Source organism: Oncorhynchus nerka, linkage group LG7 (genome assembly GCF_034236695.1).
Source record: "Oncorhynchus nerka isolate Pitt River linkage group LG7, Oner_Uvic_2.0, whole genome shotgun sequence".
Lineage (NCBI taxonomy): Eukaryota > Metazoa > Chordata > Actinopteri > Salmoniformes > Salmonidae > Oncorhynchus > Oncorhynchus nerka.
Window position 1 is genome coordinate 51,442,920 of NC_088402.1, and position 72,089 is coordinate 51,515,008.

The 72,089-nt window shown below is 44.6% G+C and overlaps 2 protein-coding genes and 1 pseudogene across 3 annotated transcripts; 2 read left to right on the top strand and 1 right to left on the bottom strand.

Annotated features, from left to right (window-relative positions):
- The first annotated feature begins 3,272 nt into the window (after nucleotides 1–3,272).
- LOC115131890 (bone morphogenetic protein 7-like) lies at nucleotides 3,273–50,930 on the top strand. The gene is made up of 7 exons (XM_029663960.2): nucleotides 3,273–3,991; nucleotides 39,485–39,677; nucleotides 45,629–45,777; nucleotides 47,408–47,614; nucleotides 48,582–48,658; nucleotides 49,295–49,405; nucleotides 49,608–50,930. The coding sequence occupies exons 1-7, from the start codon at nucleotides 3,592–3,594 to the stop codon at nucleotides 49,755–49,757; spliced, it is 1,287 nt and encodes a 428-aa protein (XP_029519820.1). The 5' UTR covers nucleotides 3,273–3,591; the 3' UTR covers nucleotides 49,758–50,930.
- A 4,007-nt stretch (nucleotides 50,931–54,937) lies between these two features.
- On the top strand, nucleotides 54,938–64,218 carry LOC115131900 (interferon regulatory factor 4-like). Of its 2 annotated transcripts, XM_065020591.1 has the most exons (9): nucleotides 54,938–55,104; nucleotides 55,193–55,366; nucleotides 59,027–59,222; nucleotides 59,388–59,473; nucleotides 59,644–59,695; nucleotides 59,791–59,889; nucleotides 62,420–62,806; nucleotides 62,972–63,090; nucleotides 63,404–64,218. In XM_065020591.1, the coding sequence occupies exons 2-9, from the start codon at nucleotides 55,193–55,195 to the stop codon at nucleotides 63,458–63,460; spliced, it is 1,170 nt and encodes a 389-aa protein (XP_064876663.1). In that variant the 5' UTR covers nucleotides 54,938–55,104; the 3' UTR covers nucleotides 63,461–64,218. The 2 variants fall into 2 exon arrangements, with proteins under 2 accessions (XP_064876663.1, XP_064876664.1); XM_065020592.1 differs by having other exon boundaries at nucleotides 54,938–55,366; nucleotides 59,827–59,889.
- Nucleotides 63,710–71,505, bottom strand: LOC115131898 (ataxin-1-like; annotated as a pseudogene).
- Nucleotides 71,506–72,089: the final 584 nt, after the last annotated feature.

The following is a 72,089-nucleotide window of genomic DNA, read 5'->3' on the forward strand; positions in this document are numbered from 1 at the left end:
TTGAGAACGACAGGGTGTTGTCCAGGATCACGCCAAGGTTCTTAGTGCTCTGGGAGGAGGACACAATGGAGTTGTCAACCGTGATGGCGAGATCATGGAACGGGCAGTCCTTCCCCGGGAGGAAGAGCAGCTCCGTCTTGCCGAGGTTCAGCTTGAGGTGGTGATCCGTCATCCACACTGATATGTCTGCCAGACATGCAGAGATGCAATTCGCCACCTGGTCATCAGAAGGGGGAAAGGAGAAGATTAATTGTGTGTCGTCTGCATAGCAATGATAGGAGAGACCATGTGAGGTTATGACAGAGCCAAGTGACTTGGTGTATAGCGAGAATAGGAGAGGGCCATATATATATATATATATATGTATATAGACAGGTGTGTCCCTGAATTTACCACAAGTGGACTCCAATCAAGTTGTAGGAACATCTCAAGGATGATCAATTGAAATAGGATGCACCTGAGATCAATTTTGTGTCTCATAGCGAAGGGTCTGAATACTTATGCAGGTATTTCTGTTTAAAAAAAAAAAAATCTATCGTTATCTTTGTCATTATGGGGTGTTGTGTGTTGATTGATGAGGAAAAACATACATTGAATCAATTTTAGTACAAGGCTGTAACATAACAAAATGTGGAAAAAGTCAAGGGGTCTGAAGACTTTCACAATGCACCGTAAAGGGCTTGCAGGTACAGCACATTATAAATATACATGTTTAATGTATTAATGTACAGCTCAGTTGTTCAGAATGCTAATGATACTAGGCCGGCACGTCACTCTCAATTTACGCCACTGATTGGTCTACTCGACCAGGGCCCCCTGTGTGTGTGTCTTCTCCCAATAATGGCCTCCACACAGCTGCACTGACTGACTGCATGGTAGGATAGCGGAAGGAGGATGACTTTGAGGCCCTGAAGGATAGGAGTAGTTGTCTATGTTTATGTGTGGGTGTGTGGCGTGTGCGTGTGTTGTGTGTTGGTGTGTGTCTGTGTACACATGGTGTGTGTACATGTGTGTGACAATGTGTGGTTTTGTGTGTGTATTACGTATACATAATGCGTGTGTATGTGACAGTGAAAGGGCGGAGAGCTCAAACCCTTTTTGTTCTGCTTTAGTTCCCCTGGTCAAAGGCCCCTCAGTGCAGCTCACCCAGCCTGGCCTCAGTCTGTGCCCCCTGTTTACTGTGACTGTCACCAGAGCTATGGAGGCCCAAACAAAGGGGGGTCTGTTCCTATTATCCTGCCCCAGAGTGGCAGCCCCTCTCTGGGTACTGACTGAGGCCAGGGCTCAGGGGCTGGAGGGCTGAGGGGCTACGGACCGAGGGGGCCCCAGCTTTCAGTATAAAGTGAGAGATTATGGTTCTAACTGAAAACAAGTCCCTTTCATGTTCTCTGTCGGAAACCGCCGTAATGTAAACACCTGCGGCCATTAGCTGATTCTATCTGAGGGACCGGATAGCAGTGTTTATACGTTACAGGCTACCGCTGAAAGGCCATTCAATAGCACTAGAGTGACTTGCGGATACACACAAGGAATGAGTGCTGTCAGGCATGGAGCGAGTGCAGGGCAGGTTCTCAGACAAACCACGTTGCATTGTCATTGGAAAAAGGGGAGTGGGGCTGTTATGAAATGGAGAACAAGCACATTTTAATGGGCAGGGAGGTGGGCTCGGCCTATAACTACCTCTAGCCATGCTCTCTCCCTTTTCTCCCTCTCTTTCCTACCGGCAATTACAGCGTTGACCGGGGGACTGTCGGCCCCGTTCTACCTCGCTGTGCCATTGAAGTCTAATTTGACTCTAATAAAATTACCTGGCAAGCTGTGGCCCTAAAACATCTCAACCTTACAGAGCCATTAAAATGAGTCTCTCTGTGAAGCTAAAAGTTTACCGTTCCACTGTGAGGAGGAGCCCTTTCAACATGAAGTGGTCATTAATGGTGGAAGGGCCATCTGAAAGCCCCTCTCCCAGTCAAGGCATGAGTGGAGTGCACGAGAGGGTCAGGAACGTTCCATTAAAGTGTGGTGTTTAAGAGGTGCTGTGGCCAGGGGGGCACATGGAAGGGGTGAAACAGCTGCCAAACATCTGCACCCCGTCCCCTTCAACCCTGTGTCTGAGCACCGCACAGCGCTGTCTGTCGTTACCTACTTCCTGCCTGCCTCTACACTGGCTAGGGCAACAGGGAGCAGGGGGCACTCATAGCTAAACACTCAGAAGGCATGGGCATGTGTGTGACTGGGCAGGCAGACTGTAGGATATACATGTATTTCCCCTGCACCACTTGTCTCATCCTACCTCACAGAGGTTGTCTGACTGAATGTTTTGATAGTGAAGCTGTAATGTAATGTTCTGGTCCTGGTAGAGTGCACCTACAATATGAGCACGTTGTATGGCAGAATCAGGCAACACAGAACACCTTTGCCAACATCGCCCACACAGTTTCTCTAGGAGCAAATAATTACCCCTCCATAAAACAGAGACAATAGTATCAGGTGCTTGTCATAGATAATTGGTGGTATTAACGGGATACCTCAGGATTTTGGCAATGAAACCATTCATCTATTTCCCCAGAGTCAGATGAACTTGTGGATAACACTTACATGTCGCTGCATCCAGTATGAAGGAAGATAGAGGTAGTTTCGCGAGCCAATGCTAACTAGTTACCATCCTAACATGCTAGCAGTTACCAAAGACTTCCAGTGATTGCGCTAACACTAGTTAGCAAATGCGCTAACGCTAGTCAACTGCCTTCAAACTGCACGCAGAAACATAACAATGGTATCGACTAGTACTAGTTCATCTGACTCTGGGGAAGTAGAATAAGGGCTTCATTGTCAAAATCCTGAAATATCCTTTAAACCTTTCCCAGGGAACAAAAGAAAGAGAGCATGACACTGATGGAGGGTCTTTTTCAAAGCCATCAAGGTCTTTTGTCACACTGTGCTTCTGTTGTGAGGGTAAGTATGTCCCCATCCAATTATTTAACAAAATACAAACACCTTGAGAGATCCCTTGTACCTTCACCCACCCCTTGCAAGCCAATGAGCCTCCCCCCTCTCTCTCTCTCTCGCTCGCTCGCACACACACACACACACACACACACACACACACACACACACACACACACACACACACACACACACACAGAGAGAGAGGGGGAGATGGAGAGAGAGAGAGAGAGAAGGAACATTGTCTGGGCTAAAGCAATTAAAGCGCTCCCTCTCTCTGCTCCTCCCAGCGCATAAACCACCTCCTCAAAGTTTGCTCGCTGAGCTCGGCTCATCGCACTTGCTGCAACACGTCTTGTCAACCTCGCACTTTACGCGTGAACCAGGGAGACAGTGATAGTGAAAGGGGTCGGAGTAGCTGGATGTAAAGGGTACAGGATCGAAATTTAAAATTGTGCAGATCCGTGGATTTAAGGCAAGCCAATAAAAGTGGACGTTGAAGTGAAATTGATGTTGCAATAGGGAACTCTTCCCTCAACATGAGGGGCCGTCAATGATACGGGTATTGAACAAACCTGTTGCGAAGTTCAATGTCCTTGTTCTAAGTCTTGAGTGAGAGCACTCAGCGCAATTACGCACGGCATCATTATGGTTTTATTTTTGGATAGACGTGTCCCTGCTTTGTTCCTACTTTGGGGCTACTGCGTTTTTGCGGACACGGTCTTTTCGAACTTTACCCTGGACAACGAGGTCCACTCCAGTTTCATCCACCGGCGGCTGAAGAGCCAGGAGCGTCGGGAGATGCAGCGGGAAATCCTCTCGATCCTCGGGCTACCGCACCGGCCGCGACCGCATCTCCACGGGAAGCACAACGCGGCACCGATGTTCATGCTGGACCTGTACAATGCCATGTCCACGGAGGGGAAAGAGGATGGGTACTCCTACCCATACAAACCCATCTTCACCACCCAGGGGCCGCCGATAGCCACTCTTCAGGACAACAACTTCCTAAACGACGCAGACATGGTTATGAGCTTTGTCAATTTAGGTATGTCACCCCTTGCCATCTGTGCTTTTTATGTTGTTCCCCTACAGTATCAGATGTTCAGTCTTAATCTTAACCATCTGCATTTTTGCACTTATTGGTGGATATCTCATTTCAAGATATCTTGAAAACAGATAAGCCATGCCTTGAAAATTATAAGTAACAAGTTGCTTATATCTTATTAAACATTCATCAACATGTAATAACATGAGTGAAACTTAAGATACACTACATGATCAAAAGTAGATCCCCTGGAAGATCTCATTCGAAAATCATGGGCATTAATATGGAGTTGGTCCCCCCTTTGCTGCTTATAACAGGAAGGCTTTCCTCTAGATGTTGGAACATTGCTGTGGGGACTTACTTCCTTTCAGCCACAAGAGCATTCGTGAGGTCGGGCACTGATGTTGGAGAATTTGTCCTGGGTCACAGTCGGCGCTCCAAATGTGTTCGATGGGGTTGAGATCAGGGCTCTGTGCAGACCAGTCAAGTTCTTCCACACCAATCTCAACAAACCATTTCTGTATGAACCTCACTTTGTGCATGGGGGCATTGTCATGCTGAAACAGGAAAGGGCCTTCCCCAAACTGTTGCCACAAATTTGGAAGCACAGAATCGTCTAGAATGTCAGTATATGCTATAGAGTTAAGATTTCCCTTCACTGTAACTAAGGGGCCGAGCCTGAACCATGAAAACAGACCCAGAACATTATTCCTCCTCCACCAAACTTCACAGTTGGCACTATGCATTGGGGCAGGTAGTGTTCCTCTGACACCCGCCAAACCCATATTCGTCCTTCATACTGCCAGATGGTGAGGCTTGATTCATTACTCCAGAGAACGCATTTCCACTGCTCCAGTATTGAATGGCGTTGAACTTTACACCACTCCAGACTCTTGGCATTGCGCATGATTATCTTAGGTTTGTGTGCGGCTGCTCGGCCATGGAAACCCATTTCATGAAACTGCCGACTATCAGTTATTGTGCTGACGTCGCTACCAGAGGCAGTTTGGAACTTGGTAGTGAGTGGTGATAACGAGGACAGACCATTTTTACAAACTAGGCGCTTCATTACTCTGTGAGCTTGTTTGCCCTACCAATTTGTGGCTGAGCCATTGTTGCTCCTAGACGTTTCCACTTCACAATAACAGCACTTACGGTTGACCGGGGCAGCTCTAACAGGGCAGAAATTTGACAAACTGATTTATTGGAATGGTGGCATCCTATGACGGTGCCATGTTGAATGTTACTGAGCTCTCCAGTAAGGCCTTCTACTGCCAATGTTTGTCTATAGAGATTGCATGGCTGTGTGCTCAATATTATACACCTGTCAACAATGGGTGTGGCTGAAATAGTCAAATCCACTAATTTGAAGGGGTGTCCACATACTTTTGTATATATAGTGTATGTGCAAATCATTCAACTGTTGGTAGTATTGATTTACAGACCAAGTGACATTGTTTATGTTCCCAGGTCTTAAGACGTATTACCCTACAGATTCTTGGTCTAAAAAGTAAAAAAATGTAATGCATTTTCTATTTTTATTGAACCAACCATTCTGTTTCGCTTGCATATTGGACTTCACGGGTCTTTGTCCTGCAGAAACATTTTATAGTGCTCTGGCATACACTGCACGAGAAAAGCCATCAAATGTAGATACAAGTTGTAGAATAGGTAGTCCATCTTTACAGTGTGTTGCAATTGAGATAATGATCCAGTCTAGGAATCCATGAGCATCACATTCCAGTGTCTAGTCTCCATCTGTCTCAGTCAAACAGCTGTGTTAATGTTCAGGTGCTCAACCCTGCAGATGCTGTAACTTGCAGACACTTTGTCCACCGTTGTTATCCCGAGCATGAGCAAGTGTCAACCACAGGATCGGTTCAAAGTGAATCTCGTTCTCCTCGGTTTTGCATTTCCGACAAAATAACATCAAAATAACACTCCCAAGGGTCCATATACTGCAGTCTGCATTCTAACATCAGAGTTGGGCAAGCACAGTTGTTTTTCTAACACATGCTGTGAATGAAAGACCTTACAGACAATGTGTTTGATAGCCCATGTATTTTCCCTCTAAGCATTTGCTAAATGTTTTCTCCCCGCTGTTGGCTGTGGATTTAGTGTGTCCCAGGTTCCATAACCGCGTTCCTTATCTAATCAGTGAGTCTTAGTGAAATCCCCCTGAGAAGCTGCTCCGTCTTCTGATTACCATTACTGTCAGCAGCAACAGCCAGCGAAGCTTCACTGCCTGCCCATCACCGTAACATTAGCAAAGCAACGCCAGGGGATTTATGGAAAGACAAACACACCATCATAACTCAAGGTGGCCAACCAATGATGCAATCACAGCAACTACATGAATGACCAAGGGTCAAGATGACTATTTGCGATTCGTTTGAAGAGGAACAGGACACTGCTGCAGGGCGATCTGGCTCGAGAACTTCTATAGTGTACAACGTCGGCAGTTATAGAAAAACCTCAGTGCGTGAAGAATCCTGGAGGGGCGGAGGGATGATTGTCGGAGTGTTTTGGCAACGGAGAGGGAGGGGACAGTGTTTCTTCTGCCACACTATGCCATTACAGAGGGAGCTGCTGTATTGACACAATTTTGGACCGGCTGTGACACAGCTGGATGGGACCGCAAAGCCTCGCAAAGTCAAGGGCCTCTTTCTTTTCCTAGCATGTCTGAAACGGCACCATGTCCCCAATCCCTATATAGTGCATTACTTTTAACCAGGTCCTGAATAGGGCTCTAGGACCCTGGCCAAATCTAGTGCATTATGAAGGGAATAGGGTGCCATTTCAGGCAGCCTAAGACCTCAGCAGGGCAAAGGAGAGAGCCTGTGAGAGGCAGAGAGGAGAGGAGAAACTGTTTCTGACTCTGATATGTACTGTATGGGGCCTTTGATTCGTTCTCAGTCTGTAATCCATAAGGCTGACATTAATTCAAAATCAAGGTGTTTCACATCAGCGAAAGAGCGACATGATTTGCGGCGAATGAATGAATCATTTCATAACTGGAACCCGTCTTATGTAATCAAGACCCTTTCTCGCTATAGGTTTCTATGCTTGTTCTCTGACTTGTGGCTTGTGAATGAAGCCCCGATAAAAGTCATGTTTGCCTTCTTGTCCAGTCATTTCCACTCAGCTCCCAGTGACTATGAGGGGTTGAGGCCTGGTGATATGGTTACTGAGCAGCACAGTGGCCGTTTCTCTGCCCCACAGGGTAGGTTTAGGTTCCCCTCATGCCACGTTGTGTTCCTCTTACCAAAATTCAAATGATCTGTGATGACCTTTTGCAAAGTATACTGTATCATTTGGATATGATGTCACTGTTGGTCCTGTTCGTGAATGGGCTTCTTTGTCAGGGCTCTTCTTCCTGAGCCAGGCTTGATCCAAGCCACCAGATCATAATGCGGATTAATACGCCTTTATATGAGAGAGAGAGAGAGAGAGAATACAAGAGAACAGATAGAGTTATAATCATAGACACTGACGGCTTTTTATTTCACTCATTCGTTGTGGGTTTTTCCATTTTAACCCCTCATAAGTCAGGTTCCATAAATGGCATCATGTTGGAGACGCCTCTGTTAGATTGACTTCCAACTGCCTTGGAAGTGGCTTGGGAAGCTTTTTTATAAGTAAGCTAGGTGGTATTTTAGCTTTGAAATATTATGACAACAGGGATTGTATCTCATTTCAATGGTAGTCCCATCAAAGTGCCAGTGAGGGAGAGAGAATGAGAGCAAAAGGAAAGAGTGAAATTAGGGGGAGGCATTGAAGAGGTTTGGTGGTTCCGCATGACCCTGATTCTTGACAGACATTCTCGTAAGGAGAGTCTGTAAATGAGCATAGAGGATGGGAATAGTGCGAGGTTTAGACTCATGACATTGCCCTGCTTAAATGCATTGCTACAGAGAGCTCTCCTTCAGTTCTAGTTGTTGCCTGTCAAAAGAGCTGGAACGGGCACAATCTGATTGTTTGAACTTAAATAAAGCAAATGTGAAGTGATAATGGATTGGAACTGAGACTGAATCATTGATAAGTGCTGCTGAGTGCGTGAGTTGTGCACAGGGCAGCTGATTTGTGTTTGGAGTTATTGAATGGCTATAAAATACATTATATGATATGGTATGGTGATATTCAGTGTATATCTGATTTGCTCTGGGGTCAGTTGATAGCTGATCATGTCAGTATACTGTATATTTAAGCTGTTCTCAGTCTTGCTTAAAGTGGATCTGTTGTCGGTGTGTATCTGAACTGCTCTGCGGCTGGTGGTTTCCAGTGCAGGCCCAGGGTGGGTGTGTTGCTTTGGGACAGACCCCAGGGCCAGGGACGTCCTCTCCTCTCCTCTGTCTGAGTCACTTCAGTTAAACGGCCAGCTGTGTAAATGGCTTACGGCATACATGCAGAATGTACACAGCTACACGCAACATGGGTCGCCCTAGTCCAGGGTGTGTGCTGCTGAACATGCAACGCTCGATGACACGCTGACACGCTGACACGCTGACACGCTGACACACTTCTGTGTGAAATTGGATGGCTTTTTTCTGTAGTGTTAGCTTGGGGTACGAAACAATTAACATGGGCAAGATTCTGTCTTTCTCTCTCTCTCTCTCTCTCTCTCTCTCTCTCTCTCTCTCTCTCTCTCTCTCTCTCTCTCTCTCTCTCTCTCTCTCTCTCTCTCTCTCTCTCTCTCTCTCTCTCTCTCTCTCTCTCTCTCTCTCTCTCTCTCGCCCAATGTGTAGTCCATTTAGCTGGAGTGATTTATGTTTTGCCCACCCTTCCTTACCACTCCACACCGACTCATGTCAACACTTTCTCAGTTTCTCACACGCATGCACATACATAACCACACACACCTCCCATTTGGGTAATATATTTGATGTGATCCCGGCGGTCCCCAGTGCATTAGCCCTCATCCACAGTGAATTAAGGCATTTCCCCTTAAACAAACCATCCAAAGCTCTTGGCGGCTTGGCTAGGCTGAGTTGGCCTGGCAAAGTCAAACACTTAGAGACACACACACACACACACACACACACACACACACACACACACACACACGGATAACCCGCTTGGTCTCACGCACCACAGGGCAGCAGGATGACTTGCATGTCTACCATGTGCATCTCTCACATCATTAAACAGTGCCATCACCTGCATGGCCTGTTTTCCACAACTGGGTTTTATTGACTTACAGTAATGTGTTATAAGGTGTGTTAGTCATGGCTTCCAGCTCTGCTCCGTTGTCATGCAATCCTGCATGGATTACCCTAGCCTGAGGCGGTGAGGAAATGTGTATGTGTGTGTGTGTGTGCGTGTGTGCGCGCGTGCGTGTGCGTGTGTGTGTGTGTGTGCATGCTGCCTTCCTGCGTCGAGCGTGGGTGCATGTGTGTTTGTTAGTGTATCAATGTGTGGATAAAGACAAATGAAAGCGTGCTTGGCTTTATATCATTTCAGTAACTAGAGCCACACTGATCGGTCCCTGGGTGTCTAATAGTCCTGCTGGAAGTCAGCTGCTCTGCAGGGCTGTTGTAAAATAAAATAAAGCATTGAGTTTGGCTCCAACGTGAACACACTTATATGTGAGAATATGCCAGCTTTAGAATAAAAAAATAAAAAAAGGTGTACCGCTCCAGTCTGTTCAAATTGTCCAAATGTTCTGTTGCTGTTAATCAGAACCAGATGGAGTTGAAATAAAAAAGCAACAACAATCATTTGAGTCCTCTGGTTTCCTTGCTCTCCGCGGGCTCTAACGTCAGCCTGGGAACAATAGACCTGGGGCCAGTATGTACACAAAGCATTCCAATTTTACTTGCAGTATAAGTATATACGTACACATTTGAGTAGTGTTTACACTGTAGATGCATTCAAATTACATCCTTTCTTAACCCATAATAACACGTGAAATCTGAAGCATTTTTAAACATTTAGATACAATTCTGAAGTTTTTGAAATAAAACTCCAGGGTTACATGCATAGAACACATATTAATGAGATAAAACAACTTGTTTGTTGATTAGATTCATATTAGACCTGTGTGTGGGTGTGAGACTTGACGAGAGCAAACAATAGTTATCCAATCCGTTTCCATAGTGACACCACAGGGCACCACCTGCCCCCTGCCACCCCCCCTCACACCCACACCACCCCCTGGGTGGTGGCACAGAGTTGGCAGCCCATTGTCTAGGTTTTATGGCGTGTCAGGTAATAAGTAGCCTCGCAAAGCGGCCTGTTCTCACAAGCTTCTGTATATAGAAACTCGCGAGATCAGGCGGCTTTGCGAGGCTAGGTAATAGGCGGGCCTGGAGGTAAAAAACAGCCTCTAATTGGCCAATTTGTTTGGATTTATTAGAGGGTTTGGCATTGAGATGGCATTGTGTCACTCCACTGCTGTACACATACACAAACACACAACAAATGCATGCTCGGAAACATTCGTTGTCACGCCACAGTCATGTTGGAGTCATGGGATACATCTGATGTATTTTATACCTTAGCATCACATCACTGGTGTTGATGTACGTTACATTGCGCTTGAAGTAATATGGAACGTAGTATGTGAATATGGTAGGTAAATGTGGCAGTAGAGACAGCAGGTGGTAGGTGGGTGGAAATCATTTTTCTCAAGTAACAAAATGAAAAATAAAAAGGAAGAGAAATACAGATTTGGGGTCCATGGGGTGGGAGTGTTGGACAATTATGGGGTGCTGAAGTGATAATGTTGGAATAGGATGGATGTGGAATAGGATTGAAATGGCACGCAGGCACACACACTCTCTCACCCAGCCCCCGCTCCTTCTCTCATTCCTGTGCTCAGTGGGCTGCCCCTGGGACTGAGATTAATACAGATGTTTCTCTCCATCTACAGGCCAAAGGAGCTGTGCACAGAAACTCTATCTCCTCAATGTCCAACAGACCCCGTCCCCACACCCCTGTATTCCCCCAGCTCTGTCGCTCTCACATCATCCCCATGCACCCAGTAGTGTAAAGTAATTAAGTAAAAATACATTAAAGTAATACTTCATTCTTTTTTGGGGGTATCTGTACTTTACTATTTATATTTGACAACTTTTACTTCACTACATTCCTAAAGAAAATAAGGTACTTTTTACTCCATACATTTTCTGTAACACTCAAAAGTACTCCTTACATTTTGAATGCTTAGCAGGACAGGACAAGGGTCCAATTCACACACTTATAAAGCAAACATCCCTGGTCATCCCGACTGCCTCTGATCTAGCAGAATCACTAAACACAAAAGCCTCATTTGTAAATTATGTTTAACTGTTGGACTGTGCCCCTGGTTATCCGTAAATTTTAAAAAAACAAACAAGGAAATGGTACCGTCTGGTTTGCTTAATATAAGGAATTTGAAAGGATTTATACTTTTACTTTTGATACTTAGGTATATTTAAAACCCAATACTTTTACTCAAGTAGTATTTTATTGGGTGACTTTGACTTTTACTTGAGTCATTTTCTATGGAGGTATCTTTACTTTTCAACCACTGCTTGCACCCCTGTATACCAAAACACACACAAGCATGCAAACGCACGCACACACTCAAACCAGAAGTATGGCAATAGCACCGTCCTCGATCGGCACGGCACCATAAAGGGTGATGCGGAAAGCCCAGTACATCAGTGGGGCCGAGACCCTGCCTCCAGGACCTCTGTATATATCAGGCGTTGTGAAAGGAAGACCAGGAAAATCATTAAAGATGCCAGCCACCCACGCCATAGAATGTTCTCTGCTTCCGCATGGTAACCGGTACCGGTGCATCAAGTCTGTCACCAACAGGCTCCTGAACAGCTTATAACCAAACCATACGACTGCAAAATAGCAAACTAAATAGCTAACAAAATGGCTACACGTTGACCCTTGTGTTTTATTTTTTACATTGTCTCCATGCACACTCATGGGGCCCTATACACTCGCGCGCACACACACTCCAACACACACGCTAACAGTCACTCCATAACTTGCTCACACACACATGACATGCACATACATTTATACTGGCTCTACAGACCCGCACACCCACTCACATACAATCCTCATATATCTGCTACTCTGTTTATCATATACCCTGACGCCTAGTCACCTTATCCCTATACATATCTACCTATATCACTCCATTATCCTTGCACATTGTAAATACGGTACTGGAACTGACTGACTCTGTATATAAAGTCCGTTCGGGAAGTATTCAGGCCCCTGGACTTTTTAAACATTTTGTTACGTTACAGCCTTATTCTAAAATGGATCAAATGAAATGTTTTCCTCATCAATCTACACACAATACCTCATAATGACAAAGCGGAAAACAGGTTTATAGACATTTTTGCAAATGTATTCCAAGTAAAAAACTGAATTACCTTAAGACCGTTTGCTATGAGACTCGAAATTGAGCTCAGGTGCATCCTGTTTCTAATGATCATCCTTGAGATGTTTCTACAACTTGATTGGACTCCACCTGTGGTAAATTCAATTGATTGGACATGATTTGTATGTGAGGTCCCACAGTTGACGGTGCATGTCAGCTCAAAATACAGGTGTCATACCCAAAAAGACCCAAGGCTCTAATCGCAGCCAAAGGTGCTTCAACAAAGTACTGAGTAAAGGGTCTGAGTACTGTAAATTTGATATTTCAGTTTTTTTTAAATGTTTTTTTTGCAAAAATGTATAAAAACTTTATTTGCTTTGTCATTATGGGGTATTGTGCGTAGATTGATGAGGGATATTTCAAATTTAGAATAATTTTAGAATAAGGCGAAAAAAGAAAAAAAAAGTCAAAGGGTCTGAAAAAGTCAAAGGGTCTGAATACACTGTAGTTTGCTTACTTACGGTTGTCTTCTTCTCATTTCTACTTCTCATGTGTTTTTGTCCTCCCTCATGTGATTTGTAGTATTACATTGTTATCCGCGACGGCATTGTTGGGCTCAGAGCTCGCAAGAAAGGCATTTCACTCTACTTGTGACATAAAAAAAACGTGAAACTTCAAACCTACCAGAATACACGGACCTCCTCCAAACTTCAGTCATAGCTTACTCCCAACAGTGTTCTCTACTGTTCTGTCTTCAACCCCCAACCTTGCCCCCTTACCTCTAGGGGTTCAACCCTTCCCAACCGCCAGACAGAACATGTCAACACTTCCTCACTTTCTCACATGCATGCACGTACATAAGCACAGGCACACACACACACACACACACACACACACACACACACACACACACACACACACACACACACACACACACACACACACACACACACACACACACACACACACACACACACACACACACACACATTTGTGTCAGAGTGCATATTTGAGGTCCTCTGTGGACAGGAAATAATTAACCGAGAGTGAAAAGAAAATAATAGTTGGTTCAGGTAGCTACTGTTGCCTTCAGGTGATTACAGTCATACCGTTGTTGCTGTCCTCTTTTCCACCCATCTGTTTTAATGCTTCATGCCGAGTAAAAGCACCTAAACATACCACAGGGAAGCAAAAAGAATGCGTCCTCACAGTTTTCGCTAGGCTACCACACGACACATGGACTATTCTATCAAGGTCCGTACCCTTTCTATTCCTAGAGTCCTGGAATCCTATGTTCGTCTGTAGATCTCCAAACAGACTGACGTCTGGACGTGCACATCGTCTCCTCACTCTTGGACCGACCCAGACACTTGCTGCGAGTGGTGACGAAACAGTCTGCGGGTGGGGACTCGACACTGTGGCGAGTTGTCAAAAGGCCCAGATGTACGGAGCAGCGGGGGTTCTTGCTAGGCTGAAATGACGAACGGCGCGACACTCAGGGCCAGGAATGTTGCGGCCAACAACACAAGGCTTTCTAAATCATGTCTCCCTCTTTCTCTCTCTCTCTCGCTGAGACTGAACATGGGCCATTTTCAGTGTAGGAGTATGCTGCTGACATAATTTACCCCTGAGGTTGCTCATAAACACAGCAGAATGAGGTTAGAGAGGTAGAGAGAGGGGTTAGGGGGGTTTAATGAGCAAGTAGAGTGATCTCTGAATTGGAGACAGACTTGGAGAAAATTGTAGGATAGTGATGATAGGCATGTATACAACCTTCACATCAGCTACTCTTGTATCTTGGTAACTGTGCCCTGTGGTGGATGCATCACATGATCTGTCTCTTATACCTCCACAGCAGGCAAGCAGCTGGAGTTTTAGTGAATGGAAGTCAGAAGGAGCGCAGTGCCCTTGTCTTCCACGGAGGGCAGCATGGAGCAGCGTTTACCCCAGAGAGAGAGGCCAGATGTGGGACAGAGCAAAGCCAGGGACACAGTTACCAACCACACTGCTGGGAAAACAAATAAACACAAGGCTCAGAACTCTGCTTTATGGCCCGCACTGGAGCACTGAGGGTGAGGAGAAGAGATGCGAAAGGCAGAGTGGAGTGTGTGTGTGTGTGTGTGTGCATTAAGCACAGTATGAAAGCCAGGAGCCACCCATCCTGCCCTGTGACCAGATGCTGTGTGTGTGTTGGTTGTTCTAGCGGAAGATAGGCTGTAATGCCTAACAGATTCTCCAACTGGCACAAACAGCCAAATCGAATCTTGTAAAAGCAACAACTGTAAGCAAAAGTGTCGAAATATCAAGTCGATTTAGTGTGAAATACGAATTTGATGTGTCAGTTTTGTGTTTATTTGGGAAGGCAGTTGGACTACTTACGTTGGACTACTTCCCGTTCTCAACTATTTTATTTGGAAAGTGAATGGTTATAATTAAACTAAATAAACAACAAGCTATTTAAATGAGGGTGCCAGTGTGCTCATCGTGTGTAATGAGGATGCCGCTCTGGATTTGGGGTCAATTAGTCAAATCATTTACAGACACTGGGAATTCTTGTGTTGTGTGTGTCTGTGTGTGTGTGTGTGTGTTTGTGTCTGTGTCTATGTGTGTCTGTGTTTGTACATTTATGTAAGTGTGTGTGTGTGTGTGTGTGTGTGTGTGCGCGCGTGTGTGTGTGTGTGTGTGTGTGTGTGTGTGTGTGTGTGTGTGTGTGTGTGTGTGTGTGTGTGTGTGTGTGTGTGTGTGTGTGTGTGTGTGTGTGTGTGTGTGTGTGTGTGTGTGTGTGTGTGTGTGTGTGTGTGTAGAATATCCTTAAGCTTATAATAAGAGGTGGCTTGGCTGGTTGAAGAGGGTGTGGTTGCTGCGGCCGTTCAATTAAAGAACGTAAAAAAGACGAGAAAAGAAGAAAAGAGAGGGGAAAGCTTTAAATGGCTGTGGTGCTATGTCTCTCAGAGTGGTGACATCAAGAGGAAGTAGAGCTGGTTATTGTATACTCCTTTATCTAACGTCCTCAACATGTGTTGAGACAGACACCACAGAACCAGCACCACTGACATACAGCTTCCATTACAGCTTGTCTAGGCATACAACTCCAATATGTGGAATTCTGAAGTATTGTCACGTTGCTTCATTGAGCTAGACATCTCTCGCTGATGTTAATAATTTGTCTCGGAGAATGATTTGAGTACAGGTAGTTGGAGTGTTAGCTCTGTGTCTGGCCAGCGAGAGACATTCCAGGGAGCCCTGTGCATGCAGTGGGTCTGTGGTGGTACTGTAAATCCCTAGAGGTTCAGAGGGGAAGTGCACCTTCATAACAGGCAGTGGAGCTTGAGGTGAAACCCAGCTCTCATGTTTATGGACAAAGAGTGACTCCTCCTCAGCTCTCCTCTCTGTGTGTTACAATAAGAGGGAGATAGAGGTCACAACCAACGGCCCAGACACAGAACTCTCACAGGGCTAGAAGCTGCCCACAGGCGCAAACACACACACACTCACATTAACAGCCGCAAACACGCACAGGTGCAAACATGCACGCTCACAGACAAAATCCTGTGGTTAATGGGTCTTAAGAGTGGCAAGGTTCTAGTATGGAACTGTGTTGACTCTTCCCCAGGCAGCCAGCGCCGTCAGGCGTTACAGCAGTATGAATACGTCACAGAGCAATGATGTCATCAGTAGTCACCAGTGGGCAGGATATTTCCTAACGCGGTAATCAGTCTGCTGCGGGAAGTCACCCGTTACCCGGGAGATCAAACCTTTCCTCCTCTTCATAGGATAAACATGTTGAGTGATCTCCCCCTCTCCCTCTCTTCCCATCCATCCATCCATCCTTCCATCTCTCTCTCTTCTCTCTCTCTCTCTCTCTCTCTCTCTCTCTCTGGAGGTTATGGAAAATGTGACACACATTGTTATAAAACATTGGTGGAGAACGATTTGAAGTGTCTCCATCAACATCCTCTGCAGGAGGACGAGAGGGAGACAGAGAGAAAGAGAGTGTGTGTGTGTATGGGGGGGGCTAAGGTAATTGCAATGCTCCAGTCAGTGATCTCCAGGTTAGAGTGTGTGTGATAAGGATCTTAGGGCTGACCCTACGAAGCATTTTAATCCCTTTATGAACCATGGGGGTGGGGGTGAGCTGCCCCCCGTTGGCTAGCGGAAGCGAGCGGTGCAGGACTGAGGGGTGTGAGGGTTCTGAACAGACACTTGAGCTAATGTGACCCGTCAGTTCTTTCTCCTGTTGCTCCGGAGATATAGGCTTCAGGGAAGTGTCTGGGGTCCACTGGCCCAGGGGGAGAAGGGGGAGGGGGAGAGGAGATTCCCAGTATAAGGGAGAAGCTTGAAGTGGCTCTCCTTTACTCTTCTATTTATGAGAGAAAGAGGAGGAAGAGGAGCTGGGAGAGTCACGGCATTCATATAGGATAGACACCGTTTTATGTTAGGCACTGTCTATGAGAGAGCATTGAAGCTGGGGTGCATGGTCACATTGGGCAGTACTCCAGAAATGGGCTCACTCTTTATTGAGAAGTTATCGATGGTAACCTTTGTCTCTGTGCCAGGTGTGCAGTACTGAATGTTTGTAGAAGGGACCTCCTCATTGCAACTGTTGTGGTGGGTTCAATCTGGAGGTCATGATCTCTACACCCACATCATAACCGCATCCGTCATCTTGTTAAAAGACATACTGTACATCTGTGTTGGAGTAGCAGAATTGTTTCATTCTAAATGAGAAGAACAGAAAAAAAGAGAAAAGAATGAGGGGTCTAATGAGTGAAGCAGTAATGTGTTCGCAGTCCATTAAAGTAAATGAAAGTCATGCTACCGTGTGGTGTCGTGTGTCAGTGGATTAGTGTGCGCATGCGCGTTTGTGTGCGTACGTGCTCACGTGTGTATATCCAATTATGGATCAAAGACACCCATAATTTTTGCAGTGATATACATGGCAGCTGTTTTACACACCCAGTGTGTCCATGTGGGCTGTGTGGGGGTGTATCAAGGGTTTGTGTGTGTACTTGTGTGTTTGTCTGTGCATTGTAGTATAAGTGTATTTGTGTTCCTTCACAGTAGAGTACCGTAGCCCGGGACCACTACCGTTCAGCATGATGGGTTCATAGAGGAGACAAGTGACTCACACACACGTGCACACACATCGATAAACACACGCACGCACACACATACATGCATAGTGTGTGTATTTGTGTAACACAGGTGGGGCAAGCATTTCGATGACCAGTCACTTCCTCCCAGAGGAAGTCATAAATGTGCCCGCTTGGCTTTAACTGCTCCTCTGCCCTGCTTCTAATGACTGCCATACTGCAATGGCCCCAGAGACAGAGAGAGGGAGAGAGAGAGAGAGAGGGAGAGAGAGGGAGGGGCTGACAGAGATGGAGAGAGAGAGACAGAGGGAGAGAGAGGGAGGGGCTGACAGAGAGGGAGAGAGAGAGACAGAGGGAGAGAGAGGGAGGGGCTGACAGAGAGGGAGGGGCTGACAGAGAGGGAGAGAGAGAGACAGAGGGAGAGAGAGAGGGAGGGGCTGACAGAGAGGGAGAGAGAGAGAGACAGAGGGAGAGAGAGGGAGGGGCTGACAGAGAGGGAGAGAGAGAGACAGAGGGAGAGAGAGAGGGAGGGGCTGACAGAGAGGGAGAGAGAGAGACAGAGGGAGAGAGAGAGGGAGGGGCTGGGACAGAGAGGGAGAGAGAGAGACAGAGGGAGAGAGAGGGAGGGGCTGAGAGAGAGGGAGGGGCTGACAGAGAGGGAGAGAGAGAGACAGAGGGAGAGAGAGAGGGGAGGGGCTGACAGAGAGGGAGAGAGAGACAGAGGGAGAGAGAGGGAGGGGCTGACAGAGAGGGAGAGAGAGAGACAGAGGGAGAGAGAGAGAGGGAGGGGCTGAGAGGGAGAGAGAGAGAGACAGAGGGAGAGAGGGGGGGGGCTGACAGAGAGAGAGACCGACTAGAGAAAGAAACAGAGGGAGGGAGAGAGGGAGGGGCTGAGAGAGAATGAGAGAGACCAAAGGGGGGAAAAAAGGGAGAATAGAGACTAGAAAGAGAGAGAGAGGACACAGCTACATGCTGGGGGTGTTTTCCTTGTCTGGGAAGGAATGAAAGAAGGAAAGACCGCACAGTAGGAAAAGAGTGAAGTAGAAATGGAATTACTGAACAGAGGAGAGAGAGACTCATCTGAAGCGAGAAAAGGGGGTAGAAAGGGTTACTGTGGGAGTGTTCACATGCAGCTGCACCCAGCTGTTCTAAGAAATACAGATAAAGGGCTTTTACAGTGGAGGGGCGGGTGGTTGCTCTCCAGGCCAAGGGAACAGGTCTGGCTTTCTCCCCAGAGGGAGTGCACCTGCGCTGGGCCGCAGGAGGAGAGAGAGGGCCCTGGGAGGAGAACTAAGCCCTGGAGCTGAGTAGGGCCTGGGCTGACTGACTAGGGTTTATCGGGGCTTCCCCATGTCATCACTGCTTTGGCTCTCTTGATTCCTCGCTGTTATTTATGGTTCAAATGTACAGTTAAAATCGCATGGCAGGAGAAGGGAGGGAACCAGAGTCGTGCGTGTGTGAGTAAACACAGCTGAGCTCTATAAGGCAGCCTTGGTGGCTTGGCATTCTGGTGGCCTCATTGAGTGTGCATACGTGCGAGGTCGTACAGACACACATGTGTTTTACTATCCTCGTGGGCACCAAAACATTTTTATTCCCATTCAAATCTATTTTTCCTAACCCTTAACCCCAAACATAATCCTGAACCCTAACCCTAACCTTAACCCTAACTCCAAACCCCTAAGCCTAAAATAGGCTCTCAGACACACACATTTTTTTTGTTGCACTGACTTTCTTGCACAGGCTCTATGCACACTCACTGGACTCCCTCCGCACACTCACACATACTACACACACACACACACACACACACACACACACACACACACACACACACACACACACACACACACACACACACACACACACACACACACACACACACACTATATAGGTCATTCTACAGTGGTGAAATTAGGGGTTGGAAACAAATTCAGATTTGTATTCTATTTTCCAATTCTTTCAGCAAACGTCTTCCAACATACAGAATGTCAGGTAGACAAACAATATGTTCAAATGTATGCGAACACCCCTCTATGTCAACCACACCCGTTGCTGACAGGTGTATAAAATCTCCGTAGACAAACATTGGCAGTAGAATAGCCTTACTCAACGTGGCACTGTCATAGGATGCCACTTTTCCAACAAGTCAGTTCGTCAAATGTCTGCCCTGCTAGAGCTGCCCCAGTCAACTGTAAGTGACGCTTTTGTGAAGTGCAAATGTCTAAGAGCAACAACGCCTCAGCCGAAGGGGTAGGTCACAAGCTCACAGAACGGGACCGATGAGTCCTGAAGTGCGTAGCGCGTAAAAATCGTCTGTTGCAACACTCAATATCTCTGGAAGCAATGTCAGCACAATAACATGAAATAGGTTTCCATAGCCAAGCAGCTGCACACAAGCCTAAGATCACATGCCATGCACAATGCCATGTGTCAGCTGGAGTGGTGTAAAGCTCGCCGCCATTGGACTCTGGAGCGGTGGAAATGCATTTTCTGGAGTGTTGAATCACATTTCATCATCTGGCAGTCCAACAGACGAATCTGGGTTTGGCAGATTCCAGGCGATTACTACCTGCCCGAATGCATAGTGCCAACTGTAAAGTTTGGCGGAGGAGGATTAATGGTCTGGGGCTGTTTTCATGGTTTGGGCTAGGCCCCTTAGTTCCAGTGAAGGGAAATCTTAACACTACAGCACACAATGACATTCTAGACGATTCTGTGCTTCTAATTTTGTGGCAACAGTTTGGGGAAGGGCCCGTTTCTTTTTCAGCATGGCAATGCCCTAGCGCACAAAGCTAGGTTCATGCAGAAATGGTTTGTGGAGATTGGTGTGGAAGAACTTGACTAGCCTGCACAGAGCCTTGACCCCAACCCCCTCTACCCCACCTTTGGGATGAACTCGAACACCATCTGCAGGCCTAATCACCCAACATCAGTGCCGGACATCATTAATGCTCTTGTGGCTGAATGGAAGCAATTCCCCGCAGCAATGTTCCAACATCTAGTGGAAAGTCTTACCAGAAGAGTGGAGGCTTTTATAGCAGCAAAGGGGGAACAACTCCCTTTTAATGCCCATGATTTTGGAATGAGATGTTTTACGAGCAGGTGTCCACATACTTTTGGTCATGTAGTATATATACTACTCACACAGTAGAGATCATTTTGAGTAACCTTCTATTACATATTAAATTATATATTTTTTTGCATACCAAATTTCACAAAATAGTGAAAACCTGATTTTCAAAACCTTTAAATTTATAGAAATATTTGTACTGTTCTCAGTAAAATGTTCAATGTTGATATTATTAATCTTAAAGTTGTTGATTGATTGAATTACTTATGCATCCAATTAATTATTTTGTTAGATGTTTAAATGACCACTTTACCTATCATTATTTTTGGCAAAATAACAGGTGTTTCAGTGTCAAGTGTCATTCATAGAGATAAATGGAGGACTCTAGATTTATTTAACTTATTTTATTATAGACGTTGCCATTTAGGGCTTCCACCGTTTTAAAAGTAGTCAACTATGTGGGGATTCCTATGGGTTGGGAGTGAGCAGACAATGATCAGAGAGCATTGTCTTACTCAAATTGGGTTGCCTATGGTTTGTAAACCAAAGACTAAGGTAATATTCAAGAGCTAAAAGCAAGATTTATACCAAGACATTGGTCCCAAGATTCAGACCCGGACCCAGTCCCATTTGGCAAATCTGACCATAACTCTATCCTCCTGATTCCTGCTTACAAACAAAAACTCTAACAGGAAGTACCAGTGACACGCTAAATACGGAAGTGGTCCGATGAAGCGGATGCTAAGCTACAGGACTGTTTCGCTAGCACAGAATGGAATATGTTCCAGGAGTCATCTGATGGCATTGAGGAGTTTAACACATCAATCAATTAATTAATAAGAGCATCGACGACATCTTCCATACAGTGATTGTACGCACAGTACATACCCCAACCAGAAGCCATGGATTACAGGCGACATCCTCACTGGGCTAAATGCTAGAGCTGCCGCCTTCAAGGTGCTTAAAAAAAATACTGCTATGCCATCCAATGAACCATCAAACAGGTAAAGCATCAATACAGGACCAAGATCGAATCCTAATACACCGGCTCTGATGCTCGTCAGATGTGGCATGGCTTGGTATCATGGAATACAAAGGGATACCCAGCCATGAGCTGCCCAGTGATGCGAGCCTACCAGATGAGCTAAATGTCTTCAATGCTCGCTTTGAGGCAAGCAACGCTGAAGCATGATGAGAGCACCAGCTGTTCTGGATGACTGTGTGATCACGCTCTCCGTAGCCGATGTAAGACCTTTAAACAGGTTAACATTGACATGCCGCAGGGCCAAATGGATTACCAGGATGCGTATTCAGAGCATGTGCTGACCAGCTGGCATGTGTCTTCACTAACATTTTCAACCTCTCCCTGACCCACTCTGTAATACGTACATATTTCAAGCAGACCACTGTAGTCCCTGTGCCTAAGAACACCATGGTAACCTGTCTAAATGACTATCGCCTTGTGGCACTCACATCTGTAGCCATGAAATTCTTAAAAAGGGTGGTCCTGGCTCCCAGACACTCTGGACCCACTCCAATTTGCATACCACCCCAACACACCCACAGGTAGTATGTCTGATCACCAATGACGATAAGACAGCCTAGAGGGAGGAGATCAGAGACCTGGAAGTGTGGTGCAAGGACAACAACCTCTCCCTCAACGTCAGCAAGACAAAGGAGCTGATCGTGGACTACAGGAAATGGAGGGCAGAGCATGCCCCCATTCACATTGACGAGGCTGTAGGGGAGTGGGTTGAGAGCTTCAAGTTCCTCAGTGTCCACATCACTAAGGACCTATCATTGTCCAAACACACCGACACAGTTGTGTAGAGGGCAAGATGACGCCTCTGCCTCCTCAGAAGGCTGAAAAGGTTTGTCATGGGCCCTCAGATCCTCACAAAGTTTGACAGCTGCACTATTGAGAACATCTTGACTGGCTGTATCACTTGGTATAGGAACTGCTTGGCATCTGACTGCAAGGCGCTACAGAGGGTAGTGTGGGATCAAAAAGGGTCCTGAACAGCTTCTTCCCCCAATGCAATTAGATTGCTGAAGAGTAAATCAAATGACTATTTACATTGACCCATTTTTTTCATGCACTGACTTTCTTGCACAGGCTCTATGCACACTCACTGGACTCCCTCCACACACTCACACATACTACACTGTCACACATACACTACACACACACACACACACACACACACACACACACACACACACACACACACACACACACACACACACACACACACACACACACACACACACACACACACACACACACACACACACACACACACACAATTCTGCTATTGTCTATCCTGATCAGGATATTTTTAACTCTGTTGTATTCGGCACATGTGACAAATACATTGTATTTAATTTATTTGAGACCATGAGAAGATAAATGCCCAGTGCAGTCAAAAACAAGATTTTCTTGTGTTTTATATATACAGTACTTCCACACCATGAGGTTGGAAAAATACTGTGAAATTATGGAAATTAATATAATGCTGTTTTAGTGTAAGAGCTATTTGAATAGATTGCCTGACATTTCAGCCTGTTTTGGTGGGATGGAGTTTTGGCCTGCCAGGCAAATTAGTCAATAGACCAATAAGAAAGAGAGTTCCAAACATTTCTGCCAATAACAGCTAGTTTTCAATTTTCCTCTCATCACTGAGACCACTCTCAGACAGTCCTAGTAAAATTCTTGCTTGAGAAATTGCTCTTTGCTAAGAAGGTATTTTTGTTTCTTTTTGTGAATTTTAATTGAAAATCACAGTAAGGTACTTAATTGTCACCCATAAATTATTTGATATTGAGATTTTTTTTAAACGGCTGCATTGGACCATTACAGACCAAATGTATGTGGTTTTGAGTGATCTCAAGACCAAGACCACAAGATCCAGAGTCCATGGGCCCGTAGTTCAATTGTAAGATACTCGAGAGTAAACTCGAATACAGTACAGTAGAGCACAGTACAGCAGGGTGCAAAACAATAAAGTACAGAACATTAGATTGCAATAGACTAGAGTACAGTAATGTATAGGAGAGTACAGTAGAGTAGGGTACTTATTTGTTTGATGTTTATTTGTGTAACGGATCTCTTCTTCATCTGAGGAAGAGTAAGAAGGATCGGATCAATATGCAGCGTGGTAAGTGTTCGTCATAATTTATTGACAGAACGCACAAAACAAAATAACAAAGTGAAATGGAAGAAACGAAACAGTTCTGTAAGGTGACAGACACTAAACAGAAAATAATCACCCACCACCAAAATGGGGAAACCAGGCTACCTAAGTATGATTCTCAATCAGAGACAACCAGGCTACCTAAGTATGATTCTCAATCAGAGACAGCGATCGACAGCTGCCTCTGATTGAGAACCATACCAGGCCAAACACAGAAATACAACATAGAAAAAAGAACATAGACTACCCACCCCAACTCCCGCCCCGACCAAACTAACACAAAGACATAAAAAAGGAACTAAGGTCAGAACGTGACAATTTGGATCTCCATTAGCTTTTGCAGAAGCAGCAGCTACTCTTCCTGGGGTCCACAAAAAAACACAACATGACAAGTAACAAAACACTTACAGACAAGGAAAGTCACACACAAAAAAATGTAATGCATACAATACAGCTAAAACATTGTGTGTTAGAGTGTCTGTGTGTGTGTTTGTGTGTCACCTAATTGTCCCTGCCGTTCCATGAGTTGTTTTTCAATCAGTAATTTAGCTGTTTGCTTGAGTAATTTGAGATGGAAGGGAGTTACATACGATCATGGCTCTGTATAAAACACTGTGTTGGCCTGAATTCGTATAGGTCTTGGGGACTGTGAAGAGACCCCTGGTGGCATGTCTTGTGCATAGGTGGGACTATGAGGGTGTGAAGAGGGCATCTATGCCTAATTACCTCAACTAACCTGTACCCCCACACATTGACTCGGCACCGGTACCCCCTGTATATAGCCTCGTTGTTGTTATGCAATTTTCTTGTGTTACTTTTTGATTTGATTCGATTTTTTGAAAACTTTAGTTTATTTAGTGAATATTTTATTTTATCTCTATTTCTTGAACTGCATTGTTGGTTAAGGGCTTGTAAGTAAGCATTTCACGGTAAGCACACCTGTTGTATTCGGCGCATTTGACAACATTTTATTTTATTTGTGGGGTATGCATGAGTGTCTGAGCTGAATGTTATTTGATTATACAGACAATCTGGATTTTGTGTCACAGTAATATTTCTCAGAAAAACTCAAAGAGAAGCAGTTAATCTCTCGTTAACCCTTAACCAGGAAAGACCTGCACACATGTTGTTGATGTTAGTTCTGTATGTGCAGTTTAGGGCAAGGCGTGCTGATCTGTTATGAGCCAGCTGCAGCTTTGCTAGGTCTGTCTTTGCTACACTTGACCATATTACCGGACAGAGATCGGACAAGACCAGAGCCTGAACAACTATTACAGTTGATGTTTGTGTAAAAAATGACAAACATCTTTTTATAACAGACATACCCCTCCCCATCTTCACAAAAACATTGTCAATATGACTTGCCCGTGATAATTGACCATCCAATGTTATACCTAGGAGTTTAGGTTCCTCAACTTGTTCAATGGTCACACCCTTTATGTACAACTCGAGTTGAGGTTTAGGTCTTAGAGAATGTTTTGAACCAAATACAATGCTTTTAGTTTTAGATGTATTTAAGACCAGTTTATTATTAATCTCCCATTCTGATACTGACTGTAACTCCTTATTTATTTATTTTATTGAGCTCACTGGCTTTTGGTGCCTGACATGTTTAGTGAATATTTGATTTCTATTTCTTGAACTGCATTGTTGGTTAAGGGCTTGTAAGTAAGCATTTCACGCAATGAAATCCACATACATAAACAGTCTAGCTCAGGGGTCCCCAAACTTTTTCCTGTGAGGGCCACATAACTTTTCCCTTCTCTGATGGGGGGCCGGTGTCAGTTTGTAACAGAAAAAGTGTGACGATCGTAGGGGAGCTTAAAAAATGTATTGTTTTCCAGAAAGCCACACATAACCAAATAACCCTTTCCAGGTTCTTTACAGAAAAAAAGTCAGGAAACAAATAATAACACTATTAATGAAATAAATAATAACTAAATAACCCTCTCTGAGTTCTTCACAGAAAAAAACAGGAAATAAATAATAACTAAATAACTCTCTCTGGGTTCTTCATAGAAAAAAAAGCCATGGAACATTAACTTTCTGTCGTGCCATGCACAATCTTAACAGATAAAAGTTCAGCTCAGTTGTCAGAGCAGAATCTCTCTGACACATATGAGCAGTCTCTTAAAGTTCTTGTGTTCCTTCCTTATAATCCTTTTGTAGGTTCCAGTAGGCTTGTAGACACCGCTGTTTGCAGCTCTCTCTCATCAACTTCCCTGTGAAAACCACAAAAGAAGCAGGTTGAGAAACTGAACTAAGTGATACAGCACCTACACAGCACAATACATTTCACTGCCAGTATGGTTGTAAAGATGGATTTTATCCCAGTAGATTTTATTATGATTATATTTGTTTATGCTCAGAATGACTCATTCAAGTCAGAAAAGTGAGCTTACCTATGTATGTTCATCAGTGTGAACTGTGGGCCTGCATCTGGCTGGTGAGAAGTTGAATATCAGGTTCCATTCTAGTTACAGCCAGTCTCAAGCACTGATGCAAATGTTCATCTGTCAATCTTGATCTCATCGGGGTTTTCAGCAGTTTCATGCGAGAAAAGGTTTTCTCGCAGATATACGTGCTGCCAAAAACTGTGGACATTTTCATTGCGTGTTTTTTGATGTTTGGATATGTGTCGTTTGGGAGGGCGGCATAGAAGTCAATGAGACTGTTGGGCTTGAATGCGTCTTTCAGAACACAGTTCTGTAACTCAGCCAACTCAAACTGATATGAAGGCTGGGAATAAAAATGAGCAGTTGCGCTGTGTCTTGCACGTCCGTGCTCTCATCCAGTGCTAATGAAAAAAAGTCAAATTCTTTCGTCTTCTGCTGCAGCTGGGCATATACATTACTCCCGATTTCTTCAACGCGTCTGGTGATTGTACTCGCCGACAGACTTACGGCATTAAATGCATCTTTCTTCTCGGGACACACCTCCTCCGCGACAGCATCCATACATTTCTTAACAAACTCTCCGTCAGTGAAAGGCTTACCGCTTCTTGCTATCAGTTTAGCAACCCGAAAGCTGGCCCGAACGGATGCCTGGTTCAGCTGAGCTTGGCGTACAAATGTATTCTGCTGAGATAGTAGTCCACTTTTTAGCTTTGAGAGTTTGTCTGCTCGTATTTGGCCTTGCAAGCTATCGTACTTGTCTTTGTGACGGGATTCATAGTGTCGGCGAAGATTGTATTCTTTGAATACCGCCACCATCTCTTGACAGATGAGACAAACAGCCTTTTCTTTGCATTGAACAAAAAAAAAATAGTTTGTCCACTGCAGGTTAAATACCCTGCATTCTGAATCAATTTTTCTCTTACCTAACCTTTTCGCCATTATTCCGTTCTCTCTTTGACAGGGCCGGGCCTAGGATTTTTTTTCTGGAGGCCAAATAGGAAAAAAATTCGATAGCGTCTCTGGTATTGTTCAGAGGGCCGGGCCAAATGTGCTGACGGGCCGTATCCGGCCCGCTGGCCGTAGTTTGGTGACCACTGGTCTAGCTGAATGTAACAGTGGCAAACAATTTGTAAAATAGAGAAGCATAACGGCACAAGGCAATTGCCCTGAGGGACACCACAATTTACATATCTGATGTTAAAAAAGCTTCCATGGAAGAATGCTCTCTGGGTTCTATTGTATGAATAACTATCCAACCATGTGATGGCAAGTGATGTAAAGCCATAGGAAGTTTTTCAATATCAATTTATGATCAATAACACCAAAGGCTGCACTGAAATGTGACAATTCAACTCCAACTATCATCTTAATTGTGACCCACCACCTTAATTCGGTTTTATGTAGCAACATTTGACATGGTGTTTTTTACATTGGATAAAAGTAGAGATTCATATTATATACTGTATCATACATTGCAGTTTAGGAACAATGGGAAAGTAATTCTGCTTGAAAGCTGCTAAACTTGTAAACCCACTTTTGAGAAAATAGCCCTAGAATGTTTTGGGACATCTACTGGAGTGCTCTTCTTTATCTACACCCATTCAGCATCATTCACACCCTCTTAGTCTTAGCCCCACCCATCTCTTTAAGGATTCTCATGTGAGGACTTGCTAAACAGAGTGAGCTAAACAATAAACCATAATCCCAACCCATACTACTGATTATCATAGCTAACCATCATTCATTAATTGGCAGGTAGCTAAAGCTAACCAACTAGGTTCTTAGCTAGCTAGCTAACAGTATGCTTCAAATTGCAATGAAAATGACTTTGAAATACATAGAAACGTATAATATCTGAAAATGTAGCTAGACTCCTACCCGTATGCATTGATGAATGCTTCTCCCTCTCTGTCATGGATGCCATGGTTGCCCTGAGTTTGAATATGTCATCCAGAGACAGGTGTTTTATTCAACAGCCTTCTGTGTTCTCCTTTTGAGTCCCTCCACATTTACAATCATTCTCTGCTTCCACAGGGCATTCCATGGATTTCAAAACTCTGTCAACTTCTTCTGTGACAACAATACATTTGCGTGTCGTTTCTTCCACATCACTGTCATCAGAAGACTCTACAATGTCTGGTTTAATTATTATTATTTATTAACCTAAATCAGCGATTTCCTCATCGTCTGATTCGTGTGCATGATCGTCCTCCAGAAAGTAGTCCATCACAACTTTGTCTCACTGATCTTTGCCGATAGCGCCTGTTAAATTCAGTGCAGCAATGTGGAGAACAGAAGCCACAATTTTGCAGTTATTTTTTCTATAAAAAAAGTCACGGTAGCAAGGATGATCTACACATACTGAGCAGCTTATGTTATAGACAGAAGCATGTTACGTGGCAGATCAATCCGAACTCATCTCTCGACATGTCCAGCCCATCCATGATCTCATGGCTAGCAGGAAGGTTCTCGTCTTTTTCCGTGGCTAAACCAACTAGGCTTGTAATTTAACAATTGAATTCATATTTACAGATTGCATATATGTTTGTTATTAAGGCACATGTTCCATAATGTATTTCTGAGAGAAAAAAAATGATAAAAAATAATAAGGATTACGTTGAAATGCCTCTTGTAACGATGTACGCTGAGAGTCGGGAAGCAAGTTCAGGGAGTGAATACATTTAATAAATAAAAGAACAAAACAAGAAACACAAACAGCGCACCGACATGAAAAAGCTACAATGACGACTGGGGAAGAAACCAAAGGGGGTGACATATAAAGGGCAGGTAATCAAGGAGGTGATGGAGTCCAGGTGAGTGTCTCAGGTGCGCGTAACGATGGTGACAGGTGTGCGCTTCTTGAAATGGGTGACTTATAATTTTTAAAATTAACCAATGATCAGTGCAGTACAAGTTGAGTGCCCTTCACTATATGCATGCTGAAAGTCACTGTTTCATTTGTTCTCTGAAAAATAGCATTGTATGTGGTCAAACACAATCCTCTCCATCAGTTTAAAAAAACAGGCAGAAAACTGATTGGGCGGCTGAGCCAGCAAAGTGTGCTTTACTATTTTTAGGCAGTGGAATTACTTAAGCTTCCTTCCACACCTGTGGACACACTCCTTTGGTAAAATATATAGCAAGTTTCCCATCGATGTTGTCTATACCTGGTAGCTTATCATTGTTGATGGAAAACCATTTTTACACCTCTCCCACACTAACTTGACCAAATTCAAAACAGAAATCATTCTCTTTCATTGTTAGATATTTTATACAACAATATGATGGTTCACTGTGATAGAGAAGCACTGTCCTCTCCATGACTCCCCCCCCTTGGCTTTGGATGCCATGGTAACAACGCAGGCTAACATTGGTACTCCACGCAGTTCCGGACAGGGCAGGTCGCAGGGCAGATTTAAACAGTAACAAACAGCACAGCCACAAGCTCGGGACAATCCGCAGTCCCAGCCACAAGTGCTAACCGCGTTGTGAGCTATTTTCAATTGTCAAGGAAAAGTTCCTAGCTTGATAGCAAGTTAGCAGCTAGGCTAGCTGCTACTCCAAGCAGCTCTTCAAACATTTGGTTGGCAGGATCCCTGGGCAGGTAGATTGGTCCCAGCAACTGAGGCTAACCGCGTTGTGGGATACAAATTCAAAAGGTAGCTAGTAACCAATCCTATTCAAAAGAACACTTTTTCAGAGACTTTCAAAACAGCAAACTGAGTTATCAACAAACCTAGCTCTCCCTCGTTCTACGTTCTAGCTGACTGGCATGTCAGATTGTACATTTTTTTTGTAGACATCAAGGAACCTACCAGGTACAACCCTAAATCTGTAAACATGGGCATCCTCATAGAAACATGGGCATCCTTCATAGTTGAAGTCGGAAGTTTGCATACACCTTAGCCAAATACATTTAAACTCAGTTTTTAACATTTCCTGACATAGTCAAAATTCCCTGTCTTAGGTAAGTTAGGATCACCACTTTATTGTAAGAATGTGAAATGTCAGAATAATAGTAGAGAGAATGTTTTATTTAATCTTTTATTTCTTTCATCACATTGCTAGTGGTTCAGAAGTTTACATACACTCAATTAGTATTTGGTAGCATTGCCTTTAAATTGTTTAACTTGGGTCAAACGTTTTGGGTAGCCTTCCACAAGCTTCCCACAATTAGTTGAATTTTGGACCATTTCTCCAGGCGGAGCTGGTGTAACTGAGTCAGGATTGTAGGCCCACTTGCTCGCACACGCTTTTTCAGTTCCGCCCACAAATTTTCTATGGGAGGGCTTTGTGAAGGCCACTCCAATACCTTGACTATGTTGTATTTAAGCCATTTTGCCACAACTTTGGAAGTATACTTGGTGTCATTGTTCATTTGGAAGACCCATTTGCGACCAAGCTTTAACTTCCTGACTGATGTCTTGAGATGTTGCTTCAATATATCCACGTAATTTTCCTCCCTCATCATGCCATCTATTTTGTGAAGTGCACCAGTCCCTCCTGTAGCAAAGCACCCCGCACAACATGATCCTGACACCCCCGTGCTTCACGGTTTGAGATGGTGTTCTTCGGCTTGCAAGCTATATCATCCCGACCAACTTGCCATTCAAATACACATCTGCTGTCTTCAACCAGGATCTCAGCGATCACTGCCTCATTGCCTGCATCCGTAATGGGTCCGCGGTCAAACGACCACCCCTCATCACTGTCAAACATTTCAGTAAGCAGGCCTTTCTACTCGACCTGGCCTTGGTTTCCTGGAAGAAAATTATCATTAATTACAAATAATTTATAGACTGCAAGAAATCCAAACAGATGTATTTGACTAACTAACCTCATCCCGTCAGTAGATGCCTGGTTGTTCTTTAAAAGTGCTTTCCTCACCATCTTAAATAAGCATGCCCCTTTAAAAAAATGTAGAACAAAGAACAGATATAGCCCCTTGTTCACTCCTGACTTGACTGCCCTTGACCAGCACAGAAACATCCTGTGGCGTACTGCATTAGCCTTGAATAGCCCCCTCGATATGCACTGAGACTAGGAAACACTATCACCACCGATAAATCCTTGTTAATCGAGAATTTCGTTAAGCATTTCTCTACGGCTGGCCATGCTTTCCACCTGCTTTCCATGCCTCTTAAGGATCCGCCCTTTTTTTAAATGTTCACCTGAAATGACATACCCAAATCTAACTGCCTGTAGTTCAGGCCCTGAAGCAAGGATATGCATATTTTTGGTACAATTTGAAAGGAAACACATTGAAGTTTGTGGAAATGTGAAAGGAATGTATGTGAATAACACACAATAGATCTGGTAAAAGATAATGCAAAGAAAAAGCCAACTATTCTTTTGTATTTTCTTTGTACCATCATCTTTGAAATGCAAGACAAAGGCCATAATGTATAATTCCAGCCCAGGTGCAATATAAATGTTAGTGTATGCGCAACCTTTTAGACTGATCCAATGAGCCATTATATTTCTGTTCCAAATGTTATATCAAGACTGCCCAAATATGTCTAATTTGTTTATTAATAACTTTTTTTGTTCACAATTGTGCACTCTCCTCAAACAATACACTCAAACACTGTAATAGCTACTGCAAATTGGACAGTGCAGTTATATTAACAATAATTTAAGCTTTCTGACAATATCAGATATGTCTATGTCCTGGGAAATGTTCTTTTTTACTTACAATCTCATGCTAATCGTATTAACCTACGTTAGCTCAACCGTCCTGTGGAAGGGGCACTGATCCCGAAGAAGCTTAGACAGATGTTTAAAAATGAACAAAAGTCCTGATTATATCGGTATCTTTCAATGTAATAATAAAACAACGCAAGATGTTCTATTGAAATAATAGTGTTAAAAATATTAAGAAAATTAGTAATTGCTTTATTTTATTTTGATTAAATGCCCTTATCCAGAGCGACTTGCAGGAGCAATTAGGGTTACGTAACCAAGAGCACATCAACAGAGCTTTCACGTAGTCGGCTCAGGGATTTGAATCGGTGACCTTTCGGTTGCTGTTCCAATGTTCTTAACCACCAGTTTACCTGGTGTTTTCAAACACGAGGCAGGGTTTGGGACAGCCACCACTCCATAGAAATAGGTATATAAACTGTGACTTTGTACTATATTAATTTAGCAATGTTTGACATTGCCTTGGATTGAATAAGATCATATTATGATGTAAATAAATGTCATAAGTGTGGAGACTTAACACATCTTTTAAGTAGAGTTTTAGGGGTGAGGCTGTATTTCGCACCACTTCTGTAGAATCACCCATGTAGCCTACACACTAATGATAAGGGGGTCAGCTGTTCATTCACCCGCACTGGCACGCAATTGCTAATAACCCATCCGCAGGCGCCCGACTATAGGTGGTCAAGTGAAAATCTGAGGCCTGCACCAGACCCTAACCCGTAAATATAGAACATGCGCGGCGGTACAGTCAAACACGCAAGAACAGTTTTATGACACGGGGCGCAGGATTTTTTTTATACATATGTCTCTGCTTATAATTTTCCAACATTTTTGTTGGCTATTTGTTAGTCTACTTGTCTATAAAACACATGCAGTCTCTCTTCTGTCGCAAACCCTTGCTCACCAGGAAATACAGTGGCAAGAAAAGTATGTGAACCCTTTGGAATTACCTGGATCTCTGCATACATTTTGCATACCATTTGATCTGATCTTCATCTAAGTCACAACAATAGACAAACTTAAACTAATAACACACAAATGATTGTATTTTTCTTGTCTATATTGAATACGTCATTTAAACATTCACAGTGTAGATTGGAAAAAGTATGGGAACCCTTAGGCTAATGACTTCTCCAAAAGCTAATTGGAGTCAGGAGTCAACTAACCTGGAGTCCAATCAATGAGACGAGATGGGAGATTTTGGTTAAAGCTGCCATGCCCCATCATTTCTTTTGAGTTTGCTATTCACAAGAAGCATTGCCTGAGAAGAACCATGCCTCGAACAAAAGAGATCTCAGAAAACCTAAGATTAAGAATTGTTGCCTTGCATAAAGCTGGAAAGGGTTACAAAAGTATCTCTAAAAGTCAGTCCACGGTAAGACAAATTGTCTATAAATGGAGAAATTTCAGCACTGTTGCTACTCTCTCTAGGAGTGGCCGTCCTGCAAAGATGACTGCAAGAGCACAGGGCAGAATGCTCAATGAGGTTAAGAAGCATCCTAGTGTCAGCTAAAGACTTACAGAAATCTCTGGAAGATAATAACATCTCTGTTGACGAGTCTACAAACATAACAATTAACAAGAATGGTGTTCATGGGAGGACAACGCGGAAGAAGCCATTGCTGTCCATTTTTGTTTTTTCTGCACGTCTGAAGTTTGCAAAAGAGCACCTGGATGTTCCACAGCGCTACTGGCAAAATATTCTGTGGACAGATGAAAGTTGTGTAGTTCGGAAGGAACTCACAACACTATGTGTGGAGAAAAAAGGCACAGCACGGCAACATCAATACCTCATACCAATTGTAAACTATGGTGAAGGGAGCATCATGGTTTGGGGGCTGCTTTGCTGCCTCAGGGCCTGGACAGCTTGCTATCATCCGTGGAAAAAGAAATTCCCAAGTTCATCAAGACGTTTTGCAGGAGACCGTAAGGCTATCAATTGAAGCTCAGAGGGGAAATTTAGTCGGGGGGGAGGAGAATAGAGGAGAAGAGATGAGAATAGAGGAGAAGAGAAGAGAGGCGAAGAGAGGAGGGGAGGGGAGGGGAGGGGAGAAAAGAGAAGAGAAGAGGGGAGAGGAGCAGGTGTTGGCAGCACTGAGAGCGTTCCAGATGTCTCTCCTGTCAGGCTCCAGTCAGTTACAGTAGTATAATGTATGTATTGTGGACACACTCAGTTGAACCTTTTAAGGATGACTCAGGACGGTGGCATTATGAAAGCCCCCATTCACATGGCAGGCCTATAGCACAGGTGTGGAATGGATGGGGTGGCTGTACTGGTGGGGCGGTACGAGGGTAAGTGGATTATACCAACAAGTTCTCAAAGTTTCACTTTGAAGTTCTACGTATTATGGATGAACGTCAATTTTTTGACGCATTCATTCCGAGTGGTTAAGGTTAGGGCTATGGTTTGGGGAAAGATTAAAACAAAAATAATTCAAGAAAAACTGGTTTGTATTTGTTTCATGAGCATTGATGATATCCCAAAATGTTTTGTACGTAAAGCCATCAAGTTTGCAAGATATTTATCTTTCAAAACACAGAAATACAAACCAAAAGATCGTTTTTGGGTGTAATTTCCCTTAAAGACAACTTGCTATTTCAAGTATTTTCTTGCAAGAGCATTGTGTGCCGTGGTGTAGCGGTCAGAGCAGCGCACTTTGTTCTGAGCAGTGTGCTTTGACGCTGAGCATCGTGAGTTTGCGCCAGTGCTGGGCAATAGTTGTTCTTTTTTATAGGTGAGTGCCGAGGAAGGCATATAGGCATTCTCAGGACCTTTTCAAAACGAAGTCTATTTCTAGTGAACAGCCTGGATTATACATACACACACACATTATACACTATGGGTGCCTATGGAAGAGCCAGGACAATAGGAGCCTAGAAGCCAGCAGGCCCAGTAATGAGAGAGAGAGAGAGAGAGAGAGAGAGCTGTCCCACATTCAACAGTAATTAGATCCATGTCTTTACCCTGCACTCACTGCCCAGTCAGACAGTGCTGCCTTTGTACAACACACACACACACACACACGTGCGCGCGCACGCACACACACACACACACACACCGTTTCTGTCTCTGTGTTATGTGTTCGATATGAATAACAGGGACAAAGTGATCAAGAGGTACAGTAGTGAGGGTAGCTAGAGTGAGGGTAGATAGGGAGAATTACCATAACAGTAAAAAGAAGAATCAGAGATAAAGAGATTAAAAGAGTAGGAGACAGGAGACACTGAATAGAATCCAAACACTCATCAATGGACAATGTGTTCTCCTCAGTGGATCAGCTTTGCTCACTCACATCCATAGCAGCTGGTACAGCACAAGGACAATGGCATCTGACATCTCAGTGTATAAAACTGGTGTGTGTGTTTCGGTCTATGCGTGTGTATTCCCTTTGTGTGTGTGTGTGTGTGTGTGTGTGTGTGTGTGTGTGTGTGTGTGTGTGTGTGTGTGTGTGTGTGTGTGGACTGGAGGCCTTGGCAGAGATGTGTCATTGGCAGTACAGCAAAAGCTGCTCAGAGTTCAGAGGTGGTCTGTCTGATAAAGAGCTGTTGAGTGGGGAGCAGGGTGATGGGGTGCTAGAGAGGGTTGGTTGGTGGGCTTAGGTCATCAGGCCCTGTCCTGATCACAACTGAAAAGAGGAGGGGATGGGAGGGAGGGAGGAAGGAGGGAGGGAGGGAGGGGAAGAGTAAATTAGATCATAGTGGAGTTCTCTGTGATCCAACTGAGAAACATGTGACTTCCTATCGACTCAGAGACACACAGGGATGGAAAACACATGCACTGGTCGTGTAGCAGACACATTTTCCAAAGTGACTTTGACAACATTGACAGAGACACATAATATTCAGAACATGTAGCCCCCATGCAAAATGAAAGATATAACCCTAATGTTGCTAGCTCCGTGTGGGGGTGGGAGAAGAGGGGGAGGCAAAGCCTGGAGATGATGACAGACAAGGCAGTGCCCACTGGGACATGCTGCTGGGACATGAGATGTCAGGGTCAGGGGTATAGCTTCCGGGGATCTGGTGGGGTGAAGAGGAGTGGAGATGGGGAGATCCTCGTACTTCTACCTTGTGTGTGTGTCTGCGCGTACAGTTGAAATTCAACAAAAACGTTTGGTATCCACACCTTGTTATTGTATTTTCAACATTACAATTTTAATTGAGAAAATAAAGACAAATGGCATGGACAAAGTGATTGGCACCAATTGGTTGCACTGCCATTTGCCAAGATTACTAGCCTATTCAAGCCTTTCGTATCGTTTGAGATCCCCAAAGATTGGAAAGCTGCCGCGGTCATCCCTCTTTTCAAAGGGGGAGACACTCTAGACCCAAACTGTTACAGACCTAATATCCATCCTGCCCTGCCTTTCTAAAATCTTGTAAATGAGAACTTGTTCTCAACTGGCTTACCTGGTTGAATAAAGGTGAAATTAAAAAACATTTAAAATGAAAAGATAACTGCCAACAAATACGGTGGGGTTGCTTTGCTGCCTCTGGTACTGGGAGCCTTGAATGTGCACAAGGCATCATGACATCTTCAGATTATCAGGTGTTTTTGTAGTCCAATGTTTAACCCAGTGTCTAAAAACTGGGTCTCCATTGAAGGTTGTGGGTCTTCTCAGCAGGACAACGACCCCAAACACACATCCAAAATCACCAAGGAATGGTTAAGAAGAGATGCTGGACTGTTCTTCAGTGGCCAGCGAAGAGTCCAGATCTGAAACGCCCTAAACCTATGGCGAGCTCTGAAAACAGAAGTTGGTGGAGGGCATCCCTTAAATATTGAGGAATTAGAGCAGTTTGCTGCTGAAAAGTGGGCCAAATTGTCAGTAGAAAAGTGCAGCAAGCTACAATAAGCGTTTGTCTGCAGTTATCTTGGCCAAAGGTGGTGTAACCAAGTACTAGCTGCCAATACATTTGTCCATGCCATTTGTCTTTATTTTCTAATTGAACATTGTAAACTTAAGTTTACAAAAATGTATTTGGTTGTGCAAGGTTTTAATCCAATAAAAATATGTGGTTACCTAACTTTTTATTTTTACATTTCAACTTATTTCAGAAGAAATAGGGAATTATTTAAGAAGAAGTGCAAGGGTGCCAATATATTTGGCCACAACTGTATGTGTGCATATGTGGTGTGAGTGTGTACTCCACCTCATGAGATCCAGATGAGAGGAGGAGAGGAGGAGAGGAGAGATGCGTCTCTAGGGTTCGGAGAGGAAGAGAGCGAAAAGGGTATTGTAAAGCTGTCAGCACCTGTCAGCACCACATGCTGTAGCGCCAGAACCACATGCATCTCTCAATCATAGGGCTGTAGCACCAGAACCACATGCATCTCTCAATCATAGGGCTGTAGCACCAGAACCACATGCATCTCTCAATCATAGGGTTGTAGCACCAGCACCACATGCATCTCTCAATCATAAGGCTGTAGCACCAGAACCACATGCATCTCTCAATCATAAGGCTGTAGCACCAGAACCACATGCATCTCTCAATCATAGGGCTGTAGCACCAGAACCACATGCATCTCTCAATCATAAGGCTGTAGCACCAGAACCACATGCATCTCTCAATCATAGGGCTGTAGCACCAGAACCACATGCATCTCTCAATCATAGGGCTGTAGCACCAGAACCACATGCATCTCTCAATCATAGGGCTGTAGCACCAGAAGCACATGCATCTCTCAATCATAGGGCTGTAGCACCAGAACTACATGCATCTCTCAATCATAAGGCTGTAGCACCAGAACCACATGCATCTCTCAATCATAGGGCTGTAGCACCAGAACCACATGCATCTCTCAATCATAGGGCTGTAGCACCAGAACCACATGCATCTCTCAATCATAGGGCTGTAGCACCAGAAGCACATGCATCTCTCAATCATAGGGCTGTAGCACCAGCACCACATGCATCTCTCAATCATAAGGCTGTAGCACCAACACCACATGCATCTCTCAATCATAGGGCTGTAGCACCAGCACCACATGCATCTCTCAATCACAAGGCGGTAGCACCAGCACCACATGCATCTCTCATTCATAGGGCTGTAGCACCAGCACCACATGCATCTCTCAATCATAGGGCTGTAGCACCAGAACCACATGCATCTCTCAATCATAGGGCGGTAGCACCAGAACCACATGCATCTCTCAATCATAAGGCTGTAGCACCAACACCATGTGCATCTCTCAGTCATAGGGCGGTAGCACCAGCACCACATGCATCTCTCAATCATAGGGCTGTAGCATCAGCACCACATGCATCTCTCAATCATAAGGCTGTAGCACCATCACCACATGCATCTCTAAATCATAAGGCTATATCACCAGCCCCACTAGTAGCTCTCAATCGTAGGGCTGTAGCACCATCACCACCTGCATCTCTCAATCATAAGGCTGTAGCACCAGAACCACATGCATCTCTCAATCATAAGGCTTTAGCACCAGCAGCACATACGTCTCTCAATCATAAGGCTGTAGCACCAGCACCACATGCATCTCTCAATCATAGGGCTGTAGCACCAGCACCACAAGTAGCTCTCAATCATAAGGTTGTAGCACCAGCACCACATGCATCTCTCAATCATAGGGCTGTAGCACCAGCACCACATGCATCTCTCAATCATAAGGCTGTAGCACCAGCACCACATGAATCTCTCAATCATAAGGCTGTAGCACCAGCACCACATGAATCTCTCAATCATAAGGCTGTAGCACCAGCACCACATGCATCTCTCAATCATAAGGCTGTAGCACCAGCACCACATGCATCTCTCAATCATAAGGCTTTAGCACCAGCACCACATGAATCTCTCAATCATAAGGCTGTAGCACCACATGCATCTCTCAATCATAAGGCTGTAGCACCAGCACCACATGCATCTCTCAATCATAAGGCTGTAGCACCAGCACCACATGCATCTCTCAATCATAAGGCTGTAGCACCAGCACCACATGAATCTCTCAATCATAAGGCTGTAGCACCAGCACCACATGCATCTCTCAATCATAAGGCTGTAGCACCAGCACCACATGCATCTCTCAATCATAAGGCTGTAGCACCAGCACCACATGCATCTCTCAATCATAAGGCTTTAGCACCAGCACCACATGCATCTCTCAATCATAAGGCTGTAGCACCAGCACCACATGCATCTCTCAATCATAAGGCTGTAGCACCAGCACCACATGCATCTCTCAATCATAAGGCTGTATCACCAGCACCACATGCATCTCTCAATCATAAGGCTTTAGCACCAGCACCACATGAATCTCTCAATCATAAGGCTGTAGCACCACATGCATCTCTCAATCATAAGGCTGTAGCACCAGCACCACATGCATCTCTCAATCATAAGGCTGTAGCACCAGCACCACATGCATCTCTCAATCATAATGCTGTAGCACCAGCACCACATGTAGCTCTCTAGCAGTGTAGTCCATGTGCCACATGAAGGAGACATCCATTCAGAGAACCACATGGAGAACATGGATGGATGTGTCTGTCTCACTACATCATCCAAGGATGTATAAGGGTGAATATGTCAGGACTCAAGACTGTGATAGACAGTCTGTCCATCTGTCTGTCTGCCTGCCTGTCTGTTCTACCTTCTGTCAGACTCATTATAGTGTGTGTGCATTTGTGTTTGTGGTGTTCTGTTTGTCTCATCCTGTTTGTGTGTTTACGTGTTCCAGTGGAACACGATACAGAGCTCCTACCCGTCAGGCGGCACCACCGAGAGTTCCGTTTCGACCTATCACGTATTCCTGAGGGGGAAGCGGTCACCACTGCAGAGTTCCGCATCTATAAGGACTTCATCCACGAACGCTTTGACAATGAAACCTTCCGCATCAGTGTCTACCAGGTGCTGGAGGAACACATTGACAGGTGAGGGTGTGTATGTGTGTGTGTGTGTGTGTGTGTGTGTGTGTGTGTGTGTGTGTGTGTGTGTGTGTGTGTGTGTGTGTGTGTGTGTGTGTGTGTGTGTGTGTGTGTGTGTGTGTGTGTGTGTGTGTGTGTGTGAGTGTGTGGTAAAATAATGAAAATTCAGTCCCCACAAGGAAAAATACTATTTTAGGCTTAGGGTTTAGGTTTAGGGTTAGGGGATAGGTTTAGTTTTAGGTTTAGGGATAGGGGATTGGGGTTAAGGTTAGGGTTAGGGTTAACATGAGGGTTAGGGTTAGATAAAGGGTTAAGGTTATGGGTTTGGGATAATATCATTTATATTGTCTGAACCAGAGCTCTATGACACACTATGCCCTCTGTCAGTAGAATAACCCTGGTCTGGGAGGAATTAATAGATACATGAAGAAGAAAGGATATAATATCAGAAAGGAAAATGAGGAGAAAAAGAGAACAACATCCCACATTAAAACAGTGGTAGTGAGTTGGACACTGAAATGGTTTTCTCTTATGTGTGTTTCTTTCTATCTCTTTCTATGCCTCTCTTGCTCTCTCTCACTCTCCCCGCCTCTCTCTCTGCCTCTCTCTCTCTCTCTCTCTCTCTCTCTCTCTCTCTCTCTCTCTCTCTCAATTCAATTTAGTTTATTGGCATGGGAAACATATGTTAACATTGCCAAAGGAAGTGAAGTAGATAATAAACAAAATTGAAATAAACAATAAAAATGACAGTAAACATTACACACAAAATGAATGAAAACATTTCAAATGTCATATTATGTCTATATACAGTGTTTTGACGATGTGCAAATAGTTTAAGTATAAAATGGAAAATAAATAAACATAAATATTGGTTGTATTTACAATGGTGTTTGTTCTTCACAGGTTGCCCTTTCCTTGTGGCAACAGGTCACACATCTTGCTGCTGTGATGGCACACTGTGGTATTTCACCCAATAGATATGGGAGTTTATCAAAATTGGATCTGTGTAATCTGAGGGAAATATGTGTCTCCAATATGGTCATACATTTCGCTGGAGGTTAGGAAGTGCAGCTCAGTTTCCACCTCATTTTGTTGGCAGTGTGCACATAGCCTGTCTACTCTTGAGAGCCAGGTCTGCCTACGGCGGCCTTTCTCAATAGCAAGGCTATGCTCATTGAGTCTGTACATAGTCAAAGCTTTCATTAAGTTTGGGTCAGTCACAGTGGTCAGGTATTCTGCCACTGTGTACTCTCTGTTTAGGGCCAAAAAGCATTCTAGTTTGCTCAGTTTTTTTGTTAATTATTTTCAATATGTCAAGTAATTATATTTTTGTTTTCTCATGATTTGGTTTGGTCTAATTGTGTTGCTGTCCCGGGGCACTGTGGTGTCTGTTTGTGTTTGTGAACAGAGCCCCAGGACCAGCTTGCTTTAGGGGACTCTTCTCCAGATTCATCTCTCTGTAGGTGATGGCTTTGTTATGGAAGTTTCGGGAATCGCTTCCTTTTAGGTGGTTGTGGAATTTAATGTCTATTTTCCTGACTTTGGTAATTAGTGGGTATCGGCCTAATTCTGCTCTGCATGCATTATTTGGTGTTTTACATTGTACACAGAGGGTATTTTTGCAGAATTCTGCATGCAGAGTCTCAATTTGGTGTTTGTCACATTTTATGAATTCTTGGTTGGTGAGCGGACCCCAGACAACCATAAAGGGCAATGGGTTCTATAACTCATTCAAGTATTTTTTAGACAGATCCTAATTGATACATCAAATTTTATGTTCTTTGATGGCATATAAGGTCTTTCATGCCTTGTCTCAGCTTGTTCACAGCTTTGTGGAAGTTACCTGTGGTGCTGATGTTTAGGCCAAGGTATGTATAGTTTTTTGTGTGCTCTAGTGCTGTGGTTCCCAAACTTTTTATAGTCCTGTACCACTTCAAACATTCAGCCTTCAGCTGCGTACCCCCTTTAGCACCAGGGTCAGCACACTCTCAAATGTTGCTTTTTTGGCATCAATGTAATCCTGCCACACACACACACACACACACACACACTATTACATTTACATTTAACATTTAAGTCATTTAGCAGACGCTCTTATCCAGAGCGACTTACATGCATTTATTAAACATAAGAATGAGTGTGAGTTTTTGTCACAACCTGGCTCGTGGGAAGTGACAGAGAGCTCTTATAGGACCAGGGCACAAATAATAATATTATAATAATCAATTATTTTGCTCTTTATTTAGCCATCTTACATATGAAACCTTATTTGTTCATCAAAAATGGTGAATAACTCACCACAGGTTGGGAAGGATGTGCTTGTAAGGATGCACATAACTCTGCAATGTTGTGTTGTATTGGAGAGAGTCTCAGTCTTAAATCATTTTCCACACGCAGTCTGTGCCTGTATTTAGTTTCATGCTAGTGAGGGCCGAGAATCCACTCTCACATATGTACGTGGTTGCAAATGGTATCCGTGTCTTAACAGCGCGATTTGCCAAGGCAGGATACTCTGAGCGCAGCCCTATCCATAAATCTGGCAGTGGCTTCTGCTTAAAATAAATCTTCACAGAACCCCTTGTTGCAATTTGATGAGAATCTCTAGTTCAGATATTGGTAAGTGGACTGGAGGCAGGGCATCAAAGGGATAATGGATCTAGTTGCTTGTGTCGTGAGTTTCGGGAAAGTACCTGCATAATTGCGCACCCAACTCACTCAGGTGCTTTGCTATATCACATTTGACATTGTCCGTAAACTAGAGTTAATTTGCACACAAAATATCATACAATGATGGAAAGACCTGTGTGTTGTTCTTGTTAATGCAGACAGAGAAGAGCTCCAAAAACCTCTTAAGGATCAGACCCTTTTTTTCAAATTTAGCCTAAAATGACATACCCAAATCTAACTGCCTGTAGCTGAGGAACTGAAAAAAGGATATGCATATTCTTGATACCATTTGAAAAGAAACATTTTGAAGTTTGTGGAAATGTGAAATTAATGTAGGAGAATATAACACATTAGATCTGTTAAAAGATAATACAAAGAAAACAACATGCATTCTTTTGTATTTTTTTGTTGTTCCATCATCTTTGAAATGTAAGAGAAAGGCCATTATCTGACTTAGGACTCTAGTTGCAATTTAGATTTTGGCCACTATATGGCAGCAGTGTATGTGCAAAGTGTTAGACTGATCCAATGAACCATTGCATTTATGTTCAAAATGTTGTATCAGGTCTGCCAAAATGTGCCTATTTGGTTAACCAGGTTAACAATTTTCACTCTAGTGTCCAAAACATCTTTCAAGCTGTCAGGCATTCCCTTGGCAGCAAAAGCTTCTCAGTGGATGCTGCAGTGTACCCAAGTGGCATCGGAAGTAACTCCTTGCATGCGCGTTACCACTCATCTCTGTCTCCCTGTCATGGCTTTTGCGCCATCAGTACAGATACCAACACATCTTGACCACCAAAGTCCATTTGATGTGTCACAAAGCTGTTAAAAAATATCCTCTCCAGTTGTCCTGGTTTCCAACTGTTTTCAGAAGAGGATATCTTCCTTAATTGACCCCCTATAAACATATAAACACCCCCTGGACATATACCAGGAGCTGTGCCAGTCCTGCCACGTTTGTTGACTCATCCAGCTGTAATGCATAGAATTTACTTGCTTGTATGCGCAGCAGTAATTGTTTCAAAACATCTCCTGCCATGATGTGCTGTGAAACAGGGTTGTTTGATGAAGGCGTTTGTCATGCCAACGGCCGTTCTCCATCTCTGGCGCTCGAGGGTGCCAGGCTGCTCTTCATTACGCACACCTGTTACCATCATTACGCAGTGCTCATTGGACACGCCTGGACTCCTTCATGTTGTTGATTGCCCGTCTATAATTGTCTGCTCCCCCGTTTGTTCCCTGTGTCAGCATTGATGGTGTTATTTCGTCCCCTGTCCAGACGCTGTTCCTGTCCTGCTTCATTTCTGTTGTTTAATAAATGTTCTCTCTGTACCTGCTTCTTGCCTCCAGCGTCGATCCTTACAGCATTGTCTGTATAGTTTTTGTTGTCCTTTTCCCCTAGCATTGTCGCAACCATATCCACGGCAGCAGGTATAATTAAGTCCTCCACAATGGTATGGGGCTTGCCTGTCCTAGCCACTCGGTAGCGCACCATGTAAAATGATTTTAGCCCATTCTTATTAATGGTATTTGTTGCTTTTATTCATGTCTTACTACTCGAAAGTCATCTTAATTCTCGCTCCAAAAACTCCAGAGGCTTATTTGTCAAATGGTCATGTTTTGTTTCTAAATATCTGCGCAAGAGTGAAGGTTTCATTGAGTTCTGAGATAGTACTTTTGCACATATAACACACTGTGGCTGAGGAAAGACAATATAAGTGAACCTCAAATCAATGTAGTTCTCATCATATTTGCGCTTCATCGATGGTCCAACGTCCCTTTCGGTGCTTTCCCGGGTAAGGGGGCAGTAGCTCTTTGGCTGCATCAGATTCACAACTGTCAGTGTTCATGCTAGCTGGGCTAACAACAAATGTAGAATTACTGATGCTTGGATGTGCTCGTGGAAGCTGAACAACTTGTGTCGTTGACAGGTGTTGGTAGGAGCTGGTATGTGTCTCCATACTTTTTTTACCATATCTATATTTTCGAGCAAACGGAATGAGCAGTAGCTACGTTTGGATACATACGGACCGTTAGTGAAATTCCAGCGAGAGAGTAATGGTTAATGTGATTGGATGTTAATTATTTGACTAGGCAACCTGTATTTGACATTGTGTTGTTATTTCGATTGAACACTAGATGGTTTAATTACATTTTTGGCAGTGAAAAGAGGCTACTCAGGCAAGAAAAAACACCACCCAAATGTATAGCCCTGTTGGAAAATCTAAATGTACTGTTTTAAAATGTGTACCACATTTTTATTTGGTGTACCCCCGACGGCATTGCGTACCCCAGTTTGGGAATAGCTGCGCTCGCCAATTTGTTGATATATATGTTGAAGAGGGTGTGGCTTAAGCTGCATCCCTGTCTCACCCCACAGCCATGTGAAAAGAAATATGTGTGTTTTTAGCCTATTTTAACCACACACTTGTTGTTTGAGTTCATGGATTTGATAATGTTGTATGTTTTTCCCCCAACACAACTTTCCATCAATTTGTATAACAGACCATCATGCCAATATGAGATTAAAGCTTTTTTGAAAACTACAAAGCATGAGAAGACTTTGCCTTTGTTTTGGTTTGTTTGTTTGTCAATTAGGATGTGCAGGCTGAATACGTGGTCTGTCGTACTGTAATTTGGTAAAAAGCCAATTTGGCATTTGCTCAGTACATCGTTTTCACTGAGGAAATGTACGAGTCTCTCTCTCTCTTTCTTTCTTTCTTTCTTTCTTTCTTTCTTTCTTTCTTTCTTTCTTTCTTTCTTTCTTTCTTTCTTTCTCTCTCTCTCTCTCTCTCTCTCTCTCTCTCTCTCTCTCTGTTTCTCTCTCTCTCTCTTTCTTTTACTCTCTCGCTGTCCCTTGTTCTCGGTTTCTTTCTCTGCCTCTCTCTCTCTCTCTCTCTCTCTGCCTCTCTCTCTTTCTCTCTGCCTCTCTCTCTCTCCCTCGTTCTCTGTTTCTTTCTCTCCCTCTCCCTCTCTCTGGTTCTCCCCCTTAATTCCAGTGTGTGATGGACAGTGTGTTCAGTATGCAGTCGTTTATAAAGCCATTATTGTCAATTAAGGAAATGAAGTGTTCCCCTGGGCTTCACCATCTGGACCCCTCCCTCCCTCTCTTTCTCCCTCTCTTTCTCTATCGCCCTGATCACTCTTCTCCTCAGTTCCATGCTTCACTCGCTCAACCTCACACAATCAAACGTCCTTTCTATGTATGCAGGCTTGTGTGTGAGTGTGTGTCTTTGTCTGTGTGTTTGTCTGTGTGTTTTTACTCATGCGTGTGTGTGTTTCTCCTCCAGGGAGTCAGACCTGTTTCTGTTGGACTCGAGGGTCATCTGGGCGGCTGAGGACGGCTGGCTGGTGTTTGATTTGACAGTGACCAGTAACCAATGGGTCTTGAACCCTGGACACAACCTGGGCCTGCAGCTGGCTCTGGAGAGTACTGACGGTGAGTAGAAGCAGGCCCAGCACCCAGAGGGAGCTCTCTAAATCACAACAACTGTATGAGGGTTCAAACTCAATAGGCACATTGGCCCATATCAATATAGCGTCCGAGTACTGATCTAGGATCAGGTCCCCCAAAAAGATGTTGCATGAAGCTTATTACATGATTCAATGTTTTTTTCTTTCTTATTTTCACTGCTTCGGGGATAGAGTTCCCAAAACGTCTGTGTACGCTATACCTGATGCAGTGCAAATAATTCAGAACAGTGAATAATGAAGTAAGCTTTATGCAACATATTTTTGAGTGTGAACCCATTACACCTCTTTGTTTGCCTGGATTCATTTAAGGACACGAGACCGCACGAACAGTATGACCTCAGTGCATACCAATGTCACATGCTCTACCAGCACACAGCACAGAGACAGAAGACATTGATAGAGAATACAGGCCTTCGTTATTTAACATCATTCACTATACCCTCATCATCATTATGACTCATTCAGAAGAGATTAAAACCAACAACATGTAGCGTGGATATATTTCTACCCTGGAAATGTCAGGATGTCTCTCATCGACAAACAATAACAACAACAGCAGCATCAACAGTAGCACAGCATGACAGTGTTTCTGAGGAGACTGTTATCTCAGTGGTGATAGCAGGATGTTAGGGGCTGTTTGTGTATGTGTGTATGTCTTTGTGTGTGTGCGTGTGTTGGGAGGGAGTATGGGCACAGGCGTGTGCTGACAGGCGCGTGGGATGTCCTGTTGCCGTGGGCTGCTGGCAACCTGAGTTTACCTCGGCACCATCATCACAGGCACATTCCTCTGAGTGAACATCACACACACACACACACACACACACACACACACACACACACACACACACACACACACACACACACACACACACACACACACACACACACACACACACACACACACACAGACTAGACACAGTCAGATCCATTGGGAGAGAGTGTTCCTCTTTGATGTGTGGTACTACTTTGGTTCTTGATGTTTCCAAGGTCTAAACTGGGAGTGAATGAGAGAACGAGAGAGAGAGAGAGAGAGAGAGGGGGAGAGAAAGAGAGAGAGAGAGAGAGGGGGAGAGAAAGAGAGGGAGAGGGAGAGGGAGAAAGAAAGAAAGAAAGAAAGAAAGAAAGAAAGAAAGAAAGAAAGAAAGAAAGGAATTTAGGGAGGAAAACCTCATATTTGGGAAAACATCCATTTCAGGATTACACAGACTAAAGAAATGGTTCTCATTAGAAACTGAGTGGACCACACACACTTTAGATACACAGTCACACACACATAGTCACACACATAGTCACACACACACACACACACACACACACACACATAGTCACACACACATAGTCACACACACTTTAGATACACATTCACACACACATAGTCACACTACACACACACACACACACACACACACACACACACACACACACACACACACACACACACACACACACACACACACACGATACAAGTAAACATTTCATTGGACGGTGTATACCATGTGTATCCTGTACATACGACTAATACTACTTGAAACTTAAAACACACACACACACAGGCAATGTCTCTGACCCTTTGTCCACTGTGCCTCTCCCTGCAGGTGTGAGTGTGAACCCGCGGTTGGCAGGGCTGATCGGCCGCAGTGGTCCTCAGAATAAACAACCCTTCATGGTGGCTTTCTTCAAAGCCACCGAGGTGCACCTGCGCAGCATCCGCTCAGCAACAGGGGGCACCAAACAACGCAACCCCAACCGCTCCAAAGGGGCCAACAAGGGCCAGGAGGCACTCCGAGTGGCCAACATTGCAGGTAGGGACTGGGGGATGAGGGGTAAGGGAAGCTTAGGGAATGCACTGAAATTCCATTGTGATATGTTGGTATATGCTGGGGTAGTGACGCTGGCTCCAGGTGAAATGGGAGAGAGATGGAGGCCAGAGCTATTGCTGTCTAACACAGCCTCCTTACCAGAATTCTCCACATATCTCCAATGGCCGGCAAACATGCACACACGTACGCACACACACACACGCGCGCGCGCGCACACGCACGCACAACTCACGCACAAATCACACACATTTTCCCCCTCCAAACCACTCTGAGAATGCCTTTTTTTCTGAATATCCCGTAACAGATTGTACATAGTTCATAGGGACCTTACGGTGTGAGATGTGAGAGCGCTGTGTTTATGCAGAGCTCTGAAACATTACACCATAATGCCTGGGCTTCAAATAGCTGGCGTGTTTATTGACACGAGCCTTACGGAGTGGACAGACAGGGCCAAGAACCCGACATGAAGCGAAGGCAGGACCCACGTTTGTGGCAGAGTACATCTGCACTGTGTGTGAGGGGGGTGGGGGCTGGACCAGCCTAGCACACATGGGCCAAATGGGCCTGTTTGGAAGTTTGAATGGTCTCTTTTTTTTAAGAGTTGATGAGAACCAGTCGTTCATGATCATTCCCAATCCGAACAACTGACTGGGACAGAACCCATGAGGGTACGGGTTACCAGAGGGAGGGAGGGGAGGGAGGGAGGGAGGGAGAGAATGGAAAAGAGAGGGGAAAGAACGGAGTGGTGAAAGAGAACGGATTGGTGAAAGAGACGGTTGCAGGCTCTTTGTCCCCTCTCCCATGTGTTCTATGCCGTGGAAGGATACAGAAGGCACAAGGGTCAAGGTCCCTAAACCGTGAAGGTTTAGGCCTATAAAACATAGACTGATTCCATGTACAGTAAGATTCTATGTTTCCGTGCAATAATATTGACACTGTTTACCCCCAGAGAACAGCAGTGCTGATCAGAAGCAGGCGTGTAAGAAACACGAGCTCTACGTCAGCTTCAGAGATCTGGGGTGGCAGGTACCGAGTGCACCCCACACATTCCTCTATTTCTCCCCCTTCGCTTCTCTCCTTTTCTTTCATCCTCCCTCCCTCCCTCGCTATCTCTCCTTTTTTCTCACTCTCCTGCCTTTATCTCTTTCTCACTACTCTTTTCCCCCCTGTCCTCCCTAACGTCTTTTCTTAGCAGAGACCTAAATCCAAAGTGATTTACAGGGCCCAATGTTGTCCATGATATTCACTTCAACAGCTGGGTAAACAGTAGGATATGCTAAGGAGAGGTGCAGACTTATTGCCGTATTGGCTCCAGAGTAAAATATGCACAGTTAGTTCAGAGTTTAGAACCAGGAAGCTTGTTGTTACTACTACCATGACTACCGTGGAATGTATCGCATGCTGATTACACATTCACATGGAGGATAACGGTGTGCCTCTCTTTATCTGCCATCTCTCTCTCTCTCTCTCTCTCTCTCCCTCTCTCTCTCTCTCTCTCTCTCTCCCCCTCTCTCTCTCTCTCTCTCTCTCTCTCTCTCTCTCTCTCTCTCTCTCCCTCTCTCTCTCTCTCTCCCTCTCTCTCTCTCTCTCCCTCTCTCTCTCTCTCTCTCTCTCTCTCTCTCTCTCTCTCTCTCTCTCTCTCCCTCTCTCTCCCTCTCTCAGGACTGGATCATAGCTCCAGAGGGCTATGCAGCATACTACTGTGAGGGAGAGTGTGCCTTCCCTCTCAACTCCTATATGAACGCCACAAACCATGCCATCGTGCAGACACTAGTGAGTAACTAAGAACAATCGTTACTTTGTATTATCATTTGTGTCATTCGTGCAGTCAATGTACTAGAGAGCATCGACACAAAGACAAATGCATTAACATGCTATCATATTTGCTATCATAGTTATTTTCACTTGATGTTGTCTCCCTTACTCTAACTTCCACCTTTCTATTCCCTGTCCTTGTCCCCCCCTCCATGTGCAGGTCCACCTAATAAACCCAGACACCATTCCTAAGCCCTGCTGTGCCCCAACCCAGCTCCATGCCATCTCAGTGCTCTACTTTGACGACAGCTCCAATGTCATCCTCAAGAAGTACCGCAATATGGTGGTCAGAGCCTGTGGCTGCCATTAGACTACAGCCAACCTCTCAACACACACACACACACTCACGCACACATCTAAATATCCCTCAACGCAGGTCACTTTCATCGAGACTCTAGACTTTCTTCCCCAGATTCACCTGAATGGACACATGAATGGACTGCATTTCCCAGAGTGCCTTGCTGAGCTCCTGGACGGGAGCTACATGAGGACCGGGCAGACAATCATGCTTATTGAGTTCAACATGGAACACACACACACACATACTTCCTGTGCTTTCTACTGTGTATGAGACATTTTAAACAGTGATTGTATACACAGTTAACAATCTTTTGTTCATTTAAATGTTTTTTTATTGTATTTCACTCTGTTTTTCTAGATATTTTTGATCAATTACGTATTTGTATGTTTTTTATGACTGAATGGCTATAGGAAGTGTGGATGCTCTATGGACTCTTCATGGACCATACTGTGTAAATAGTTTTTTAAACAAAGAGAAGTGTATTTATTTCCTGGTCTTGGGCATGTTAAGGGTTTTTCTCCTGTGTCTCTCTCTCTCTCTCTCTCTCTCTCTCTCTCTCGCTCTTTCTCTTTCTCTTTCTCTTTCTCTTTCTCTCTCTCTCTCTTCCTCCTCTGTTTCTCACCATGCTAGCTCAGAGATTTGTTTTTCCTGCACAGTAACAGTGCTGAATCTATCATCAGTATGGACCTATCACTACAGCCTTGTCATGGGGAATAACTCAGCCTGTTCCTCTCCTTATTCCAAACATTGTCTTAAAGACGTAAAAGTTATTTTCAGAATGAAAATGCATTCATATACATACTGTAGCTCTTTTTATAAACTAGACTGACTTGAATGTTTTTTTTTTTACAATAAAAAGCAATAATACAGAGAGTGTTTCAGAAAAACAAAAGGAAGAGAAAGATTGGGGAATGAAAGAGAGAGAGAGAGAGCGAGAGAGAGAGATTGTGTCTAGGGTGTGTGTGTGTGTACATGTGTACCATTACCTTGAGCACCACGAGTCTGCTGTGTTCCAGGTGGTTTTAGGATGGTCTGTCGTTTTATCCTCTGCTGTAAAGGCTGATGTCTATCTCTTCCTTATTTAAGAGGACTATTTATTGAGAGCCGAGGCTGGTACTCTCTGCCAACGCAACAGTCTTTGTTTTACTGCAAAACTGGTTTAATAAAATCGGAGAAGCATCACTGACTGTCTGATAGTTGATTTCTACCACCCCTCCCTCCCTCCCTCCCTCCCTCCCTCCCTCCCTCCCTCCCTCCCTCCCTCCCTCCCTCCCTCCCTCCCTCCCTCCCTCCATTCCCCTATTTCCTCAGCTCTCTATTTTTCCTCTCTTCTCTTTCCTATCCCCTCTCACTCATCGTCCCTTTCCTCTCTTCTCTTTCCTCACTCCCCTTCCCCATTGCCTCGTTTTTCTCCCCTCTGTCTTCTCCAGCATCCTGTTTATTACATGGCCTGGCTTGGATTAGTGCTCCTCGCCATTCGCAGACTTCTTAATGCAGCTAAACTTAGCCTGTGTGTATGTGTGTGTGTTTCATGCCAAGAGTCTGGAGAACAGGGCAATGTTTCAGCCTCCTCTAGGTCAAACCTTTTACACATAGCAATCTGTAACAACCTAGGGACACGTTGGGACCAATTCCATTTAAATGAAGTTACTGACTTGGATTGGAACCAGCCCCAGTGTATGTCAGACCCCAGGTGTCAGGGGTCAATAGAGTGATAATATGGCTCTCAATCCTCTGCACCCAGAAGCTTTACTCCCCTACACCCACCTTCTGCATCCCCCAGCACTGCCCCCATGCTGCCTGCCCCCAAACTTGACCCCGAACACTGCCTGGCTTTAGCCCTCATCAACCCTCCATCCTCAAGACCTGACCTCCAGCAGCACTGCCAAGCACCAACCCCCTGTAGAAATGAATGAGTGATCCACTCATCCACTCATCCATCACCACCTCTGTCTCTGACTTCCTCCTGGTGTCACATTGTTTTATGTCCCTACAGGCTCCACTGTTACTTCATCAGACTGATGAAGAAAAGGAACAGTTCTGTTTATTTGCTTCCCCCCCCAGAGTCTGACACTTAATGACCCCATACATATACACACTCACAATTATGCCGCAGACACATACACACAAACACACTTGCTCCTCTACTCTGAGCTGCTCTAAGCTGGACATAGGAAAAGGGAGACCTGCCCCCTGGTGGTGAAGATTGTGTGTGTGTGTGTGTGTGTGTGTGTGTGTGTGTGTGTGTGTGTGTGTGTGTGTGTGTGTGTGTGTGTGTGTGTGCGTGCGTGCGTGCGTGCGTGCGTGTGTGTGTGTGTATCTGTGTGTGTGTGTTTGTGTGTGATATGAGCTCAACGGTCCTTGTTCTCGTACTTTCGGTAGGCCAGACATTCACAATGACATTGGCCTGTCCAAATACCTCTACTTGCGATCTAAATAGCAGGCATTTTGGGTATACAAAAATATAACATTTTACAGTATGTGACATTTAGAAAATGTAGTATGCACTGTACCAAAATGAACCAATGGTGGGAATCAACGCAACTGCGCACTAGATTAAGCATTCTCAGTATGGACGAGCCTCGTGTGTAAAATGTGTTGCTTTCTGCACTCGTTTGTACCTAAGAGTACGTTATAAAGAGTATGTAGTACGATTAGTACACAGTATGCAGTTTAAGTAAATAGTAGGCAAGCCAGATTACAGACAAGGCCAACTGACTCTTTTTCGTCCAGTCGGTCTGAATGAAAGTATTGCGTCTTTTTTTTTCCATTGCTGGTATTAAAAGGAGCATGAGGCGGAGAGACTTTCACATAACAATCCTCTTAATTCACACTTCCACTTTCACATGACATTTGTGTTATCAGCTTTCAGTGTGTGGGCAAGTTAGATCTTAGCCAATCAGAAGCCATTATACTGTGTGTGTGTGTTTACCTTTAAAAGTGGTTTCCTATTTCTTTTTTAAACAAGATGCTAAATATACTGTAGAAACACAACGATTCACACAAAGCTGAGATAGTCTCTTAGAGAGTCTAAGGAATGTGAATACGGAGACAGCCAAGGACAAAAGAGTAAAGGGACATTTTAATGTTGTTGGAATTGCACTCCATATCTATTTGTCGGCGAGAATGAATTCGCTGTAGATCAAATCAAATATATATTCTGTGTGCTAATTTGTTGTGATTTTGTCTGGTTGTATTTCTTTGCATCAGTGGCTAAATGAATCTTCATTGTTACCACTGTGGTTAAGAACAGGAAACTAAACCTATAGCAGACAGAGAAACACGTGTACACACCCGTACACACACACACCCACCCCTCTTAACATTTTAAAGGAAGTGTGGATTTCCCGGCTGTGAAGGTGAAACAACATGACTTCTCAACATGACAGATGTGGTGATCAGGGGGTTATTCCAGCAATAATGCACGATTAGCTACTGTTGTATCAATACATTTGACCTTTATTTAACTAGGCAAGTCAGTTAAGAACAAATTCTTATTTTCAAATGAAGGCCTAGGAACAGTGGGTTATTTGCCTTGTTCAGAGGTAGAAGAACAGATTTGTACCCTTTTCAGGCACTAAGTATATGGCCATTATACCACGGCTAAGGGCTGTTCTTAGGCACGACGCAACTTGGAGTGCCTGGATACAGCCCTTAGCCGTGGTATATTAGCCATATACTACAAACCTCCGGGGTGCCTTATTGCTATTATAAACTGGTCAACAACGTAATTAGAGCAGTAAAAATAAACGTTTTGTCATACCCGTGATTTACCACGGCTGTCAGACAATCAGCATTCATTGCTCGAACCACCTAGTTTATAATGCACATTCATTTCAGAGGGTCCCCCTCAATGCAATCTGAGGGGCTTCTTCTGTCAAACTCTCTCCACTCCTCTCATCTCTGTACCTCTCCACACAGACTGGGCGAGGATAGAGAGGCATAATTTCTCACAGGACAGCCTTTAACCACAAAAAAAAAATGTATTTCAATGTTTTCAGTTACTTTCAACCAAGCTGTGGGTCGTTCACTCCAGTGAATATCGGATAAATATTGAATAAATTGATATGCAGTCTTTTGATAAATGCCTCCTCTCTCTTTTCATGTCATTTTACTATGTCTTTTGAATGGGCTACAATCATACTCATGGTGTATGTATCGTGTATTGTGTATTGTGACCCGGACAACCCTTTCGTGAGAATATTATTTAGCTATGCATCCTGAAGGAGGGTGACTGTGGTGCATGCTCCGTCCACCGCATGGCGAAGGGAAAGTGGAACGCCGAGGCCACTCAGTCACGAGGAAAAGAAACCGGTCTGATCGTTATGCCTAACTAATAACTAAGAATGCATCACTTCAGATCAGTAGCGGAGCGTGGGTAAAATCACTAAGGATTCCAAGTCCGTATTAAGAAAAGCCATATTGCAACCTACAGTATGTTGTGATAGCTGCGTCGTTTGCTCTATAACTCATTCGTTCATACGCCGCTGTGATATATTCGATAAGGCTGTGACAACAAAAAGACAACGGATGGGTTATAGAGAAAACAACACAAATATCACATCGTACTGAACCGTAGGTGGTAATAAGCCTTTTTTTTCTTACTGGCTTGGCTTCCTCAGTGATTTTATCCACACACCACCACTGCTGCTTCCAGACTCTTACTACACTGCACAATTTGTACACTTCCCCTCAGCCCCCAGGCCCAATTGTGCAATCCTGTAATATTTATGCTAAAATATTTATTCTATTCTACTGGGCCATTTACTATATGTTCGTATTCTTTGTTTAAAAAAAAAAAAACTATTACATCACGGTTCTTGCATCGTAAAGAAGGGAACCTGCAAATAAGCATTTAGTTGGATGATGTGCCCACCATGTGTATCCTGTACATACGACTAATAACACTTGAAACATTTTACGAGATCAGTTGTTTCAGACATAGGCTGTCACCGTGTGCAATAACGGAATGTGCTGCATAATGTTCTACAAGACATCTCCTAGTCAAATCGTTTGTTTTGTTGATTTTTAAAAAACTTCACACCTCGCTTTATTTTCACTGTAACGTCACACCTCCCTGCACTCTGGGAGCTACCTGAGCCTATGGCACGTAGGCCTACAAATCTAGTCGGAAACTGAAAGTATTCTAACTTTAGCCCACTTACTTTCATTTTCGTCTTGAAAGGCGTCCAACCACTCCAACAATGCGTGGTGATTACCTTCACGGGCACATTTAGCTATAATTGAACTAAAATAAATAGTTGAAAAGATTGATATAGCCTTATTGAAACAAATACATTTTGTTTTTGCCTGTTAGTCTACAGTAGGTACATGTACAAAGAGGGATCACGTGATTGTGAGTAGGCCTACTTGTGGTCTGTACATGGCCAATAACAACTTTTGAATATTCTTTTTAAAGTATTAATTTAAAACGTATTTTCAAGATGGAGAAGGCAGGCACGAACATGCATCTGAGAGAGTGGCTGATAGCGCAGATAGACAGTGGAAAGTACGCAGGACTCACCTGGGAGAACCAGAACAAAACTATGTTCAGGATCCCATGGAAACACGCGGCAAAACAGGACTATAATCTGAATGAAGATGCAGCCCTTTTCAAGGTTAGAATGTTTATTGTTTCTAGCCTATTTTGTATTTGTATTTATTAGGGATCCCCAATAGCTGCTGCCTGGGCAGCTACTCTTCCTGGGTTCTTGTGAGTTATGCATGGGTTCCCTAGTAGTTTTAAACAGACAGCTCGGTACATTCAAGTTGTCAACACTTCTTACAAAACATGTAGTGATGAAGTCAATCTCTCTTCCACTTTGAGCCTTGAGAGATTGACGTGCATGTCATTAATGTTAGCCCTCCGTGTACTTTTAAGGGCCAGCCGTGCTGCCCTGTTCTGAGCCAAGTGCCATACTTTGAAGTCCCTCTTTATGGCACCAGACCACACTACTGAACCTAATTTAAGCCTACTTTCTAGTAGGTTTAAATTGTCTACTGTCTAGGTGCGACAAAACCATGGCCTGCCTTGTTGATAGTGGTGTTAGGAAGGCAGAGTAGCAATTTATTATGGACAGACTTCTGCCCATCTTAGCTACTGTTGTATCAATACATTTTACCTTTATTTAACTAGGCAAGTCAGTTAAGAACAAATTCTTATTTTCAATGAAGGCCTAAGAACAGTGGCTTATTTGCCTTGTTCAGGGGTAGAAGAACAGATTTTTACCTTTTCAGCTTAGGGATTTGATCTTGCTACCTTCTGGTTACCTTCTGGTTACTAGTCCACTTGGCTATCTGCTGCCACAAATTCACGGTTACTCCAAGCAGTTTAGTCACCTCAACTTGCTCAATTTCCACATTATTCATTACGAGATGTAGTTGAGGTTTAGGGTTTAGTGAAGGATTTATCCCAAATACAATGCTTTTAGTTTTAGAAATAGTTAGGAATAACATATTCCTTGCCACCAATTCCTAAACTCAAAGCCAGTGGCATGCAATTAGTAAAGATTGAAAAAGTAAGGGGCCTAAAGAGTTACCCTGGGGAATTCCTGATTCTACCTGGATTATGTTGGAGAGGCTTCCATTAAAGAATACCCTTTATGTTCTGTTAGACAAGTAATTCTTTACCCACTATATCGCAGGGTGTGTAAAGCCATAACACCTAAGTTTTTCCAGCAGCAGACTATGATCAATTATGTCAAAAGCTCCACTTAAGTATAACAAAACAGCCCCCACAATCTTTTTATATTTAATTTATCTCAGCCAATAATCAGTAATTTATGTAAGTGCTGTGCTTGTTGAATGTCCTTTCCTGTAAGCGTGCTGAAAGTCTGTTATCAGACTTTGTTTACTGTAAAATAGCATTGTATCTGGCCAAACACATTTTTCACGAGGAAGTTTACTAAGGGTTGGTAACAGGCAGATTTTTTGGCTATTTGAGCCAGTAAAGCGGACTTTACTATTCTTGGGTAGCGGAATGACTTTTGCTTCCCTCCAGGCCTAGCGGCACGCACTTTCTAGTAGGCTTAAATTTAAGATATGGTAAATAGGAGTGGCAATATTGTCCGCTATTATCCTCACTAATTTTCCATCTAGATTGACAGTTGGTGGCTTGTCATTGTTGATAGACAATAATGATTTTTTCACCTCTTCCACGTTCACGTTACGGAATTCAAAAGTGCAATGCTTGTCTTTCATAATTTTGGCAGACACACTTGTGTAGCGTCAGGATGTGTAGTGTCAGCATTTGTTTTGGTGGCATGCCTAAGTTTGCTTATCTTGATTACAGTTATGTTTTTGCATGTTTGTCTAGGTACATGTGTAAAGAGGGATCAAAAACATAACTCTATCCTTTATTTTACATCATATTTGTACAACATCATCAAATAGAGACCCCCCAGAAGATCCATGCAAAATAAAACTTGTGCTGTGATGTGGCAAAATGTTGTCCAATTCAATGCAGATTGATCAATGTTATTGATTTCGACCCAATGAATGCCTTGATTTTGGATGCCCATGTAAATAACAGTGCGTGTGAAATCAAATCAAATCAAATCAAATGTATTTATATAGCCCTTCGTACATCAGCTGATATCTCAAAGTGCTGTACAGAAACCCAGCCTAAAACCCCAAACAGCAAGCAATGCAGGTGTAGAAGCACGGTGGCTAGGAAAAACTCCCTAGAAAGGCCAAAACCTAGGAAGAAACCTAGAGAGGAACCAGGCTATGTGGGGTGGCCAGTCCTCTTCTGGCTGTGCCGGGTGGAGATTATAACAGAACATGGCCAAGATGTTCAAATGTTCATAAATGACCAGCATGGTCGAATAATAGTAAGGCAGAACAGTTGAAACTGGAGCAGCAGCATGGCCAGGTGGACTGGGGACAGCAAGGAGTCATCATGTCAGGTAGTGCTGGGGCATGGTCCTAGGGCTCAGGTCAGTTGAAACTGGAACAGCAGCATGGCCAGCAGCATGGCCAGGTGGAAGAGTTTATTTGCTTACGGTTACCTTCATGTGTGTAAAATACTGTTCTCGGATGTTATTGAACAGATTTTTAGATGTGCACGAAAATGTTTTTTTGTTTTTTTGTTGCTGGTACGGAATGTTCATATTCTGTATATTTCTATTTGACGGCGATGTTTGCTTGGTGCTTGCCTACGGTGAGGGGAACGGCACCTCAGTACCTCCAGGCTCTGATCAGGCCCTACACCCAAACAAGGGCACTGCGTTCATCCACCTCTGGCCTGCTCGCCTCCCTACCACTGAGGAAGTACAGTTCCCGTGCAGCCCAGTCAAAACTGTTCGCTGCTCTGGCCCCCCAATGGTGGAACAAACTCCCTCACGACGCCAGGACAGCGGAGTCAATCACCACCTTCCGGAGACACCTGAAACCCCACCTCTTTCAGGAATACCTAGGATAGGATAAAGTAATCCTTCTCACCCCCCTTAAAAGATTTAGATGCACTATTGTAAAGTGGCTGTTCCACTGGATGTCTTAAGGTGAACGCACCAATTTGTAAGTCGCTCTGGATAAGAGCGTCTGCTAAATGACTTAAATGTAAATGTAAATGTTTTGGTGGTCTCACCTACTGTAGCTATCTTACAGTAAGATAAGTGAATGCACTTGCATAAGTCACTCTGGATAAGAGCATCTGCTAAATGATTAAAATGTCAAATGTAAATGTTATACATCATGTAGATCTCATAGTACTGTATTGAATTATTTTCATAAAACATTTTTTAAATATTGATGTCACCATGTATAATTTGTTAAATATGACTGTGTAAAACCTAGCAGTACTACTTATTTCTCTGAGTGTGAGGCAGATATATAGGATTTTTGCAAATGCTGAAATGAAACCATCAAGTGATTTTAAAGGGAAAGGGGATACCTGGTCAACTCCTCCGCATTTCACCCAACCCCTCTCAACCAAATACGTCTGTCATTGCCATAGTGAGAAAAACAAATATTTAAACAATAAAAGCTGATTTACCAACATTTCTGAAAATGGATATATAGCATTTTGGAATGAAACTCGTGCTTACACTCAGTCCTCAGTGTAAGCCACCAACTTATTCCTTATGTCTCATTTGTCACTCATATGCACTCAAATGGTTATTCATATTGTGTGTATCTGTGTGTGTGTGTGTGTGTGTGTGTGTGTGTGTGTGTGTGTGTGTGTGTGTGTGTGTGTGTGTGCGTGCGTGCGTGCGTGCGTGCGTGCGTGCGTGCGTGCGTGCATGCATACCTTTATGTGTTGTGTTTCCAACTACCAGGCGTGGGCAGTGTATAAGGGGAAGTATCGAGAGGGGAGGGACAAGGCAGACCCCACTTCCTGGAAGACTCGTATCCGCTGTGCCCTCAACAAGAGCACAGACTTCCAGGAGGTCCCAGAGCGCAGCCAGCTGGACGTCTCCGAGCCCTACAAGGCCTACCGTATCCAGGCAGAGACAGCGACAGGCAGATGCTCAGGTACCAGTAGCCTCCATTTTCAGTCTTCTCATGAAGCACGAGTCTCATGAAGCACGATACTAATGAAGCACGATACTCATGAAGCACGAGTCTAGAGAGCACAGAGCCCTGTATGGGTTTAAAGTGTGAGTAATTACTCTCTAACCCTCCTTCTCTCTCTCTCAGAATCTCCTGAAACTGAAAGTCAGGTGATAATCCAGACCAGGAGCTCCAGTGCTCACCTGAGGAACACCATCACACCCCATCCACAGGTAACACAACGGTTTTGTTTTCAATGCTGTATGACAGGTGCATAGTTGCTGCCATCTAGAGGACACCTATGGCAATGACATTAGATTACGTAGGGATGAATTTTGCACACTTGCACTGAATGTTCCGTAACAAGTCAGATGATTTGCTGTGAATATGTGTTTCCCCTCAGTTTGGCTGCCATAGGGAATCAGAGGAAAGGGATGGAAGAGTCAACCCCAGTGGTCAGTATCAGCCTCCATGTATGTGTGACTGGTAGCTGAATCACTGAACAATGTTGAATTAGATATGATATGTGTTTGTGTTCTCTCCCGTCAAGGGGGTTTGGACCATGTACACTACTGTTCCAACACAGGGACTCCCCAGATGGACAGCTCTGCTACCTTCTCCATATTCAGCCCCACACCACAGATCTCTGGTGAGACAATACACTGCAGAGTTATTCAAATTTGAGTGGGTTAATGCTTGATTGATTGATTGATTGATTGATTGATTGATTGAAGGCCCTATGCAATCAAAAATGTGATTTTCCTGTGTTATATACAGTACCAGTCAAAAGTTTGGACACATGTACTCATTCAAGGGTTTTTCTTTATTTTTACTATTTTCTACATTATAGAATAATAGTGAAGACATCAAAACTATGAAAAAACACGTGGAATCATGTGGTAACCAAAGAAAGTGTTAAACAAATATTTCATATTTTAGATTCTTCAAAGTAGCCATCCTTAGTCTTGATGACAGCTTTGCACACTCTTGCTTTTCCAACAGTCTTGAAGAAGTTTCCACATGTGCTTAGCACTTGTTGGCTGCTTTTCCTTCACTCTGTGGTCCAACTCATCCCAAATCATCTCAATTGGGTTGAGGTCGAGTGATTGTGGAGGCCCAGTGGTCAGTATCAGCCTCCAGTGGTTAGAGCGTTAGACTAGTATCCGGAAGGTTGCAAGATCAAATCCCTGAGCTGACAAGGTAAAAATCTGTCATTCTGCTCCTGAACAAGGCAATTAACCGACTGTTCCTAGGCCGTCATTGAAAGTAAAAATGTGTTCTTAACTGACTTTGTCTAGTTAAATAAAGGTAAAATAAAAAAATAAAAAATCGGATGCAGCTCTCCTTGGTCAAATAGCCCTTACACAGCCTGGGGGTGTGTTGGGTCATTGTCCTGTTTAAAAGCAATTGTCCCACTAAGCGCAAACCAGATGGGATGGCGTATCGCTGCAGAATGCCATCGACCCTCCTTCTCCATGCTTCACGGTGGGAACCACACATGCAGAGGTCATCCGTTCACCTACTCTGTGTCTCATGTGTCTCAAATTTGGACTCATCAGACCAAAGGACAGATTTATACTGGTCTAATGTCCATTGCTTGTGTTTCTTGGCCCAAGCAAGTCTCATCTTATTTTTATCCTTCAGTAGTTGTTTCTTTGAAGCTATTCAACCACAAAGGCCTGATTCACACAGTCACCTCTGAACAGTTGATGTTGAAATGTGTCTGTTACTTTAACTCTGTGAAGCATTTATTTGGGGTGGAATTTCTGAGGCTGAGGTAACTCTGGGTCTTCCTTTCCTGTGGCGGTCCTCAGGATAGCCAGTTTCATCATAACGCTTGATGGTATTTGCAACTGCACTTGAAGAAACTTTCAAAGTTATTGAATGACCTTCATTATAACGTTTCAGGTAAGACCCTAGTGCAGACTATGTTGAAGTAACAAGGTTTATTACAGCAAAAGGGGCAGGCAAACGACAGGTCAAGGCAGGCAGGGGTCAATAATCCAGAGTAGTGGGGCAAAGGTACAGTACGGCAGGCAGGCTCAGGGTCAGGTCAGGCAGAGGTCGGTAATCCAGAGTAGGGGCAACGATACAGGACAGCAGGCAGGCTCAGAGGCAGGCAGAGTGGTCAGGCAGGCAGGCTCAGAGTCAGGACGGGCAAGGGTCAAAACCAGGAGGGGGAGAAAAAGAGAGACTTGGAGCTGAGAAAAATGCTGGTTGACTTGAAAAACAAGAAGAACTCGCAACAGACAAACAGAGAACACAGGTATAAATACACAGGGGATAATGGGGAAGATGGGCGACACCTGGAGGGGGGTGGAGACTTTCGCCAGGACAGGTGAAACAGATCAAGGCGTGACATTCATGTCTTAAAGTAATGATGGACTGTCGTTTCTCTTTGCTTTTTTGAGCTGTTCTTGCCATAATATGGACTTGGTCTTTTACCAAATAGGGCTATCTTCTGTATACCACCCCTACCTTGTCACAACACAACTGATTGTCTCAATCGCATTAAGAAGGAAAGAAATTCCACAAATCAACTTTTAACATGGCACACCTGTTAAATGAAATGCATTAATGAAGCTGGTTGAGAGAATACCAAGAGTGTCCAAAGCTGTCAAGGCAAAGGGTAGCTACTTTGAAGAATCAAATCTCAAATATATTTTGGTTTGTTTAACACTTTTTTTAGTTACTACATGATTCCATATGTGTTATGTCATAGTTGTGATGTCTTCACTATTATTCTACAATGTAGAAAATAGTCCAAATAAATAATGAGTAGGTGTGTCCAACTTTTGACTGGCACTGTATATTATTCCACACTGTGAGGTTGAAATAATACTGTGAAATTGTGAAAATGATGAAAATGTGTGTAAGAAGTTTGTAAGTGTTTGAAAAGAGCCTGAGATTTCTGTCTGTTTTGATGGGATGGAGTTTTGGCCTGTCTGGTGACATCACCAGGCGATAAATGAGTTAATAGACCAATGAGAAAGAGAGTTCCAAACCTCACAGATAATTTTGGCAAATGTCTTGCTTGAGAATTACTCTTTCCTAAGAATCAATTTTTGTTAATTGTTACCTATGAATTATTTGATATTGAGATAAAAAAGACTGCATTTGGACCTTTAATTAGTATGTGTGTGTTTACATTGCTTGTGTCTGTGTTTGCATGTGTCCAGACTTCCGTGTGCGAGTGTGTCTGTTCTACCAGGACCAGCTAGTAGTGGATGTGACCACCAGCACCCCAGATGGCTGTTTCATTCTACATGGTCAGGTGCCCCTGGGGAACGAGAGGATCTATGGCCCCTGCACAGCCCAACAGGTCCCCTTCCCCCCTCCAGGGGTCATCCACCTGCCCCCCGGTATCGCTGAGGCCATGGGCCGCCTGCTGCCCCACTTGGAGAGGGGTGTCCTGGTGTGGGTGGCTCCAGATGGGGTGTTTATCAAGAGGTTCTGCCAGGGCAGAGTGTATTGGAGTGGCCCTCTGGCCCAGCACACAGACAGGCCCAACAAGCTGAACAGAGAGAGGACCTGCAAGCTGCTGACTACATCTATATTTCTGAAGGGTAGGGGCTTCACTAATACAACTTCTGTGTAGCAAACAGATGTGATATGGTGATACAGCGAACCTGGCTCCCGGTCAATCCCTCTCTTAGTCTCTCTCCATCCTTCTCCTTCTGTCTTTCCATCCCCTTCTCTCTCTCCACCTCTCCCGTTCCCTCTCTCCACAGAGCTCCAGGACTTTCTCAAGGGGGCGGGACCCAAACCTCGCTATGAGATTGAGCTCTGCTTTGGGGAGGAGTTTCCCGACGCCAGCCCCCTGAAAACCAGGAAGCTGATCATTGCACAGGTGGCTAATGTAATGGGGTCAGGGGTCACTGTGGATTAGGGATTTCCCGTGCTACAGCAACTGACACTTTGCCTAGTTTAGTGGGCCCATATTTACAGTATGTTGATTTTGTAATTATGTTTTTGTCTGTACAATGTTATTATATTGCTATATAGTATTAATATGAAAAAAGTTTTTCATTCTATCAATCCAGGTCTTTCCCTCCCATTTGAGCAGTCAACTGTATGTATTCTGCAGTAGCTACCAGCAGAGGTCCTTGTAGTCATAGTCAGTGACAATGTCTTCCGGTCTGTGTGTGTGTGTTGGTGTGCAGGTAGTGCCCCTGTTTGCTGTCAACCTACTGCAGAGGTGCCAGAGGTTGGGGCCATAAGAGAGACCACGCCTTCACACACACATCACCATGGGGGAGAAGGAAAAAGGGTCAGTCACAACCCTCTCCCAGCACTGATGAGATCAGGACCCATCTCTAAGTAAACACTTAGGAACATTCCCCCCTGGTACCCTCCTGTCCCAGTCTAGCCAGCCATGATGAGGGGTGAGTCGAGTGTCGAGACACCCCCCAAAAAATATCTGAATTTGGCTGCCTGTGCAAACACACTCATAGTTTTCTTAACCTACAGAAGTTGAAATATTGGTTTTATTTTTGGGTTTAACAATATAATCTACAGATAATGTAATCATTTTGCCAGTATACAGTATGTTTGATATCTTTCCTTAATATTTTCCTCATTTACGTTGTGTGAGTAGAGTATGTTTGTACAGTATCTTATATAATATGAAAAACGGCAGCAATTCATTCCTCCATTTACCTCATAAACAACTTGTGATTGAATTGTATGGGCAGCTAGAGTCTAGTAACTATATCAATGGTTTTATATCCATTGTGTGATGTATGGAACTGTGACAGACTTATAGACCTGCCTATAGATCAGGTTAATCATTACAAATCTTTAAACCACTAAAAATGATTGAAATAAGAAACGTTTTATCTTGTGCCATGAATTAAAAATAGTTTATAAGTATAAGTGCACATTGCTTGAATGCTCCCATAGTTTAATGGCAACGTTTCAGTCACCATCGCTCTTTGTCAGGAAAGATGCCATTATTATTAAATGTCATAGTATGGGAGTGTTGGACATTATTTTTTTCCTATGACATATGTCCCCGATCATGCATGTATGGGGTATGAAGTCACCTCATTCAGTATAAATTCATAAAGCTTTTTTTTAATTTTTATAATTTCTAGCGAACATCATATAACAGACTCACAATTTCAAAAATATACAATTTTTATAGCTATAACATTTACAAATAAAAATAAAAAAACAGGTCATGTTTCTTTTGTTTTTGAAGAAACAAACAAACTAAAGGAAGTTGAAAAAAACTAAAGTGAAAGAGTGTGCTGAATCAGAAAAGATACCCGTATCTGAGTTTTAAAATACTTTCAATCGTTTTTTTCCCTGCGCTCAAACATATACAGTACATGGAGAAAAGAAAGGGGAACAGAAGGGGTACAGAGTACAGTACAGAGGGGTCAAGTGTGTGTTCACAAAGCATCCTGTTCCAACCTGTTATTAGCACCATTACTCTCCTGCCGTTCCATTTTTTTAAATGTATTTTTTAATGGAAAAACACTCTCGGGGTCAAGGCGAAGTGACACAGACCCACCTGTGTGGGAGAGGATTGTCTGTTACGCAATTTTCATTAGTGTTTTTCCTTTCACTGAGATAATGTTAAGAACATATTGGAGGGCAATACCTTGGCGAACAAGAGATTAACATGACCCCCCCCCCCCCCCCCCCCCGGTAACGAGAATAGTAAAAAGGCGAAGAGTAGCTGATACATTCATTTACCTTGCCTGCCCAGACCCACTGACCGATGGACTGACTGACTGACTGACTGACTGACTGACAGTCAAACTTCGTATCAGAAGAAGCGAGAAAATCTAAAACTGAGAACGCATTACGAAAGTGACAATCAGAGAGGTTGCATTAAATCGGTTTAGCATATTTATAGAACATCTGTAATGTAATATATAGTCATATATTTATATATATATATATATATATATCTCTCTCTCTGCGATAGACATCTTCAGTAGAGCCTGCTTCCATAACCCTGATTGAAAACCGATACCCTGCAGAAAACACTGTCAGTAAGTAGACGTGTGGGACAACCATAACAAAAACAGTGTCTCACTCAACGTCTGTCACTGTGGAGCTCTCTGGGAGTCCTCAGACAGCTACCCCTGTCAGAGGTGTGCTAAGCGGAGAGAGGGGAAAGAGGGATGAAGAAAGAGGGGTATAGGCTCATACTTTGGGCAGCAGTGTGGACACAAGTAAAGTTGCATTTCTTTGTCCTTCCCTGCAACCCTGCCTTGTGGTCTCTCTACTGTGTGGCCATGTGTGTGCTCTAGAGACAAGGAGGGTGTGTTTGTGCTTGCATGTGTGTGTTTCTGTGTGTGTGTGTACGTGTGTAAGCTCTACTGCCGCTTCCTATGCTTGGAGCCGTGAGGTAAATTGGTGGTCTTGTCAGTACCCGGTAGCTTCGGTAGTTCCAGTAGGGGGTAGGAGGTCGGGGGCGGACCATCGCCTCTTGCGTGAGCGTGGCTGCTCCTGGGTGGGAGGTTCTGCAGGGGGCAGAGGAAGAGGAGGAGGGGCGAGAGCAGGGGAGGGATGAGAAAGAGGAGGAGGAGGGGGAGGAGGGGGCATGTCTTCCCTGTGTGAGCTGGCGCCGGCCCTGGCCCGAGTGTGTGTGCGGTGGCCCCGCGGGGCTGTGCGTGTGTGTGAGTGTGTGTGTGTGCGAGGTGTGTGTGAGGGGGTGAGGGCCAGGCAGATGTCTCCTCGCTGAGTTGACGGCAGGATAGGCCGTAGAGCTGGGAGGTTCTCTGGGGACAGCAGGAAGACCAGCCGCGGTCCCGCACGAAGAACGGGTACTCCACCAGAACTGTTAGTAACTCCTACACAGACAGAACAACACCAACATATTCACAACAGTGCTGGGGATATACATCCTTTTATACTAAGGAGATGAAATTTAAATTATGATTTGAAAAATCCTTGTTGTAAGCAAATTTGTCATATGTTAACATGTTTGAGTGATTGGAGAGGATTGCAAACGTTTGCTTATGTAGTGAATGACCAGTGCCTTTATTATAATATATTGTCTAGAAGTGACTCAGATAGAGAATAGAAATCTAGAAGATAGATGAGCCCCTGACCTGAGTGTTGCGGTCTGTGAGGAGGACCTGCAGGTGGTTGAAGCCATGTGTGTCGCTGGGGGCGATGAGCAGAATGGTGCAGGTGCTCAGGTGGAACTCCGGGGAGGTGTTGGCACTCCTTAGGAAGTCCTCCGTCCTCAGCTCCTCCACACGCTTTAGACGGCCCCCCACCAGCTCAATCAGAGATCCCTTGGCAAAATGAGGTAGGAGTGCTGGGGGGTTGTGGTGGTGGTGGGGGGCAGGGGGTGAGGTGGCCGTGAGGGGAAGGAGGGGGGAGGCGTGGGGACGTGAGTACTGCCGCCCAGGGGAAAGGTCTCCGCTGTCTTTGTCTCTGTCTCGTTCACTGTCTCTCTCCCGGTTGTCTCTGTCTTGTTCACGTTTTCTCTCTCTGTCTTGTTCTCGTCGTCTGTCTCGTTCTCTGTCTCGCTCTCGTTCCCTCTCTCTGTCGCTCTCTGTGACGTGGCTGTTGGGCTGCCCCTGAGGCGAGTGCTGTGAGTTCCTCATGGTGTGCAGGCCGTACTGAGGGCTGCCTGAGGGGCTGTACAGGGGGAAGGGCTGAGCCTGGGGGTTGAGGTGGCTGGGCTGTAGGTTAGAGTACATCGACCCCAGGGAGTAGTAAATCTGGGCCTTAGCCGGAGAGCTCCCCAGGGGGTCCAGGAGCTCCCCTCTCCCTGCCCGGGGGTCTGCCCGATGGGGCTGGGGCCTGCTAGGGATCAGGGTGAGGGTCCCAGGCTTTGGCGTCCCACGGGGATCCCTGTCCTGCAGAGAGGAATGTGAGTCAGGGCCCTCCGGAGGTGGCGCTCGGGAATCTTGGAAAACCGCAACCGTCTGAGAACGTCCCATGGGATCCTCCTGGTGTCTCCGCCGCCCGTTGGCATGGGAACCGTGGAGGCTGCCGCACAGCCTGGCCCTGCCGCTGGGTTCGTTCCCGTACTCTCCTGAGGGGGGCGCCACCCTGGAGGCAGAGGCAGTCCTGCTGTCCGGGCCATCCAGCCCATTGGGCCTCTTGCCCAGGTATCTGTGTCTGCCTTCAGTCATGGAGGTGTCAGGACGGTAGAGGGGGGGCTGGCTGAACAGGTGGGAGGGGGAGAAGAGAGAGGAGCTATAGTCCCTTCGTTCTGTGTTGAAATAGGACCACATCTCTCTGGAGTCAGCAGGGAAGGGGCTCTTGAAGGAGGAAGAGGATGAGCAGGGTGGAAGGGGAAGGGGGATTTCACCTCGGAGCCACCTGGAGTGATGGGGGAGTGGGGAAGGGAGAAGATCATCCCTCCAGGAGGGTGAGCCTGACCCCCTCCTCTCTCCTACCTGGCCTGGGAGGAAGGGTAGAGGGACAGAGGGGTGTAAGGCAGGTGCCATGGCAGGGGGAGGGGGATACCAGGGGGTGGGAGGGGAGGTGGGGGAGAGGGTAGCAGACTGTGGGGGTTCGTCAGAGCCTCGTCGCTGTTCTCCCTGCACCCCTCATCTCTCCCTGAGCTGCCGGCGGGCCGGGTCCTGAGGGGCGAGGCGGGCGGTTTGAACTCGTCCAGGAGGGTGCGCTGGTCAACCGAGCCCTGCCGGGATTCCCTCTTCTTGGGGGGGAGGCACTCTTTGCCGCGGTCGGGGCTGGGATTCATGGGTGAGCGCCAGCGGCGGCGGGCGGGGGCGGCTAGGTTACATGGGACTCACGGGAAAACGAGGGCCGCAGAGAGAGGGGAGGGCCTCGACACGACATCACTGTCAGATCACTGACACCCTAGTCCTGAACGACCTATCACCTACACAGAGAGACAGGGGAGGAGGGGAGAGAGAGAGCGAACAAGAGAAGAGGGAGACAAAGGGAGGTAGCCGAGAGAAAGAGAGATTGAGTGAAGTGTGAACATCTCAGAGTGAAATGTGGACAGTCTGTCAGGCCTAGCTGTCAAGAATTGTTAGGACTAAGCAGTCCGTCAGCTCTGATACCCACAAACATGCAAACACCAGACACAGATTGAGGCAGAGCGATCTACTGTGGAAATAGACAGAGAATGTTTATCTCGCCTGTGCAACATTGTAATCATGGGTACTCAAGTACTATTTGAAAAGGTCCGGTCACACAAATTTCCTTGGTGGCAAGGTCCAAATGGATATTGTAATTTACTGTCAAAGAAAACAACCCCCCCCCACTTTACAACTCATACGACTCCAAACTGTTCATACTGGTCACACTCCTCTTGTTGGCAGAGAGACACTTTTTGAAGTTTTAAAGCAACTTTCCATATTTTGCCATTGGGCAGAGAGAAAATGTTGCAGTTTTTAAGCTCATTTACCATAGTTTATGTGTGTTCATATTATACCAGGGGTCAAAGCCCGTGTGAGTTCCATTTTTTTATTAGTCAGGACCCGTGGCCCGTATCGACCCCGTTCTCGGTCCGGGTTCGAACCCTCAGTCCGCCAGTTGAGTATGTATGTCTGCTGTAAATCCTTTGGAGGTCGGCTTGCAAATACAACGATGCAGAATTTACTGAATTGAGCCCTGGAGTCTCTGAGGTCAACAGAACTTCAAAAAAATCAACCCCAACCCAATGAAACGTCAAGCTCACAAACTCTGGCTCAACACATCCAGCTCAAGGGTGTCGTAGTTGCAACACATAATACATACGTTGCTGGTAATGTGGTGAGAAACTCTCCAATTGACTGGTCTCGTTCAAGAAGCACATGAACTCCCACAAGTGCTCTAAAAATACGGCATGCATTGTGCGAACATTGCAGTTCCGAGGCAGTGTGGTATAGCTGTATAAACATATATGCTGTACACACTCCCGGCAGGATACCTTTCATCTCTCTCTCTCTCTCTGAGGATTAAATATGGAGATATGGTTTCATACTATTCTCATGAACCGCCTCCCTCACACCCCTGAGGGCTGTTCCTCAATGTCCTATTTACTACTGCACGTACACACACACACACACATACACACACACGCACACACATGCATATATGAATGAAAAAACGCGGGGAAGCACGGAAACACACACACACCCCTCAGGCAGCTATGACTCTATCTCACTCCCCCAGCGATGGACAGAGCTGGTCACCATCCATCCTAAACTGAGAGGAACACTGTTGATATCGCCGCGGGTGGTGGTGTGTGTATCTTTGTGTGTGTGTGTGTGTGTTGACGTGAGAGTATAATTTGCTTCCGTGTAAGTATCAGAGCTGAGCAGCCTGGCTTCGTTCAGTGTGGAGCGCGTGGGAGTTCTGTTAATTCTTCTCCAAATGTTCTAAATGAGCTGCTTTGATGTGATGGCTCCACTTAGCACAGCTGTTCCTGCCGCCACCGTTACTGCCACCGCCGCACGCCGCCCGCCGCCCGCCAGTCCTCCCCGTCACTCAGCGCTCGGCTCGTCCGCACGCCTGTCTGCCCCGACTGAACCCTGCCTACTCTCCCCGTCTCGCTACGCCAAGCTGTCGCCATGGAAACTGAGTCCACATAGGGAAGACAGGTTACATTGGGATACTCTCTCCGGGGAGAGCCGGGGAAACTGTCGCTCGTCACCTACTCAAAGTTCCACAAGAAAACACACTCTAAAAGGGGGTTGGGGCAGAGTGAAGTGGAGTGGAGTGTTCAGCTGTCTCAGGTGAAAGACTGCTGCTTTGTTCAGTGTCAATCAATCACTCCATATGGACGAAAGATAAAGTACACCAGGCATTGACTTAAGTGTTGAGGGGGTGGTTGGACAGTCTGGGATATACTGCAGGTTTAAATTGAGTAGAATTACTGGGAATTGAACAGATTTTTTTTTGACAAGCACAACAGACAATATGAGCAGATTTCTCAGGTGAAGCAACAGCATTTTGTGACAATGCCACTTTGCAATTTAGCCCTTACATGTATTGATGTAGATTAAACAGGGTAGAGATAACGCTAACATACTGAAAGAACTAAGGTATCCATGGAAATCCAACATGCAGGGGCAACAGGCGAGCTGTTTCACCCTGGAATGTCCTGAAACGCCTAAGGACTTATTCCAACTCACCAGTTGCTCACTTCAAAAAAGTTTCATAAATCAAACTTCCCCTGAGACCAAAGCAATTGTGAACTGTGAAATGGTATGTAAGAGAATATTGTTGATGGACTGCTAGATATCAAAGTGTATCAAGAAGAAAATATGACTGCTCTCTGCTGTAGTACAGTGTTGGTTTGCTGGACAAATACACTCTCGGGGGCACATGGTTGCAGTGAACAGTGTTCCACTAAATAACCCGGTAATACACATGTGCCAGCTAATCCCATCAACTGGAGCCACAAGGAGTAAAGAGGCCAAGTCAAATCAGCTCCAATGTACCTGTCAGGCTTCCATCCCACAGCAGCGGCATGACAAGGGAATAATTTGGGCTGATTCTGATGCTCTCTGAGGAGAACCTTTGCAGATTCACTCTAAAGCTAAAGAAAAACTCCCTCACCTCCCACACAGTAGAGCTGATAAGGCACACACACACACGCACGCACGCACACGCACACGCACACACACGCGCGCGCACACACACACACACACACACACACACACACACACACACACACACACACACACACACACACACACACACACACACACACACACACGCACACACACGCACAGCAACACACACAGCCTTATCTCATAGCAGTGTGGTTGGATTCAAATAAACTCAAACAAATATCAACATGCTTTGATGTCATTGAGAAATGTATGACTTTCAAAAGATACATTTTGAAATATTGGAAAGAATGCCTGAAATTCCACTCATTCTCTCCTGCTTTGCATCACGCTTCTCCCTCTCCTCTTCACAGTATATAAAAGCATTGTTGTATTAGTAGTGCCCTGTATGACAGTAAGACAGTCCCTCCATTCAGCATCTGACCACAGGGAGGACCCAGAATGACTCACAGCCATTCTACCTCCGCTGTCGAAAACTAGATCAACAGGTGCGACCACGCCGACATAAGATATATTCTATCTCCACCTCCACTCTGAAACAACATCTGTATGAAAATCAAAGTTAACCCATTTGAATCCTTATCACAGATCTGATGTAAAAAATAAAAAAAAAGAGAGAGTAAAGCATTAACTCCAAGGGTCAATTTGCTATGCAGCAACAAGTAGTCAAATCCGTGTACAGCTAAACAACATTGAGACATAAAAAGAGCGGTTGAGAACACAGACAACAGATGGGTTGATGGAGTTGCTTGTGATGTACAGTAACTGACCTTAGAGTGGGCTGTTGACCAGAGTGTTGTCCAGGTGTTGGTGGTCATACATGCTGCAGCCCTCCTGGGTTAAGAACCTCCAGGGGGGGTCAGGCGCCTCTCCACAGGCTGCTTCCTACTTTACCTCCACAGCGCCAATAGAAACACCAACAACAGCTACCAGTCACACGATGCCACAGAGCTCCGTATAAGTGAAAAATAGCACCAGCAAGACCACTGAGAAGCTGCGAGCTTCTGTGTGTCAGTGTGTGTATGTGCGTGAGCGTCTAACTGAGACTGTGTGTTTGTGTGTGTGTGTGTGTGTGTGTGTGTGTGTGTGTGTGTGTAGGGCTGAGGAAATGAGTAATATCTAGCAGTGAGAAACATGTCTGCTATGCATCGCACCACATAAGCAGACCAGTTGCTGCTACCGCCCACTCGCCTTACTCACTGCGAAAGGGGTGGACACACAAAGATGTACACAAACACACACACACACACACACGCACGTATGCACATGCGTACGCACTACGATCCTCTTTCTCACACTTCTACACAAGCGTGTCTTGTCTTCAATAAGCAAGAGGGAAGAG

What these genes read in the sequence shown, in the direction of transcription:
- LOC115131890 (XM_029663960.2), top strand. Translation starts at nt 3,592, where the DNA reads ATGGTTTTATTTTTGGATAGACGTGTCCCTGCTTTGTTCCTACTTTGG. An exon ending in TATGAGCTTTGTCAATTTAG is followed by an intron (nt 3,992 to 39,484) that starts GTATGTCACCCC and finishes TACGTGTTCCAG; the next exon opens with TGGAACACGATACAGAGCTC. An exon ending in TCAGAGATCTGGGGTGGCAG is followed by an intron (nt 48,659 to 49,294) that starts GTACCGAGTGCA and finishes TCCCTCTCTCAG; the next exon opens with GACTGGATCATAGCTCCAGA.
- LOC115131900 (XM_065020591.1), top strand. Translation starts at nt 55,193, where the DNA reads ATGGAGAAGGCAGGCACGAACATGCATCTGAGAGAGTGGCTGATAGCG. An exon ending in AAGATGCAGCCCTTTTCAAG is followed by an intron (nt 55,367 to 59,026) that starts GTTAGAATGTTT and finishes TCCAACTACCAG; the next exon opens with GCGTGGGCAGTGTATAAGGG. An exon ending in CCATCACACCCCATCCACAG is followed by an intron (nt 59,474 to 59,643) that starts GTAACACAACGG and finishes GTTTCCCCTCAG; the next exon opens with TTTGGCTGCCATAGGGAATC.